Source organism: Panthera pardus, unplaced genomic scaffold, assembly GCF_024362965.1.
Source record: "Panthera pardus isolate Hobbes unplaced genomic scaffold, ASM2436296v1 HiC_scaffold_22, whole genome shotgun sequence".
Taxonomy (NCBI): domain Eukaryota; kingdom Metazoa; phylum Chordata; class Mammalia; order Carnivora; family Felidae; genus Panthera; species Panthera pardus.
In genome coordinates this window covers 51,354,395-51,426,483 of record NW_026526788.1, presented here as the reverse complement: position 1 = coordinate 51,426,483, position 72,089 = coordinate 51,354,395, and the positions used below count along the sequence as shown (strand labels likewise).

Below are 72,089 nucleotides of genomic sequence, written 5' to 3'. Positions count from 1 at the left end.
TTGCATTGCAATTGGGGCAGACAGAGAAGCAGCAAAATGAATGAGAAAATTATATAGAATGTTAAGAGGCAGTATGGAGAAAAATAAAGCACAGAATGGGGGGAAGTAGCCATTTTAAATAGGGTGTTCAGGGAAGGTCCAAAGGAAATGAGGGAGCCAACCATGTGGATATGTGGGATAAGAGTATTCCAGATAGAGGGAACAGCAAGTGTAAAATCTGAATATAGAATCTATGATGGTCAAAAAGAATCAAAGATTACTGAAGTGTTTATAATGAAAAGTAGTGGACTCTTGTTTCACCCTTTCCTCAGCAGCTACACTGCCCATGGGCAACCATTTTATTCCTTTTAATAGTTTGTTTTTAATTCTGTTATGTCTCTAACTTACACACTCAAATAATTCCAATTTCATTTCCCAACTTTATTTTTTTTTCTTGTTTCTTTTTTCTTTTTTTTTTTTTAATATATGAAATTTATTGTCAAATTGGTTTCCCATTTCCCAACTTTAAATGTTATCTATTAGCCTCCTGCATCAGATGAGGATTTAGCTCACTCCATTCCCATATTTCCTCCTTGCTCCTCCTAATATCTGATAGATACACATGGTTTTTTAGTTATGACATGAGTTACCATTGTAACTTTAAAACATATAAACCTCTAGTTGTGGTTTCATTGATTTGGGGAGAGAACAACTGGAATTAGGAAGTGCAGACAGATCCATGGGGTTAGGCGAAGGTCAGAAGTCTGGATGTGGGCCCAAAGTCCAGAGCTCTGAAGAGGCACAGAGTGCAAAGTCGGTCAAAGTCTAGGTCGGTCTCCACGGGCAAAGATGATGAAATGTGAGTAGCACTGGTCGAAGTGCAAACAGATTAAGAGTGAGAAGTATAAGTGGGGGGGACCTATTCATGGGGAGACTGGAGTTTAAGGGCAAGAAATTTGGACTTCTGGGGAAACTGAGGCACTGGGCTTTCTTCCATGAGATAGAAGTACCCTCTGCATGGCAAATTCCAGCTCTTTGCTGGTACACTGGGCCACTCATTTGCTTATCTGACCTGAGAGACCACATCTACTTCCTGCCCTCTCCTCAAATCCCACCAGGGCTGCCCCTGTAGAGTGCCTTTCCCCAAGTTTCTTTGCCAAGTGGCTTCTGTCTACATTTCACTTGTGGGGAACCCATGAGAGAGATTGGAGAAAAAAGAAAGGGAGAATCCAGGGTCTTGCATCCCCCCTTTCTCTGCTTCAGGTGATATCTTGAGTTTCTAGTTTCTGCTGTGTTGCTCTGGCTTCTGGGTTTTGATAACATGGTGTAGCAACTTTCCACGGTTCTGAATCTCTAGGTTATCCCACTGTCCTCTATTCAGCCTCTCAATTGTTCTAACATCCTTATAATGGGTTCCCTGTATTAACTTATCTCCAATGAACCATCTGGCATAAGTTCCACTTTCCTGAGAGAAACCTGATTAATATATACTCTAAACACTGAAAACACTTTCCTATTACTGAATTAAATCCATTGACTCCTGACTAATAAATGAAGATGGTACTGGATTTTAGGGAGATTCCATAGTATCGTTACTATTTTTTTTTTTTTTTTGTACCTTAAATTTGATCTTCCTTCCTTTTACTGGCACATTTCATACGTGGCTATTGTCTAGTGTCTCTGAGATACACCACCAATGGCACCTTAGACAAAATACTGGACAATTATTACTTTTGGTAGCTGCCAAGCCAGATGGTGTATGCCAAATGATAATACACGCACAAAATGTTCTAGAACAGAATGGCAATTTAGATGTAAATAGACCATTTGAGCATATGGCATCCGCCCAGCTGTTTCTGGAGGTAAAACTGTGGAACCATTGGTTAAAACATAAGTCTTAAAATTACTAAAAGTCGTCAGATAACCAGTGGATTAGCAACATAAAACATCTATTAGGAAGTTCCAGGTGTGCCCATGGGAAAATTATGGGCTGTTAGGTTATTTTCACTGTAATTCTCGGCAATGTAGAAAAATCAGAGATAAAGTATAGGTCAGTAAACATGAAATAAATACAATTCATTATGAAAAGGTACTTAGTACAGAGCTTAGGATGTAATAGACACTAGACAAACAAGTATGGAATGTTGGAGAAATGTGTTTTTTGAGGGGTTAAGTCTGAATGGACATAGGCAGATCTATGAGCAAAATTTTGAGATTCAAAAAGACTTTGACATAAAGTAATGAGATGCCATTTTACCCTTATTCAAATTGGATAAGGTTTTTGAAAATTATGATATCCAACACTGGAGAGAAATATAGGCTGAAAGGGGAATCAGTACATTTATGGAAGGTAATCAGACAATATACATCCTAAGTCTTAAGTGTGTTTGACTTAGCATTTTCACTGCTAGAAATTTATTCTATGGAAATATTCATGGACATATGCTTTGATTTATCATTATGGTTCATTCCAGTCTAATCTATGACTGAAAGGAAAAAAATCCCATCTACTTCTCCATCAAAAGGGACTTGGTTAATAAAGTAAGATATATCCATACAAAGATATATAGTAAGCAGTCATAAAAATGATATGTAAGAATAATGGATATATGGGGGAAATGTCTAGGATGTACTGATAAGTGAAAAGCAAGTTATAAAGTAGTTTGATTCCATTAAATATTTATACATTAAAAAAGTTGGTCACCAAAATGTTAGTAGAGTCAGATTAGGCAACTTTTTTTTTTCCCCAAGTGCTTGTCTCTATTTTTCAAGTGTTCTAGAATAAGTTTATTTTGTAAATGGGTGAACATAAAGAAATTTCATAACATGCCCTAAATTCTATTTTTAAAGACTCAGCAACTGATTTTTTTTGGAAACTGATAATTATGGGAGAGAAGACATGTTTTGTCTTGGTAGTGAACTTCATTAGAGACTTAAAGCACCCGGAGTATTTTATTACGCTGTACTAGGAACAAAGGGTATGTAAAAAAGTGACTATATTGTGGAATGAGGTCTAAACATCATCAAATGTATTTTTCATATAACTTCATAGAAAATTTGGAGAGCTAGATATGTCAGTCCCATCATTCTCATAGACAATTGTTATTGGCATCTTCTTGAAATGTCTTTCAGTCTTATTTTAACAGCAGTAAAGTTATAATGCAACTTTGTGTTGTGTTTCCTTACTTCAATGCAAGCCTTTCCTCGTTGTCATTGGGACCATCACAATGTAACAACTGCATAGAATCCCACAATGGACACAGCTGCAGAGTATTAATTTAGTTTGGGATTCTTTTACGGAGCAGTGCTAAATGATGAGGCAACTTAATACGTTCCTCACTGATCTGGAAGGGACCCTCACTTTTGTTTCCACTGACTGTGCGGGATGTACAAACAAGCCAAAGGTGATCCACTGAGGAGGTACGTGGTAAACTATGTGCTGTGTGTTGGAGCAGGAGCATGGTGAGTGAGCATCAGAATGGACATGAGACTCTGCTCGTGATGTAGGTTCTATGACCCAAGGAACTTTGACATCCCAGAAGGGATGCTGCTCATTTATTCCTTCTGCCTGGATTGCCTTTTCTCCCTATTTCTGCTGTGAATTCATCCTTTGATATTCAGGCAACTGTCATAACATTCCTTTCCCTATGCATCTATGAATACACTCTCTTATTACTCATTGTTATGGCTGAACTGTGTCCCTTTCCCCTCACTTCATATATTGAAACTGTAACTCCTAATACCTTATGTTACTGTACTTGGAAATAGGGCCTTTAAAGTGGTATTTAAGTTAAAATAGGTACATTAAGGTGAGCCCTTGTAAGAAGAGATTAGGACACAGACAAGCACAGAGAGACCACATGAGGACACAGTAAGAAGGTGGCCATCCGCAAACCAAGGAGAGGGGCCTCAAAAGAAATCAAACCTGTGGACACTTTGATCGTGGACTTCTAGCCTTCAGCATTGTGAGAAAATAAATCTCTGTTGTTTAAGCCACCCACTCTGTGGTATTTTGTTATGGCAGGAAACAAACACACTCATAGAAGAGGGGACTAATAACTGGTCCAAGTGAGGCACTGATGGTAGCAGAGTGGTGCCCCCTGCCCCCCAACTTCATCTCCAAAACAGAGCATTTGGCCAAGATGACCCGTCTGCAAGATCATTTTCAGTATTGATATTCTACGTTTCTATGCATCTTTTGATAATTCTGTTATTTCTCACCCAGATGAAAGCAGCATTCTTTCAATAGATTTAGCTTCTGCCCGATCCATTCTCCTTAGGTGGCCAGAGTGTTTCTACAAGTATGATCATATTACATTGAAACTCTTCAGTGGCTGCCCATCCTCTTCTGTATGAAGCCTAGTCACCTTGGCATGGCATAGAAGGCCCTCCCTTACCTGGCCCACATCCACTTCCAGACTCCTCTCCCAGCACTGTCTCATCTCAATGTGCCCTCTGGCTATGCAAAACTCCTCATGGTTCCCAAAGTGCCATAAACTCTCATGCTTTATGTGCTTGCACATATCACACCCTCTGCCTGGATCATCCTCCCCTTGCCAACCTTCTTGGCTACTCATTTTTAAACACTGGCCCAAGTACTGTTTTTTCCTTGGAAGCCTTCTCTGACCCATCTCTTTTCTCCTCCACCCTAACTTCCTTTTGGGCTAAGCGCCTGTGGGTCCCCTTATCTCTGTCAAAGCCTTGATCACAGGCTTAGATAGGGAGACTAAGTACTCCTTGGCCACAATTCTGACATTAGTAAGAAATAGATTATATCGAAGTCTCTAAATTGGAAGGGGTGGGATTATTTGCCAGAAATTTGGCCCAAAATTAAGTCTTAAAGAGCATATGAGTCAGAGGGCAAAATGCAACAGTGAGCTGAAAAATAAGCAGGCAGCAGAGTTCCTACAAATTTGCCAAACATTTACCGATATCAGGGCACAGCTTAGCGCGAGGCAGAAAACGGGATTCACAGCATCAGCAGTTAGAAATGGTTCGACATCACCTCCTTCCTTGGGAAGCCAAGGACCAGGGGCAGAAGAGGTATTGGGAAGGTCAGCCCCCCAGGTGAGGGTCACACAGACTGAGGCTGCTGCAGGAAATGGTTCTTATCTGGAGCTTCATATGCTTAAAATCCAAGGTTTGCACCAAAACGGGGAGGAGATCTGAGGCAGATATTAGGAGCTGGGGCATATAGTCTCAGGGTTGAAGAATGGGGGTAGACCAAACAGGTAGAACTCAGGAGACCTAAGTTCAATTTCTGCATCTGTCACTGGTAGTTTTCTGATGTTGAACAATTAATTTAAGCTTCGTGAACCTTTGTTCTCTTTATGTAACATAGGGATGCTAGCATCTATCTTGACTACCTCTCAATGTTGTATCAAATGGGAAAATATCCGTGAAAGAGCTTTGTATACTAAGAAGCCTAGGCCCAAGAAAGACATTGTTAATGAGGGCTTCCAGCCTGCAGGGGCAGGTACTGGCCATGACCTTCTTGGGCCTGCAGGAGCAAGCAGGGAAGGGGCTGCTCTTGGCCAGGGGAGGAGGTGGGCAGATTCTGGCCAAGGGCGCTGGCAACAAAACTGGCTTTTCTACCATTTCTGACCGCCCCCCCCCCCCAAGAATGACCTAATGGGGCTGGCAAAAATCCAGGGGAGGAAACTAAGTGGTGAGGGGAAGAGAGTAATTTCTAGAAGATCCAGTGAGGTGGTGAGGGTTCTCCCAAACAGAAAAATACTGAGAGGCAATGAATGAATTAATAAGAGGTAACGTACTCAGCAATGCTATAACAGAATCAAGCAGTAAACAGGTAAAGTTCAGGAGGGATTTAGATATTCAAAGATGAGAAAACTGCAATGAATTTTTGAGCACCTTGGGAAATGTTTCGGGTAAACCATCATGAACTCACTAGCATAAAAGAGTCCCCTTAAAATAACTTTTTAAAGAATGTTTATTTATTTTTGAGAGGAGAGAGAGTGAGAGAGAGCTGGGGGAGGGGCAGAGAGAGGGAGACAGAGGTTGTGAAGCAGGCCCTGCACTGTCGGCAGAGCTGGATGTGGGCTCAAGCTCACAAACCGTGAGAGCATGACCTGAGCTGAAGTTGGGTGCTTAACCTGGGTGTCCGAAATAACTTTTTTTTTCAACCTCTCAGGAGACTAGGGCTGGAGAGCTCTGAAGTCTGACACCTATTTTCAAATCTTCCTCATTAAGGAATTGAGTGAAGAAGGGTTGAAAAATGCTCTTTTCTTTGCTAACTGGACTTCCTTGCAGTGCTCATTGTACCTGTAACTACCAGCACCATGTCTATGTGTCATGTCTTTCTGCTACATGCAAGCTATGAGGACAGGAATAGGCCAGTCTTACTCACAGCGGTTCCCCAGTCCTGGCACAGCTCCCAGTATACAGTGGTGCTTAATCAGTATTCAAAATTGAAAGTTGTTTTCTCAAGAGTGGCTTACGGGGTCCTTTTGTCCAGAGAAGCTGCCCATTTAGGACCCTGACCTGAGCCAATGGAAACATACCGGAATTTCACACAGAGAGATGTCGGGCCTCTGTAGGGTTTGCCATGAACCACCCACACTGCCCACTTGGGCCAGCCTCCCTCTCTGTTTGCTCCATGTCTAACTCTCACTGTCCTACAGGTTTCTGCTTTCTTTTTCCCTGTTTGTGGTTATGGAGCCTCTGTTTTCTGCTTGTAAGCACAGGTAAATCTCTAAGTCAATGGCCTATCTCCTTGGGTTCCTTTTTGAGTCATCTGATTTCTCGGGCCTGGACATTTGCAAATTTCTCCCTTGGGCAGCCCTAGTGGTTTCAGTCCCAAGCCCAGGTTTTGGGATGCTGCCTTCCCTTTGGCCTTGAGGAACAGGCGGCTGGGGCTGGACATTGTCCTGAGGATCCACAGAGGCACCAGGGGATCGAGGAGAGGAGAATGAGCAGAATCCAGGTCAGTTCTGTCTCTCTGCCTAAAGAAGGAGTTGCTTTGAGGGCAGTTCATGCTTATTTGATGAGGCAGTGGGGGCCCTAGAGGAGAACTGACCCTGGTCCTGGGTTAAGCTCTGCCCTTCCTCCAGCACTGCCACAGCTAAAGCACAGGCTTCCCTTCCCATACAGTCACCAGCCCCATTTGTCTGGATTCCTGCAAGAGTTAGAAATTGTGTGGGTCTTTGGGCTACGACTGTCCAGGCAGGCTGAGAGCAGAGCTTCTTAGTGTCTCCATCCACAGAACCAAGAGGTTGGTAATTGTTGATTCCTACAAGGAGACCCACATGTGAAAGCTATGCTAGGCTCCGGGCCAACACGCCCCCACAAAAGTCTGCCCTGGCAAAGATTCTGGGAGGGGTACAGACTTGGGCAGGGCCTCTCTGTGATCCAACCGCTTCAAGGTAGCAGGGCCTGGCCCATTGCCTACCACTTGGCCTGGAGCAAAGCTGCCTTTTGCTTGGTTCCATGAAGGTCTGGCAGAGGCTCTATGGGATGAGCAGGCACAGATACCGGGGTTTCTGGTGGGAAAGGAGCTTGGCTGAATTTACTCATCCATTCTCACACCAACGCTGCCTCCACTAGCACCCTAAGCAGCCTTGTCTGCAACAAATACCGCAGATTGGGTGGCTTCAACAATCAACATTTATTTCTCACAGTTCCGGAGGCTGGGAGGTCCAAGGTCAAGGTGCTGGCAGACCCAGTGTCTGAAGGCCTGCTTCCTGGTTTGCAGATGGCCATCTTCTTGTTGTGTCTGCAAATGGGGAGCAAAAAACTCTCATGTGTCTTCTTATGAAGGCACTAATCCCATTCATGAGGGCTCTATTCTCATGAACTAATTATCTCCCAAAGGTCCCACCTCCTACTACAATTCACATTAGGGGTTAGGATTTCAACATAGGAATTTTGGGGGACACAAATGTTTACTCCATAACAGGGCCTCAGCCGAAGCTGGGGGCCCAGGTTGCTTACCTGGATTCCTGAAGCCTTATGAAAACTTCATGGCCCTGGGCTTCAAAAAGTCTTAAGGGATGAACATTCAGGAGGCAAGGATTCAAGAAAGCACAAAGCCTGCATGAGGAACAAGGCAAAGTTGGCTCTGATGACAGTGAAGGAAGATGGGAAATAAGCCTGGAAACATAGCAGTTTGACCACATAGGGCAAAGCTCTAAACAAAACCACCCGGATTGGCCTTAACTTTTGCCATAAACATCTGATATTGTGTGGATGTGTTTGTTCTGGCCAGAAGTTATCTGGAGGCCGGTGCAGAGGATCAAATGTATGTTTCTGGAGGAGCTATTTCAAGGAGCCTGGGCTCTCCACCTCTGTGTCAGGAGCAACGACAAATTGCAAGTGCTGTATACATCATCTTATCTACTTGGAAAGCAAATAAGCAAAGAGCAGATAAAAACTCTGGCCAAAGTCACCAAATAACAGAAGAGATAAGAGCATGGGGGGTGGAGGAAAACTGCAGTTGTCTGTGGTCTGTCCATTAGCTTGGGATGGCTCAGTATGATGTCAGCTGAAGGGCTATGGAGTGGCCTAAGGATGGACACCAGGACCACGGACCAACCATCAGCCCCATCTTAATTAGATATTATATTGAAAAACAGGCTAATGGCAGTCAGTTACAGTGGCTTTGCCCAGGTGGTTTCTGCTAACACAGGGAAAACTAAACTACTCCAGTTTGTAGGGATATTCTTGTTTTACACTTTTAGGTTTCATTGGATCTGAAGATCTCTGGAGTTAAGAGACCGGGCAGGAATCATGCAAAAATTCCAAACAAAATGAAAGTGGAAAACTTTAACTTTAGACTTGGTTAGTAAGCTAGACCACATACCTAAAAGTTCATTAAAATGGTTTCATATCAGGTAAGAGTTACTAGAAAGACAAGAAAGTGCCCAAAAGATAAGACTTTCCAATTTCTATGCTCACAATAATTACCCAGGGTATTTCAAAAACACAAATATAGGGGTGCCTGAGTGCCTCAATTGGTTAAGCATCCGACTTTGGCTCAGGCCACAATCTCGTGGTCCGTGAGTTTGAGCCCTGCGTTGGGCTCTGTGCTGACAGCTCAGGGCCTGAGGCCTGCTTCCGATTCTGTGCTCCCTCTCTCTCTGCCTTCCTCCTTCTAGGATTCTGTCTCTCTCTCTCAAAAATAAGTAAACCTTAAAAGCACAAATATAGGGGCATCTGGATGGCTCAGTCAGTTAAGTGTCCGACTTTGGCTTAGTGATCTTGCAGTTCATGAGCTCGAGCCCTGCACTGGGCTCTGTCCTGACAGCTTGGAGCCTGGAGCCTGCTTCCAATTCTGTGTCTCCCTCTCTCTGCCCCTCCACCTCTTGCTCTCTCTCTCTTTCTCAAAAATAAATGAACATTAAAAAATTAAAAAATAAGAACACAAATAAATAAAATAATAAATTATCCTCTGTGAGGTTAGAAAAGACATTATAAGGGGATTTTCCACTTAGTCATCCATCTACCCACCTACCCCGAGAACTACAGAAGGAGCTATTTTTCCTTCTATATAATTGTTAATTGTTTTTATTTTTGCTTTGACTGAATGAAAAGCCATAGAATATTAGAACCAGATCACTGGATATCATTCATTCCTTAAATGACTATTTACTGAGTGCTGATAATGTGTCTGGTGGTAGGTACACAATGGGGGTCAGATGGCCAAAAAGAGTTTATATTCTAGTGGACAGTACAGACTAAGAGCAAGTAAAAAGAAAATACTTAAAAATTGTGAAAGAGTCAAAGAATGGGCTCATATAGAGTAGAATGTGAGAAAGCTTACTTTGAAGAGGAGATCAGAAAGGGGACTGAGGTGCAGCAGGACAAAGGGGCCTGCCTGGGGTCACCATACAGTCAGTGGTAGGGCCACAACCCCTGTTTCCTAACTCTGGCGTTCTTTGGACTGTGCTGTCTGCTCTCATGTAGAGTCTGCCTCTGTTCTTTGGCAATCTGTGTGGATACTGGATGATTTCTTGGCTGGCTTTCGAAAGCAGGTGGGAGGCTGTGTAGTGGGGAGAGGCAAGGTTCACTGACTGGAGGTGTGCTACGTGCTGCTACATGTCTCTGAATAGCTCAGAGAGAAGGGACACAGCAAACTTTTAGAGCTCATTGCCTTGTAGAAGACCAATCATGTAATGTGATTCTTAGCAGTAGACTATATGTGTGGGGGCTTGCTGCCTTTTCTCCCATCTCAAGGGGAACTGTCCTCTTGAGGGCCCCCTTCCACTGTCCTCTTCTGCTGGTTTAGGCAGGGCTGCTTGTCAGCTTTTGGATTAAGTGCTAAGTAAAATCATAGTGAATGAGGCCTCTGGCTCAAGGATATTACCAATAGGAATAGAAAAATTGGACTGATAAAGATAAATGTCACGGCCTGTAGCATTTTATTAAAGAAGTATTGAAATCATATTTTCTAATGCAACAGGCTAGGGTGGTATTTCTCTAACTATGGGGGTTTCCACTGATGAATCTAATGACCCTGAAAATGGTAATTTAAAAAATTCAATGGCTGAGTCCAGCTCTTCTGGGGTTTCCAGTCCTAGGTCTATAGCAAACAAAATTTCAAGGATGAAGCAGTGAGGCAAGAATGAGTTCACTGGCTCCAGTTACCACCCTAGGAAGTCAGTAGGTCTGCCCTGACCATCAGACAGTGGGTCACAGTGACCTCTGCCCAGATTAAATCTCCAGCACTCTGTAAAAAAAGACATAACCGTTATATATAGTACGTTATATACAGTAATAGGAAAGTTTCCCCCTTGTGGCCCTGGGGACAAGAACACATGCTTATCTGAGACCTTTGATTTCTTAATTCTCTCTGCCATCCTAATGGACACTTCCAGCTGGGCCTGACCACACCACAGTCTGTAAATCATCAGACCACCTTGAATAACCCTTAAGTCATAACATGGCACATTATTTTGGATAATCTACTATTTTAGATGACTTTTTAAGTACTTGAACAACTGAAGGCATGGCTGGAGTTCCAGTGAGATTTCAAAATAATTAGCCACATCCTAAACACGATACAGTATAAACACAAATTTAAAAAAACCAGTAACTCAAAATCCCAAACCCAAAACAATTTAGTGTAAGTAGTGCCAATCATTTTCCTAAAGGTAATGGAAATATATGGGATGTGATTTTTCCATTTCTTATCAAAAGGGCAAATACCTGTGGTTTTCTGGGCCATTGCTTGGCTTGGTCCATCTTGTGGATGCAGAAGTTGAGCTCCAGAGATACTCTCTCCAGAAGTCCAGGGTAACAGACCTACCTGGTGTCTGAGATGCTGTACTATCATCTGAACAGAATAAACAGATGGGTAAGACCCCAAAATGGGAAAAGGTACATTTGGTAGGTTGGATTATTATTCCCAGTTCTTCTTTCCCAATTCCCATTTGGCTCCCTGTTATGGAATTATAAGTCCATACATCTTGCCATTGGCTTTGTTGACACTGTGGATGGTAGAGTATATCTCCTATTGTTGATGTTGGTCTTGGCTATGTGACTTGTTTTGGCCAATGTAATGTTAGCAGACATGATACGATCAGAGTCTATTAATGTGCTTGCATGATTTGGCTTGACCTCTATGTCTTGTGATCTACTAGGAGAAGAACACGTCCACATAGGTCCTGGTCCCAGAATGAGGAGACACGTAGAGAAAATCTGAACCCAACCTGCAGCCTGTAGCCCAGCTCAGCCAAATTGCTGTCTGAAGTGGAGCTGCCCTAGCTAAGCAAGAAAAAGAAATACTTTTTCTTTTTTCTTTTTTTTTTTTTTTTTTTTGAGGCAGGGGTAGAGAGAGAGAGGGAGGGAGAGAGAGGGAGGGAGAATGTGTTTGTTATGCAGCATTACTACTTCAATAGCTGATTAATACATTAAACATCTGTGGATCAGGCTACAGATATCAACGGGGGAAACTGGTCTGGAATTCACTTATTCATCATATGTGAATACATACTAAACTAGCCCTTTTGGCAAGCATTGTGCTGGGCCTGGAGCATCAAATAGAAATAATACATTGTCATGGCTAGAGGGGCAATGACAGTTCAGTAACATAATCGCTAACATAACAGGCCTAAAAGACAATGCACAAGGGCAATAGTAGGGCCATGTACAGTGGGCTATGGCCACACAGCAAGCCTGGAGGGACTGACAGACGATGACACAGAGGCTGTTATTTGGATCATGTCTTTAAGGAGGACTTTGTCAGCAAAGAAGAGAAAGGAATTCCAGGCAGTGGGAACAGTGCAGAGGCAGGGCCATTGGAGAGTTCATGAAATACCAAGTAGCTCAGTGTGCAGGAAATGAGGCCAGAAATTTGGATTGGGGATAAGTTGGAAAGGCCCATGACTAAGGAATGTGGACTTTATTTAGTAGCTTTAGTCCATGGACTTTTTAAGGGAACTCTCTGAGATTTTTAAGCAGTGGGTAATATAATCAAATCCATGCTTTAGAACAATGTTTCTTAGGGTGTGGTTCCAGGACCAGCAATATCAGCATCACCTGGAAATTATTAGAAATGCAAATTCTTGGCCCAGACTTTGTAAATAAGAAACTTTGGGGTGGGCCCAGCAATCTGTGTTTTATAAAGTACTCTAGGTGATTCTGATACCCACTGAAGTTTGACATTCACTGCTTAGGACAATCAGTCTCCTCTTAGGCATCAGAGGTTAGATAGAGTGGGGAAATCATGCTGGGAAGAGTTTCTGAAGAGCCCCAGAGGATTCAGGAGGCTCCTTGCTTGAGGGTAAGGAAAGACGAGACATTCTTACCACTTGCTTGGCGCCAAGGCAGCCAGATCAAGGTGGCCAGACCATAGGCAAGAGGAGGCGTTCACTTTTTCACTCCTTCATCCATTTGCTCAACAAACCTTTCTTGGCAATGACTATGATCAAGCATTGAACTGGGTCTACTCCTTCATTCATTTGCTCAACAAACCTTTCTTGGCAACGACTATGATCAAGCATTGAACTGGGTCCTCGAGGCAGAATCTGGAAAAGATGTTGCTGCCCCTGCAAAGGACTCACTCCTGGTGGCATTAACCTCGCTGTAAATGGATCAAGATTCCATATGCTTACTAACCTGTTTCTCTTTTTCTTTAGTGGTGAATGAGCAAAACTCTGATTAATTTCAAGGTCTTTGATGATTAGGATGATGATATTGGCTATCAATGATTGACACTTACCATATGCCAGACCCTGTTCTAAGCTCTTGAAACTATTGAGTCTTCATAACAGCTTCATGAGGTAGATCCTAGGATTAACCACATTTTGCTGAGAAGTAAATCGAGGCACACAGAGGATACACATCCTGCCTAATTTTATACAAAACTTGTAAGTACAGAAACGGCATTTGAGCCCAGGTAGTCACCGTGCTGATGACATCTTTCAAACTGCTGCGCTGGCAAAATACTGAGAATTCCTGGGGAAACTAGGTAAGCATACGTTGCAAGAGCAGAGCTTTGGAGAGAACAAGGGGAAACGAACTTCATTGTTTTCCCTATCACCTGCTTGAACCTGTTCTGTAGAGTTGGTAGCTCCCTCTGTCCCCAGCTGTGCTGAGGGCAGGTATGTCCAGCTATGCTGAGGGCAGGTCTCCAGACTTTTCTAGTCACGTGTAGATAATTAACTGTTTTCCAGTTATTTGTTGTCACAAACATGATGTCATTTCAGAAATAAAAAGTATCCAGTTATGGGTGTTAGTTAAAACTCTACATTTCATTTAAAGTTCTTTTAGCCTTGCTCCAAGCTTGGATGCTTGACTGGAGGGTAGCAGCTAGTTGGCCTCCCCTTTCAAGCATATTTTTTTTTCTGTAGTATTTGAGGACAATAAAGGGATAGAGAACAAAGAGTCAGATTGGTGTCCAACATCCCCAATGATGGTATGACGGCCTCACCGTGCTTTTTAAGTGGAGACATCTTTTTCTCTGATCACAGCCACCTTATGGGGGTCGGGCATGTCCCAAGGCCCTGTTGGAGTGGGATCTGTTGCTAACAATCTTCCAAAAGGATACCAAGCCAACATATGTAATCCAAGAGGTCAGAGTAGGAAGGGAATCAAGTTCAAAGATGGAAATCTCAGGGGCGCCTGGGTGGCTCACGTAGTTAAGTATCCAACTGATTTCTGCTCAGGTCATGATCTCACAGTTTGTGAGATCGAGCCCCACACGGGGCTCCTTGCTGACAGCACAGAGCCTAGTTGGGATTCTCTCTCTCCCTCTCTCTCTGCCCCTCCCCTGTGCTCTCTCTGTCTCTCTCTCAAAATAAATAAATAAACTTTAAAAGAAGTTTGGAAATGTTTTGAGAATTCTTCACAGTCCCCATCCTCAAGGTGGGTGGTTGTGTGTGTGCGCGTGCAATTCCGCATTTGCCCTGTGGCCCCCGCTGAGTTTAGTTTCTGAAGATAAACATGCATTAGAGTTAGTTGAGAAAATGCTAAATCATTATCTTTTTAAAATATTTACGAAGAATTCTAGGTAGTCTCCCCAGTTTTTAACCATTATAGTCAAGCATTATAGTCACATAGTCGGTGCTCAGCAAACATTAATTAAATCAACGACTTAACGGGAAATTCGCTCAGAGGTAGAAAGATGACAATAGGCCAGATGGCATTTGGGGCCTCTCTGTCCTTCACTCAGCTTTCTGCTTGGCTAAGTCAACATCTGCTCGTCCTTAAGGGCTGCCTGCAAATGTCAGCTCCCCTAAGGAGCTTTCCACAAATCCCTCTACAGAACAAAACAGGGTCTCACAGCACTCAGACCTGCCATGATCTGCTCTGCCAACCACACTGTAATAGAGCGATTTGTTTGTGTGTTTGCTGCCCCTGTTCTGGGTTCTCATGTCTCATTCATCTCCGTTCCCACAGTGCCTAGCACAGTGCCTTCCCAGGGAGGGTCAGTAGATGGGCTTTGAGTGAATAAATCCTACCGCCCATACATCAAATACTAATTGTACACACTGTTCTCTAGCACACCGAGGAGTCTGTTAGGTATCCCAACTCAACTGCCAGCTTTGAAGAACTACCTTTTCCTTTTGTAGGTCGTTTAGAGCTCACAGTAATGCCTCCCAGCACCTTGTCTGGGTGCCTGACACCACCATTCTGTTGGAGGGGCTGGGACAAAATGAGAGCCCTTGGGGGTCTTTGCATCACCAGTTATTAGGTATAGGGAAGCTCTTTTGATTCTTAGTTTGAGAGCCTTGAGTTGAGAAGTGGACATGGCCAAACCAAGAATAACTTGGTTGACTCTGTAGCATAGAGGGAGGCCCATGCATGGCGTCTGCAATACCCTCACCCAGAACTTGAATTACCGTTCTCTAGAGTAGGAGCACTCCTCATGAAGAAGACCAGCTGTTGCTAGACTGACCCGAGGCCTTAGAGAGCCTGAGGTTCTTCCATTTTTAGAGATTCCTGGGACATCAAAAAATGGTGAAATGTCAAGTGTTTCCATGCTAAGAGGTGACTACTTTTACCCGTAAAATTTATTTTTTAAAAACAATTACTTCATAGTGTGGTAGGTAAGCACACGGACTCTGGAGTCCAGACAGCCTGAATTTAAACCCTGACCCAACACTTAATTAGCTGTGTGGTCTTATGAGCTGTGTGATTTTGGGCACGTTATTTGGTCTTTCTGAACTCAGTTTCTAATCTATAAAAATGGGCATAGTATTACATCCTCATAGGGTATTTTTGAGGGTTAAATACAAGTCTTAGAAGAGCCTTGGACTCTTGGAACAGTATACATTACATGAGTGTCTGTCATTATTGTTATTTTAATAGACTCCAAGCAGTGGCATCTGGTAAGAAGCAGCTAATTTAAAGTTTTACCCTGAATGTCATTTTCCTTCACCCACCGTCAGGGAGTCTCGGTGACTGCATATACAATTTCTTTTGCAGAGAATTTCAAAATTCGAAACTTGAGACCTGGGCCACATGGTCTCTTGGTACCTCTCGTGAACTGGGAGGCTTGCCCTGCTCCTGCAAGTGGTGGATACTCCACTTAAAACCTGCCATCTGAGGGACGGGTCCCTCCCCTGGAGGGTACACCTCTAGCTTCGGGATTAGTGCTGTGGCTGGACATCCATGATGACAATTTAGTGACTGACTCCCAGCAAAAGACACAGACACACAGGCTGTCGGATTCAATCTTTTGGCCAACCATAGTGACTGACTCCCAGCAAAAGACACAGACACACAGGCTGTCGGATTCAATCTTTTGGCCAACCACAAGGGCGTGGCTCTTTAACCATCAGAGGCTGTTCTCTCCCTGGCTGAAGTTCAAAGTGATTGTGTTGCCAGCTGGCCGGGAGCAAGTTCGGCTTTGCTAATAGGCTCCCTGAGCGATGCAAAGAGCTCCTGTGCCAGTACTCGTGGTCCCAACCGAAGCCTGTGCTAATCTCCATCCCCAAATATAGTTGTGGCTGTCACCTTCCAGCTCGAGGGTGGGGTACAGTCCCCACTTGTACACTCGCAGGACTCTACTGTCACCTAACACCTCTGTGTTGCTGCCCCAGCAAGAGGCTGGTATGTAGGAAGGGTGGCATAAAAGTGGCACGGAAGTTGAGTAAGGGGGAGCTGGGTAACGGGCAGGGTGTCCTGACCTCCGAGGTCCTTGTGAATGTACCGTGACTTTGAAACCTACCCCGCAGTCACAGCTCAAGTGCCGGAGCCAATGCCCTGTGTTTAGACGCCTGCTCTTCATTCTGTCAAATCCTGGCCATGTTCCAGTGCTACCAATTATCCCTCGCCTAGCAGCGGCGAGGTGGCAGTCACAACGCAGAGGTGGGGGTGGCTGCTCTGGGCTTCCGGGCCTGTGTGGCTGGGGAGCAGTGCTGCAAAATCCTCGCCTCTCTCCCACCACTCTCCCCCCAGCAGCAGGCGAAGCAGCACTTTGCAAGTGAGAGGAAGACATTTATTTTCGGCTAAACATTCCCAGTGAGCCCAATGGCTGCGAGCAGACTTTCGGCAAAGCTTCTGAGATGCTGATGTGCACCATTAGCTGGTGGCAAGCCATTACCTTACCCCCAGGAAGTGTGGGCGCTTGGCAGAGTTTGGGTGTGGGATGCCCATCGACTGAGTTCTTTCTAGGGCAATTATTTCCCTGGTTTCTCTTCCTGCCTTTTTTAAAAAAAGTATATTTATTGGGGCGCCTGGGTGGCTCAGTTGGTTGAGCATCCGACTTCGACTCGGGTCATGATCTCACGGTTGGTGAGTTCGAGCCCTGAGTTGGACTCTGTGCTGACAGCTCAGAGCCTGAAGCCTGCTTCGGATTCTGTGTCTCTTCTCTCTCTGCCCCGCCCCCGCTCATGCTCTGTCTCTCTCTCAAAAATAAATAAACATTAAAAAAATTAAAAAAAAGTATATTTATGTATTTCGGGGAGAGTGCAAGCGGGGGAGGGGCAGAAAGAGGGGGACAGAAGATCTGAAGCGGGCTCTCCACTGACTGGCCAACAGCAGCGAGCCCGACGCGGGGCTCGAACTCACGAACCGTGAGATCAAGACCTGAGCTGAAGCTGGATGCTCAAATGACTGAGCCTCCCAGGCGCCCTGCTCTCTTTCTACCATCTTACATGAAGTATAGATAAAGGTCAGTGGCATGTCTGAGCGCTCTACGTTTCTAACACGTTTTGCCTGGAGCAGGCAATGGGTGCTACCTGCCATCTGGTGAGGAGAGAAGGGTAGACAGAGGGGTGAGTGCGCTCAACTCCCTGGGCCTGCAGGAGAGGGGCTTGGCCCTGAAGTTTTCAAATGTCTACCTGGCAAGGACAATATTTCAAACTCTCATTCTGAATACTGAGAAAGAGCTTAGCGAAAACATTTTTTTCCTCCCAGCACTGTTCCTTTGTATACAATGAGGGGAAATGGTCTAAAGGAAGGGCTTCCAAACCATGTCTTTTTTAAGCCAAAGAAACATTTTTTCCCAAGTGAAATCTTATGCTACAGCCTCGGATATAAAACTGGAACAGCAACAGGAAATCCTCCCTGATGGCATCCAGAGGCGGCACCAACTGTTTCCCCAGCAACCTCAGCAGCAGTCACACAGACTTCCAACATCCTCGGTGCTGTGAAACCTCCTCTTGGTCTCCGCTGTCACCTGTTCACCATCATCTACCTCATGCCCAAAGCTCCCAATTTGATTTCTCACACTGGCAAGGGGGCCTTTGCCGGCAACTGAGTGTCATCAATGGGGCTTTGATGCAGGATCTCTGGGGTCCGGGCATTTTATCCTGCATGATTCAGGCACTGAGAGGTGGGTGCACGGAGATTTGAGGTTCTTCTCCCCATTTGACTTAGCAATGGCCACGATTTGGCAAAGACAGGTAATTTGTGGAATCATTTGTCATTGGAAAAATAGGAACTGCACTCTGCCTTTATGCTGCCAACCTCCCTGATCTACCTCATGGGTTTTATATTCCCAAGTTGGGAAGATGAAATAAGTAAGGAAATAGCGAGCAAACAAAAATGACTATTTCTGGCAAGTGCTAAAAAGAAAATAAAGCAGGTTAATGGGATGGGGGTAAGGGTTGGAGGGTAGTTCTTTAGACTGGGTACTTGAGGATGGCCTCAAAAAGGAGTGACACATAAGCTGAGACCTGAACAGTGAGCAATTATCCAGCCAGGAGAAAACCTGGGGGCAGAGTATTTGCAGAAGAGGGAACAGCATATGCACAGTCTTTGAGGGGGCACGTGCTTGGCTTGTCTGAAGAGCAGAAAGCTGGCTAATGTGACTGAGACCTCAGTGACTGGGGGGAACAGGGTTTGCGGGCTTAACCAGATAGCCCAAGGCTGGGTGTTTGGGTTTGAAGATTAATGGGACTGGGGTGGTGGGTTTTCAGGTTCTCCCCACTCAGGCATCACTCCCTTCTTTCAGCTTCTGGATTGCCATTTATACCCAGAAAATGAGCAAATGTATCTTTATCTGTTAATAATGCCTCCTAATTAACAACTAAAACCTACAAGTACCCCAAATTGAAAATATAGTGGGTTCTCAAAGGAACCATAAATGCTAGCATTCACGTAACACGTATTAATTTAACAGAGGAGTGTTAAGTGTAGTCATCATGTACATTACATCCCTAGTACTTATTTATCTTCAAATTGGAAGTTTGTACTTCCAAGAGTTTGTACTTCCAAAAGTTTGTACTTTTGCAGAATTTATACTTATAGCTGTGTGACTGCAGGCAAGTACTTAACCTCTCTGTTCTTAGTTTTTATCATCTGTAAAAAGGGAATAATACTTCCATTATAACATTGTTTTGAGAATAAAATATCTGTAAAATGCTTAGAATACATAGCAAATATGAAATGCATTTGCTATTTTTATTTTATATGCAAAGGCACAATTGACTATTTCGTAAGTATTTTTTGGGTACCTACCATGTGCTCAGTCCTGTGCTAGGGACTGAGGACACAACAATGAACAAAACGAGCTCCATCCCTGCCCGGCACCCGGTTTCCTGCTCTTTACCGTGTAAAGAAGGCGTGGAATTGCCGAGGATGGACTTGCCACCTGTGGCCAATGCATGTGGAGGGTCGTAGAGAAAGGTGCAGGGGCTTCTTTATTATACCGGGAGCCATCAGGGGCCAACCCAGGTCCCGTCCCCTAGAAAGCCTCTGGTCTCTGCAGAGAATGTTCAAATATGAAGAAAATTCCCTTAGAAGGACCATATACGGGGTGAGCACAGGCACCTGTTGGGTCCTCCCTGAAGCCATCTAGCTGATATTATCACTGAGCCCTCATCTTGAATCTTGAGCCTTACCTCCAGTCCCCACTCCTGGCTTCTGCTTGAACTGGTATCTCAAACGAATGGTATACATCTCTCTTCTGGACTTAGGTAGATCCACCAGGCGTGTCCTAAGAGGACAGAATCAAGTGTGAACATTCAGCACTCCAAATTACCTTCCCAAATAAGGCCAAGGGTTGCTTTTCGAATTATAATTTAAAAAAAAATGGGGCGCCTGGGTGGCTCAGTCGGTTAAGTGTCTGACTTCGGCTCAGGTCATGATCTCGCAGTTTGTGAGTTCAAGCCCCGCGTCGGGCTCTGTGCCGACAGCTCAGAGCCTGGAGCCTGCTTCCGATTCTGTGTCTCCCCCTCTCTCTGCCCCTCCCCTGCTCATGCTGTCTCTCAATACTAAATACACGTAAAAAAAAAATTAAGAAAAAAAAAATCATACCAGTTCCTTGATTCACAGTATTAGAGCAGGAAGGTCAGTGCGGTGACCCAGAGCAAAGCATCTTTCTAAACTACAATGGTTCTAAACGGTTAAATGCATTCTGTGTTCGGCATAGCTTTCCAGGTGACCTAGACACGTTGGTGTTGGGCCTTCATGACGTGGCTCCTTTATGTGGCAGCGGCCTCATCTCTTCTCACTCCTCCCCGTGTGTCCTACCACACCACGCTGCTCGGCGTTCGCCCGGTGCCCCTGGGGCTCTCTCCTTGCCTTTCTTGCTAACCCTTACCCAGATTTATCCTCCTGGAACACCTACTCAACGATCAGGACTCACTCGGGCATCACCTCCTCCAGGAAGCCTTCCTTCCTCTGGGCATCACCTCCTCCAGGAAGCCTTCCTTCCTCTGGGCATTACCTCCTCCAGGAAGCCTTCCTTCCTCTCTCAACACTGGATCAGACCCCTCCTCTGTGACTCCCTGGGCACCACACCGGCATAGCGGAGCGCGCCCGGTGGCGCCCGGTGGGAGCCTCTTTCACAGACCTGGCTTTCTGAGGCCCTGTCTCACCATTTCATCTCTGTAGCTTCCCGGGGCTTAGTAAATGGTTTTAAATGAATAAATGAGTGAAATATCATTATTTCCTAGAGTCCTACTGAAAATCTCTGTAGGTACGTTCATATTTATAACTTCCTGTGTATCAATTCTGGGGCCGGGGATGGGGGAGATACAGTCTTTATACCTGTAAAAGGCCTTAGAACACTGAGAAAGTATCTTGTGGGACTTTTTTCTCTGATACACCTTCCCTGTATCAGATCATTGCTGATTTTCCTTTCTCTGCTGCACAATGGAAAGAGTATCTTATGACTACAATTTTTTAGAATGTCCACTAAGGTATATCTCCCTAGTTTTTGCACTGGGGGTTGAACCAAAAGTAGTACCAGAAATCTTCTATAATTAGGTAACTATAACATTTACGATTAATCTCAACTACATATAACAGAAATCATCAACACAACACTGGCTGAGACAGAAGATTTATTCCTCTCTTATATAAAAGAAGTCTGCAAGTTGGCCAGCATCTACTTTATACAGCAGTGAGAACTTGGGTGAGTTAACGACGTCGAAGCCCTCCAGATACCTGAAAATTAAGAGTGATGTCATTAAAGGGCTTTTGTAAAGATGTAATGTGATAAACACTGGCCTGGCACAGAGTAAATATTCAACGGATGTCAGAAAAAAAAAAATCACATCTATTATTTTATTACTAGTGCTAGTTGATTCTGCTATCAGCTCCTTTTTAGGTTTGCTGCTTTTTAGTAGAACTGGTCAGCTCCCAGAGATTTGTTGTAATTTTCCAGACATAGTTGGAAGGCATCGCTGTGCCATTTACCATTTACTGCAAACATTTGTTTTCAGCATTCCGAGATGGACCCTGACACAGCAATATCACATCCTCCTGTCCTCAGCAAGTCCTCTGGAGGCTGTGCTTCTTGCAGCGAAATAAGACTTACAGGAGTCAGAAGGGGGCCCTACTGCCTCAGCGCCACGTTCTCACAGCTCACACAAATAGCTACCGTTGGTATCCAGGGTGGTGGGTTCCGTCGTTCTGGAAGAAGGCATCCCTCATTCCTTTTGACTGGAATTTAGTAATTAAAATAAGATGGTCTAGTGCACAACAATTCATCCGGATAATGTTTTTGGACAAAGTATTCAAGGGCAGATTCACCTACTTTGTCTTAGTCGGGGCTCTCCAGAAAGAAGGGCCTGAGATAGAGGACTTATAGGCTATTTCTCTACTAGGGATTGTGAGCCCAGTGAGCAAGATGGAGACAAAGAAGTGGGGCAGGAAGACAGAGAGAGGGACTGTTATAAGGTATGGAGGGGAGGTTACTGAGTTGGTCCATGCTAATGGTTTGATCCCAAGGGACCATCATGATTGTCCTCTAAAAGTGAAATAAATTTGGTATCCAAATAGTCCACTGGAGAAAAGAACAGGAAGAATTTATTCATTGACTTCTGTCTCCCATTGGTTAAAGGTATGTCCCTGGAGGTAATAACTCTCCCACATTTCCACATTACACATACATGGTGGACTTTCATGGCGCACAGACCTGTGTGTCCAAGGGAAGCCCCAAGGCAAGAAGCAGGAAGTGTGGAGTGCAGGTGAGGCAGGTTTTTTGAGCCTGTGTGAAGATGTTCAGAGGCTACTGTAGTGCTGCTCTATGCAGTGGCTGGAACAAGAGGTAGGGGAGGCTGACCGAATGTTAAATGGCACTAAGAAGTATCTTATACGCTTTCGTTCATTCAACAAGAAGGTATTATAGACCTGGTATATTCCAGGTAGAGAGATAAGAGATGGTAGTTCGGCAGTGACCATGACAACACAACCCTTACTCTCAGGAAACTCATGGTTTGGGGGTTGTTGTGAGCATAAAAGGAGGTAAGTACTTAACGCAAGATCTGTAAAGAGCTGCTCAATTGTCATTAGCTGCTTTTAGTTTTATTTTGTGGCGCTGCTGAAAATGGGTAACACATCTGGGCTAGTTCCAGAAATCTCCATGGGTGACCAGCTCATAAGCCAAGACCCCAAATGATTCCATCATTTAAAAAAAAAAATTTTTTTTTAACGTTTATTTATTTTTGAGACAGAGAGAGACAGAGCATGAACGGGGGAGGGTCAGAGAGAGGGAGACACAGAATCTGAAACAGGCTCCACGCTCTGAGCTGTCAGCACAGAGCCCGACGTGGGGCTTGAACTCACGGACCGCGAGATCATGACCTGAGCCGAAGTCGGCCGCTTAACCGACTGAGCCACCCAGGCACCCCTCCATCATTTTTTTAAAAGGAATAAAGTTTGTGTGTTATTTATGGTGAAAATTCTGACTGCTAATGAGCAATCAGTAGAGAGACACTTGCTCCTCAATAAAACTTGCTTTTTATCTGAAATGTTTATTGAGGATTCTAACCCAGACCAGTAGTATCATGATGGTTACAGACTTCCCACCTCCACCACTCCTTCCAGGGCAGTACTTTTATAACTTCCTCTGATTGGTGGGGGTGAGGAGAGCACAGAAATCCTCTGCTCTTAGTAATAAAACAACGTTGGAAACTGCTGTGAAAGGACAAGTGAAAAACATCCAGCCTTTTCCAACACTCCCAGGACTAAACATTTAGGAAGTACACAAGAAATTAAAAGGGAGTCATGCACAAGCATGAAAATCAAGCTTTTTGGCTTTAATCCTACTTTGAGTTTGGAACATTAACCATACTTTGCATGCGATGAATTCGGTCTCCTAAATACAACAGCTGATGACGTACATACAAATTTTAAATTCAACATATTATGTATTTAGGATTGAGAAGCAGCCTTAAACATTTTTAAGCAGCAGAACTCTACAAAACGGTTGCAAGTGGAAATAACACTGGCAAAGCGCCCTGTGTTTTTAGCCAGTGCTAAACCAGAGACATCTCAGGTTGCTAAGAAAAAACAAAAACAACATTTTCCAAGTTAAGAATTCTGTGTTTTGGGGAGGGCAAGAGAGAGAATAACAGCTTACTCTTTGGCTTAAAATACTCAACAGTTCAGAGCCATTACACTTAAAACCAGAAGGAACAAGTCCTAAGGTAGTCTGTGTTCTGAAGAGGAAAATGCACAGAAACCAATGCTGGCTGTTTCTTTACTCAAATATGCTTGCAATATGCTCAGCTGAAGACCATCTCACTTACAAGCTGTCAGGGACTTCAAAGGTGGATATTTGGTAGTTACAAACAAGGTTTTCATTTAACAAATTATGTTATTAATGTTTTGTTAATAAATGATGTTTATTAACTGGGATGAGTGATAACTTGTGAAATGTCCTTTTTTAAGAGAGGAGAGCGTGAGTCGGGGGGGGGCAGGTAGAGGCAGGGGTAGAGGGAGAAGTAGAGGCAGAGAGAGAGAGAGAGAAAATGTCAAGCAGGCTCCATGTTCAGCAAGGAGCCTGATGTGGGGCTCCATCCCACAACCCTGACCTGAGCTGAAATCAAGAGTTGGATGCTCAACGGACTGGGTCACCCAGGTGCCCCAGTTTTCCCATTTTTGAAACCTAAGGGTCTGCCTGTATCCTAACACACATATCCCACCCAAAGCAGGCACCTTTGGAGGGGTGGGAGGGAGGGTCTACGGGCAACCCACTGGTCTACCAGCCCTGTAAACAGAAAGCATGGACTATGATGAAGGGACTAAAGTACGGCTGTCAGTGGAGCTAACTGTAGTCCCCTTTCCACCCTCACTTACACAAATATGCTCTTTCCCTTGATATTCTAATCTCACAGGAGGCTTTTTATTAGCACATTTTTCCTTTGAACACATGGTGCATACCATATTGGCAAATTGCAGGAAGGCAAGGAAAAGCATGTACTCATTTTCCCTGGTTTTTCTGGAATCCAGGCTCGTCCACTATAAAGCTGCAGGTGAACCCAACTGTCCATGTCTTCAGAGAGACTTCTCCCATGGACCATACACCATGAGACACTACAAGTCTCGTCATGATTCTACTGCCTCCATATTGCTGGCCCTGGCTGCAATTCTGGTCCAGGAGGCCAACCCAGCCTCTGGGCTGGACTGGTTACTACAATGGTATTAACTCCCTCTAGGAGAGTGGTAACTCTAAAAGCTCTGGCACCCCCTCCTCAGAAGAAGGACCTGCTTCTGGAGGATCAGTCCCCTCAAATCATATTTTTGAGCTTTCCCCTTGTTCACCTTTGATTTTCCATGGGACCTTGTCTAGATGTTGGCCTCCTTGGCTGTGACAGGAATATTCTTCTGATTTGGGTAAGTATATTCACAGAGTTACTTATGTGCTTCTAGTGTCTGTCTCTGGTGCTCAGCTTTAACTGATGGTACCAGGCCCACACAGTGTCTCTGTGAAGTAGGTTGACTAGTGGTAGTTTAGAGGGTAATGGAGGAATAGGTATCTTCTTCCAGTTTTAGGCTGTTGTTGCATTGTGCATTCTCCGGTGGATAGGAAACTTGGTTATCTGCCACAGATGTTTCTTGTTTTGTCCCCTTCAATGAGGTTCTTGATAAAGCTGAGATGCTTGACTCACTCAAGCACATTGTTCCTCTCATTTCCACCAACATGAGTTCGAATTTGACAGTCACATATTCTTCCCCTGACTTCTCTGTGGAGTTCCACACTTTGCCTTTTGTGTTCTGCATAGTCTGAAAAGAGTTGATGCAAAGAAAAGTCTTCTGACTTCTGGCTCAAGATTGCTCTTTTAAAAGTTTCCTCCCACTTCTTGGGGCATGTGGGTAGCTCAGTCAGTTGAGCGACTGACTCTTGATTTAGGCTCAGGTCATGATCTCAGGGTCATGGGATCCAGCCCTCTGTCGGGCTCTGCACTGAGGATGGAGCCTTCTTGGGATTCTCTCTCTCCCTTCTCTGACCCTACCCTGCTAACTCCCTCTCAAAATAAACAAACATTAAAAATAAATAAAAGTTTTCTCCCACTTCCTGTCACTCAAAGGCACTCTCAATTCCATAATTCTAAATTCTAATTTTCAAATTCTTAGATTGCTAAAATGAGGACAAAAAGAACATGCAGACAGGTACAAAAGCCCTCAAAAGGGAGTTGAATTTTAGGGAACTGGGTTTAAGTGATATGGCCTCATTTTCTGAGAATGCCTTACAGAGTGAGTGATGTGAACACAGATGACCCTCACATTTTCCCTGAATGATTGAACCTTGCTGGGATAAGGGTATAAGGAGTTAGAGTTCAGAGCTTCTGCTGACTTGGTAAAACCAGAATTGTGCCCCATTCCCCACTCTCTGTGTACAGCCTAGACTTCACGCCAGGGGATCCATCCAGTAAAGGACATGGTTTATACAGCCACCCAGACTGGGGTTCAAATCCTGAGTTCACCATCTCCTAGCACTGTGATCTTGGACAATCACTTCTTTTAAATCTCCTTGTGTATATCTGGGGGTTGTTGTGAGCATTAAGGGAGGTAAATACTTAATATAAGTAAGGCCTATTAAAGTAAGTGCTTCTATGGTATGGTCTCCATTTCCAAGATCACCTCATGGTACAAGATGGTGACTAGAATTCCAGCCACCTGGTTTTTCATTCCAGTCAATAGGAAAAAAGACAATAAAAGGGTGAAGCCAGCTGATTCTTAAAGTCCCTGAAAGGTCCTGCATGAATTGATGTTTACATCTCATTGCCCAAAGAGTAGTTTCATGGCTTCTGATAGCTGCAAGGGAAAATGTAGTATTTATTCTGGATAGCCATGTGTCTAGCTAAAATTACTATTACTATGGAAGAGGGGAAAATGAACATTAGATGCCAATTATCATTCTTTGCCACAGAGAGCCATTTTAGGGGCAGCTAGAGCAGGAAGAGTCTTGGGACTTTGATTAAACTTGATGGCACAGGGGAAAATAATCATTAAAAGTGGTTGATGCTGATAACTTCTTGATAAGATCAAAGGCAAATCCAAGTGATCTGGAAGTGCTCTGTCCAGTGAGGTAGCCATTAGCCATATGTGCCTTATGCTCCCTCATCATATCCCCCCTGAACAATTTTGACCCCTAAATCTTTAAGGTTAAAGAACGTAGAAGGTCTCATCTTCTGTAGCTTCTTCCTGCTGAATAGGAGCGTAGAGATGTCCCTACCTACGGGTCAACATTTGTAATGCCACTCTACCTTCCCAGACTGCCCAAGGCAGAGGCACCTGAATCCAATGTAGAAAACATTGTTGTACGGACCTTCTTGAATAGAAAGGCTCGTCTGTTGGCTTGAAGTTATTGCAGTGAAGGAGTCCAGTGTCTGCCAGTGGTACCAGCAAGAAGATTTTTAGAGGTCAGGCTTGAAGCATCCTCAGATGGAGTGGGAACAGGCAGTAGGAATCAGATGGGTCTTTCTGGCTTGTAATTCAAATGTCTGTGGTGATCCTTTTGAATGTCCCACTGTTAAGAAAGAATTGTTAGTATAAATTGGGAAAAAGAATGAAAAACAAAGGTACTACCATCAATTTTGTTTGAAGGGAAGTTTGAGGTCTTCTATAGGCTTACAGGAATGAGAAGTCACATTAGTTGGCTCCTGTGAAGGAGGTAGAGGTTTCATTCTAGATATAGGAGCCCATGAAGATTGCCCCTGTAATTTTACTGCAGTGGACAGTACATAATATGACCCGGTAGGGGCCCTTCCATTTTGGAGTTAAATCCCCTGCTGTATTAGACCTTCATTAAACCACATCTCCTGGGTTGATATGGGGTGGGTTTCTAGTAACTGGCAGATCAGGTGTAGGGAGGATATGGTTTGCATATTCACTTAGAGATTTATGAGTGAACCTGGCCTCAAGTGAATAATAAAGCACTATAGCCTTTATCTATTGATAGGTCTCTACAGTGAGAAAGGCTTTTTATATACGCAGAGGATGGTCTATACATGAAATATTGTGACAATTTTTCTGAAATCTACCTCAAGTTGTTCAGCTTAGGCAAACAACAACATTTAAAGACAATCAGAACTAGAATTTAGTATCCATAAAGGTGCATTATTGAGGCATAGTTTTCCTCTCTAGAATCATCCCTATTTTTGAGATAGCCAAATCAAGACTAATTTGTTTGTAAAACAAGTACAATTTTAACTTAGCCTAATTATTTACATAAGTTCATCAAGAACAGTGATTGGTTATATAGATCTTTTATAATTTGCTTTGCTGGAACTTTTTATAAGGAATCTCAAGATTGAACGTTTAGTAGCCTCTCCAGGCCAGAAGCCAAGCCAAGCACTTGCCATCAGGCATCCCTGCAATACTTGTTGATTTGGGTGAATTCCTCTTGAGGAGGTCCTCAAGATATCCTGAAGTTCCTGTGCCTTCCAGGAAGTGACATTCCTCACTCACCTGATAAGGCTTCTGGGAACTTGGTAAGCAAGGTATCAGGCCAACATTTCCAAGCGGCTTTATGGCTCCATGTTTCGTAAAGTCAACCTTAGTTCCTCAGAGCTGTATGGTCATATCCGAGTCTATGCATGTTGCTCTCAAATAGGACATTCCAGCCAAAGCCTTGGTGAAATAACCAGGATTTCCAATGGTGTCCTGTTATAAAGGAGAAGACTCTTACTGAACTTATGCAAGTAACTGTAATTTCCATGAAAGAAAGAATACTGAGAGTTTTTGAATTTCAGAGCATTGAGGTAGAAAGAAGTTTGTTAAATGTTTCAGGTTTACAAATGAATACCACATTTTTGTATATCATAGATATCTTAAGAGAATGTTTCCTTAATCTGAAAGAGCAAGCATTAGGAAACAAGCAACACTTTAAAAACAAGGGTCACAAAAAACTAATTTTCCTTGGTTCATTTTGTCCCATGTTCCTAATTCTTGTTCAGTTTGAATGCAGCTTTTTTAGTTCTAAAATTCTTGCCCATTCTAGTTTTAGGATTTTAAAGATGTTAAATACCTGTATTTGTCCTAAATGTCCTTTTTATAAATCTCCTTGAAGATAAAACATGTTTTGTAAAAGCATCAGAATTATAAATGACAAAATCTCAGAAACGGGCATGGTTAACAATCTGATGAGAGTTCATTATGGTGCAACTGATGAGGTAATCCAGCTATTTCTGTGATACAGAATACTTCAATTATCTGAATATCAAGTGATGACCTTACACCAAAACATTAAAACTTTAGGTATTGCATATGTATTTGAGCAGTTCTAGCATTTACCCCTACAATACAACCTAAGGTTTACCATTTTTGACAGTGCTTTTCCAAGTAACTTAGCATACCAAACAAAAAGGCCTAAATGGTCAAAAAGACTGCATTTACAATTTAAGTCTTGGAAGTTTGTTAAAACCTTATAAAGTTATAAAGCACATCCTAAATAGGTTTACAGATCATTACGTAACTTAAAACTAACTTACTTCACCAAGATGGCAATAAGAGATCCCAAAGGCAAATATGTAGGGTTATATGGTTGTTAGCAAAGCAAAGCTCCTTTAATATTGAGAAGTTTTAATGAAGTAATCAAACACCTGAAAAAGACAAAACGTAAGCTTTGGCTTTGTGGGCAGACAAAAGAGAAAAGACCTTTGTTTACACTTATCGAGAGAACAACAATCCAAGAAAACTTTGTATTTTGAACAGAGAGAAAAGGATACTTATCCCAGTATACTTTTAAAATCCATACATTTTAACCTTAGTCCATCCTGACCACACATAAAATTCCTTTCCAAAGATTTCCCTTCATGAACCTTCTACAACTTTCCTTTGCTTTCAAATTTTGGCCCAAGCCATTTCTCTCCAAGTAACCAGGCTCATTTAGGACAAAATTACTTTCTTTTACCTTTAGTAAAAATGTATTTCTATTCCTTGTGTCTTTCTTACACATCTCCTTCCTTGTTTTGTTTTTTAACATACAGAATTGCTTTTCTCATTTCCATCAGTCTTAACTACATTTAGCAGAATTTTTACTCTTGGAAACCTTAGTCTCCAGTGAAAACTAAGTAGTAACCAATTGTGAATTGTTACACTAGAATTTTTTGATGGCAAATTTATGAATTAATCGAGCACAAAGCAGGTTTTTCCAACAGATCCGAATATCCTTCGTTTCTCTACAATAAGAAAAGTGCAAACCTACGTTCAGTAACCAATGCTTTAGCACTCCATTTGATTTGAAGACATGGATGTCCAACGAATTCAATCCCATTTATCACGCAAGCAAAACTTCAAAGTTTTAGATTATCAAAGACTGAAAGTTATCTTCACAGTTACCCATGAAAACATTGAGACATACAAAATGAACCATTAATTTTAAGTCACCTTTTTGCCTACAAATTGGAGCAGAGAGAACATGAGCTTATTTGACATTCAGCAAACCTAGATAGAATAAAAAGTTTATTTAATGCTGATGAACAGGTCTACCTCCAACCAACAAATTTAAACTAGCTTAAACATCGAATATGATCCACCTGCATCCACTTAAAAGTCAATCGATTTGTTCCCATTAGTTTTTACCTGGAACACCAGTGGGGAGTCGGAAGTGGGCGGTCCAAGGGGGTGCTCTTCGCTCCTTGACAGTGAGGGTGGGAGGAGGTGTCAGAGACACCAACAATGGTGTAGAAGCCAGTTCTGTAGACCGCACCCAAGGTGGTACAGAAACAGGAGGCGGGGAGGGGAAGGCAAAAGAGGTCAAGTGCTAGAAGGCAGAGAACCAGTTTGTGGGACCCAAGGAATTTAACAAAAATCCCCTACCCCTGGACAAGCAGAGCAAGACGAACTCCATTTTGTGCTACACCCACCATCTCATGTATAACCCCCAAACGATCTACTTATTGCTTAAGACACTCCCCCACCCTAGTCAAGCCGCTGAGCACACCCGTACTGGAAACCGGCTCATATAGGAATGTGGAACCCCTAACCACCAAAGAATGTAAACCCCGCCTTTTGCCCGCCAAACTTGCGCGCCAATTCTGACCAGAGTGATAGGCTAGTTCAAACAGTTACTATAGGGTAAATTGTAATTCAATTGGCCACCTGCGTGTGGACTGACAGGACTATGCAACTTTCTGTGTGTGTTACAATCTCATTGGCCACTGGCCCCTATAAAACTGCTATGCCTCTTAACCTAGGGGTCCAAGTCCCTGCTCCGCTGTGTCGGGTATACTTGGGCCCAAGCTTGAGCTTGCAAATAAGCCCTCGTGCGTTTGCACCGGTATCGGCTCCTTGGTGGTCTCTCGGATTCGAAATCGGGGGCATTACACAGTTCCCGGTTCTAAACCTTGTCAGCTGAGGTGGGGGAAGGGAGCGCCTTGGTGGCTCAGTCAGTTAAGGGTCAACTCTTGGTTTCAGCTTGGGTCATTATCTCATGGTTTGTGAGTTCAAGTCCCACATCGGACTCTGTGCTGGCAGTGAGCCTGCTTGGGATTCTCTCTCCCTCCCTTTCCCTTCTCCCACTCACTATCTCTCAAAAATAAATAGATTAATAACAACAATAGTAAAAATAACCCTTGTCAACTCAAACAGAGGAGCAGATGCCCCTGAAACGAGAGTAAAGGAAGAAAAGAGAAAGTACTCACCAAGTTTGCACTGGCTCAGAGTCCAGTTGAAAAGACTTGAAGTTCCACGGTTTAGGTGCCAAATGATGGGGTTTTGGAGTCAGGGTGGGGTTCAGAGCTGACGGCCAAGAATTCTTGAAAATGTCTTTGGTATAAAAAGGCGGTTAAAGTATGGGGACGAGACCCATGGGCAGAAAGAGCTGCACTGGGGTTGTGAAGAGTGGCTGCTTATATACTGTGGAGTTAGGGGAGGTAAAGTCGAGAGGAAGTTTCTTAAAGGGATTTCCACATGCTAAAGGAGACTCACGGGTTACTGGAGACCTTGGTATTGTTAAGCTAAGGTTTTTCCTTCTAGTAACGCATTACCCTTAAGACAGTAGGCGTTCCTGGAGATCAGGCCATTGATAAATTTGCCCTTTTCTTGTAATATTACTAAAGATACTTGTAAACTGATGGAGGTTCTATCAGTTTAACCATTTGTTTTCTGTCCTTTCCTTTGTTCTTGGGCAGCCAGGAGTGCCTGAGGAATGTCACACATATTCCACCTGGGGGTGGTGGTGGTGATGTGCTACTTTGTGCTTTGCCCTCAGTTTACCTTATGCTCCCTCATCACCTGTGCCCTATCTTGTGTCTCCCCACCCGGATTCCCATCTCTGAGTGACGGTTTTTATTTCCCAGTCAGCTGTTCTCACTTTTCCACTTTAAACCATGTGAACAGTTTTATCCTGTAAAGCCTTTCTCCATTCCTAATCCCTGAATCAGTCTGTGCTTGACTCTGCAGATATCTGAACCCAGTTCTTCTAAGGCACATAATCTACAATTCCACTCTTGAAATACGATGTATAATGACAGTTGCCACCAGCAGCAGTGGGGAGAACGTGTGGCATGCTACCCATCACTAAACTTGGGAAACTGCCAATATGCCAGGCACGCAGATGGTGGGCCAACCTCTTTGCTTGCTGAGCGGCACCCCCTAACTCCACGCCAGGGAACTGGCAATTACCCCAGAAACTGAGTACTCTTGCCTTTCTTGAGTTGCTGATGGAGTCATGCCTCAGACTCAGGCTCTCCTGTCAGCAGATTATACCTTTTGGGGGTAGGGTTCAGGTGAGGTAGGAGTGGGATATTACTGGATCTGAAAACTGATGCCTTGCCCTTTCTAGCTCTTGCACAGGCAGGCATCAACAATGTGTGTGGAGTTTTATAGTTTCCAAGACACTTTCAGATTTCATCATTTAGGAAGCAACCCCACCTCTCTGAGAGGGGAGCAAGGAGTTACCGTCCTAAGTTTTACAGATGAGATAGCAGATCTGGAAGGTTGGATTCTTTTCCCAGGTGGCTCAAACAAGAAAAGCAAAGGTGTGCTTATAGCAAGGTTTTCTGTCAACTTGAAATTTGGTTTACCAACTCCTCCTTGCTAAACGGGTAAAATCTCACACTAACAAGCCCAAGGGACATCTTAATGGCTTTGTTTAGTGAAGATTTGACACAAGGAATGCATTTACTGAAAACGCATTTGTATTCAGATTACAAGTGGCCATTACATCCATTACTTTATCTAGTCTCTATAGCGACCTAACACTTTACATAGATGCTATTGTGATTCTTGGTTTACAGATGACAAAAGTCAGGCTCAAATAGGGTGAGTAAATTGCTCTACTCACAACTGAACCTCTGCCCACCACGTTCAGCTAAGTCCTCTCTGCTGGGAAGTCTAAGGAGATGAATGCAGTAAGGCAAGGTTTCTCAAACTTTTTTATTTTTTATTTTTTTTTAATTTATTTTTATTTATTTGGAGAGAGACAGAGAGCAAGTGGGGGAGGGGCAGAGAGAGAGGGAGACAGAATTCCAAGCAGGCTCTGTGCTGTCAGCGCAGTCTGATGTGGGGCTCGAACTCACGAACTGGGAGATCATGACCTGAGCTGAAATCAAGAGCTGGACGCTTAACTGACTGAGCCACCCAGGCGCCCCTCAAACCACCACGTATTTCTGTTCTAGAAATAACAGATGCTTGGGCATCTCCCACTTTCCATGAACTCTCTGAAACCCCAGGGGTGGGAGCGAATGGTCCAGGTGTCGCTTCTGATTGGCTGAGGCTGGGGACACTGCATCTGGGGGAAAGACACATGTAGATTACTGCAATTTGTTTCCTCTAAATGCCTTGATTTTTTCATAGGAGGTGTTTCTATTGATGGATATTTTGGGTGGGCCTTTGGGAAGGAGATCAGTGAGAGGACTCGACCACTGGATCTTTTACTTTCTTCTTTATGCACAATTTTGTATCCATCTGAGGTTTGGCTTCCCTGGATAGCAACCACAACCCACTGTTAATTAAATTTCATCTGGTGCAACACTGACCTGGTTCAGTTAATTTTAGATTCAAGTTTCATCCTCTAAGGGATAGCTATTTCTTCCATCTTGCAAATTCTGTGTAGTTCTGAGTCACAATTCTTCTGAAAATAGATATCAGTTGTTAAATTGATTCTTAAATATTCCCTGTCAAAGATTCCCACTGTTGGAAGACTCTAGGACTTTCAACCAGCATCAGCATCATCTGGAGCTTGTCAGCAATGCAGAAGCACAGACTCTGGTGTACTGAATCTGAGTCTGCATTCAGCAAGACACCCCAGTGATTCATCTGTACATTAACATTTGAAAAGCACTGGTTTAGGGGCGCCTGGGTGGCGCAGTCGGTTAAGCGTCCGACTTCAGCCAGGTCACGATCTCGCGGTCTGTGAGTTCGAGCCCCGCGTCAGGCTCTGGGCTGATGGCTCGGAGCTTGGAGCCTGTTTCCGATTCTGTGTCTCCCTCTCTCTCTGCCCCTCCCCCGTTCATGCTCTGTCTCTCTCTGTCCCAAAAATAAATAAAAAAATGTTGAAAAAAAAAAAAAAAAAGAAAAGCACTGGTTTAGGACACCTTTCCTTTCAGGAACAGTTAAAATGTATTAAGTACCCACAGTCTCTTAGGGGAGGCACTTGACACTTTTTAAATCTGGTCCTCCCAACGAACCTGCAGGAAAAGAACCTTCAATTTATGAAAGCAGAAACTGCTTCTGAGAGATTTAATCATTTGCCCAATTAGTAGTTAATGACTGAGATGGAATTAAACTTGGTCTACTCTCTCTTGGAACACTTGGCTTAAACCTTTCTCTTCCTTCCCTTCCTCAAGCCTCTCCACAAATCTCAGTTTTTTTCCCCCTCACAATCTCACATTTGTTGCAATTGATGAAGCAATATTGATACATTATTAGTAACTTAAATCCACAGTTTACATTAGAATCCACTCTTTGTGTTGTACGTTCTATATAGGTTTTGCCAAATGATGATGTAATTCACTGTCCTAAAAATCCCGTGTTCCAACTATCCACCCCCACCCCAATCCCTGGCAACTGCTATCTCTTTATTGTCTTTATAGTTTGGTTTTCCTTTTATAATAAAAAAGTGATTCTTGTACATGGGAGAGGAGTAAATAACCAAAAATCAAGGGTGGTATTTTGTCCATCTAATTCTTCATTGTGTCTCCTGTATCCAGAATAGTGATAATGGTAGCAATAACTAGGGGAAACTTCTTTACAGTTTGACATAAATACTTCCATACATGTGATTATGTATGTATGTGTGGTTACGCATATACTCATACGTACAGTCTCCTGTGTTTGAAAGGATAATCCATTTATGTGATGATTTATAAAATGTTTAACACGCTCCAGACATCCCTTGAGACACTTCATATCTATCTCTCTTAATCTTCATCTCAAAAAATTGATAAATTGTAGAAAAGCTCAAGGTGATTCTTAATTTGCTGTAGGGATTTATAATTTAATTACAATAATATTTGATAATGGATATTTATTGTTTGCAACAATTTTTCTTTCTCATACGAATGATCTTACCCTTCAAATAATCTTTTGAATTATTATTAACTTTGTTTTGCTGTGAGTTTCAGTGACTTGCCTTAGAACCACATCTAGTTTTAAGTTTTCTCAGGCCACATCCTGCCCATTGCATCGTCGATTCACAGGGAGCTTGTGGCAAACAGGAACTTTTCCCCTACTTGTCTCAACGTTTAACCATTGTCGCCTTCATTCTAAACTTGTGCACTTGTTGCAGTGCAGTCATATATTTTTCTTTCAATAGATATTAAAAAAATATGTACTAAGCAGTTACAGTTCTGCTGGGAGCTTTGTGTACATGGATGAATAAAAATATATTTGGTCTTTGTTCTTGTGGGGCCTAAAATCTGTTCAGTTTACACCTGTGTGATCAATTCGAATGCAGCGGAGAAGATTTCTTTAATTCCGTTTTGCCATTAAGCTAGCAGATGCACTTTCGCATCATTTGCAAATTTAGGAACCATATTTTATGTTCTCCTCCACGTCTCTGGATCTCTACGTCAAGCCATTTATTTTCTCTCTTGCTGGATTTGTAAAGGAGAGGTAAAGATGGAGCATTCTCTTCGAGTAAGGCTGTTTGGCAAAAATTTGTAGCTAACATTTCTTCATCTTGCCCCTAAGGGTATCATGAAAGACTTTATCAGATGATTCGCAGAATTTAAAGGTCACTCTGTATCAGTATTCCCTGGGTTTCCAGTGGTTAAGTGCAGGTGCTTGGATGCCTTGGGTTCAAATCCTGCCTCTACTGCTTATTAGCTGTGTGACCTTGGGCATGTTACTTGATCTCTCTGTACCTCAGTTTCCTATGTTTATAAGAACATTCATAAATTCAAATTGTGTTAATAAATTATAAATTGATAAATTTCAGTAAATCTGAAAGTCTAAACAATATGAATGATTTTCTGGCAAAATATAAGTGAGCAAAATTGGTACAAGAAAAGACAGAAAGCCAAAAACTATAGAAGAAATGAAAAAAATTATTAAATTCTTCCTTTAAGGAAAAATACTTATTGAAATAGTTTAGTTTTGCAACTGAATTCCATCTAACTTTCAAGCAAGAGTTAATTTAATCTCTTTAATAGGTTAACCAAATTATTTCATTCTCTAGAAAGGTATGGAAAGTTCCTCAATAATATTATGAAACAAGCATAACTTTAATACTAAAATCTGATAAATATAGCACAAAATATTTCTGTAGTTCAACTTATGCATATACATGAAAAGTTTCTAAATAAAAATTTAGCAAGCCCACCTGAAAAGTAAGAACAAAGTTGAGGACTCACAGTACCTAATTTTAGATTTACCACTTATCAAGAAAGTGTGATAATGGCAAAAGAATAGTCTTACAGAACAATGGAATAGAATAGAGACTCCAGAAATAGACCCAAACATATTTATGATCAATTGAATTTTGACACAGGTGCAAAGGAAATTCAATGGAGAAAGGAGAGACTTTTAAATAAATGGGGCTGAAGCAGTTGGAAGTCTATGTGAAAGCAGAAACAAAAGACTAACAACAGTAACAACAACAATAAAACCTTGGCCCTTACCTACATCTATAAACATACTAAATTGAAACACATTATCGACATAAATATAAGAGCTAAAGCTATAAAAACCTCTAGAAAAAAGCATAGATATACAGAGAAAAATCTTTGTAATGGTGGGTTAAGCAAAGATTGCATAAACAGGACATTTAAAAAACATGAACCATAAAAGAAAAAATTGAAATGAACTGAAAAATTAAAATGTGTTTTGTCAACATAGAAAACTTCTGCCCTCTGAGAGACAACATTAAATCAATGAAAAGCGAGGCACGTGCAGGGAGAAAAAATATTTGCAACATATATACCTAATAATGGACCTGTATTCAGAATATATGAATAACTCTTATAGCTCAATAACAAAAAGTCAAACAGACCACTGACAGTACCAAATGCTGCCAAAGATGTAGAGCCACTGGAACTCTCATACCTTTCTGCTGGGAATGCAAAATAGTGCAGGGATTTTGGGAAAGGGTTTGGCAGTTTTAGATTGTTAAAATACACTTGTCATATGACCCAGAAAACTCACACTTACGTATTTACTCAAGGAATGAAAGCATTTGTTCACACAAAGGCATACGCAAATTTTTATAGCAGATATATTCCTAGTAGTCAAAAACTGAAAACAAAAACCTGAAAGTCCATCCACTAGTGAGTGGATAAACAAATTGTGGTACACCTAGAGATGAATAGTAGCAAAGAAACAAACTACTGATACATGCAGCATCATGGATGAATTTCAAAAACATTATGTCAAGTGATAAAACCATTCACAAAAGCCTACATGCTGTATGAACTTTATTTATAACACGACATTCTGGAAAAGGTGAAACTAGAAGGATGGAAATCAGACCAGTGGTTGCCAGGGATTTGGGTGGGACAGAAGACTGACTGCAAAAGGGCATAAGGAAATACTTTGGTGTGATGGAAATGTTTCTATGTTGATTGTGGTGGTGGTTACGTGACTGAAGATATTTGTCAAAACTCATCAAATTGTGTACTTCGGCAGGATGAATTTTACTATATCCAAATTATACCTCAATAAACTGGACTCACAGAACGTAATAAATCTAGTAATGGTGTTGAAAGAATAATAGACACTAAGTTATGTTTTAGGAATCCCAGAAAGTTTTGCCATTAGGAAATCCAACGATATAATTCCCTACAGCAACAAATTAAGGAAAAACTATGAAGTCATCAGTAAATGCCAAGAAAAGGTTTTGATACAATCAGTAGCTATTTCTAATTAAAACTTTAATTAAAATATTGAATGTACAAAAGAAACTCTTTCAAAGATATATCAGGAAACATGTATAAGAATATTCATAACAGAAAGCTGGAAAAAACCCAAATGACCATTAACTTGAGAATGAATACATAGTTTATGGTTTATTCACATAATGTACTATTATATGGCATTCAAAATGACTCACCGTTACACATAAGAATATGGATGAATCTTAGCAATAATATATGGAGTGAAAAATGTAGGTCCCCAAAGGTTACCAAAGAGTAACATGATAGGAAGGGAGGTAAGGTGGCAGTGTAGTAGGAAGACCCTAGGCTTGTTTAGTCCCTTGAACACAACTAGATAACTATAAAATCATTCTGAATACCCAAGAAATCGACCTGAGGACTGGCAGAACAAACTGCACAACTAGAGGGAGAAAAGAGGTCACACTGAGGAAGGTAGGAAGTGTGGAGACTTAGTTTAGGGGAGAAATAAATCACAGGTCCTGCAGTGGGGAGGGAGCCTTGGTGGTGGAGAAAAGCAGAAAGAAAGAGAGGAATGCACAGGGGAATCCATAAGGAAAACACTTCCCTGAAGCCACTGGCTGGGAAAACAAGAGAGGTTGATTTGCGTGGGTTTTGCAACCAGTGGGACTTAAAGACTGGAGGTTTTTAAAGAATGTTTTATTTATTTAATTATTTTGGGGGGGGGGGAAGTGGGAGAAAGTTCACAGGAACAGGTGACAGGCAGAGACAGAGAGTGAAAACCCCAAGCCAGCTCCTTGCTCAGCACGGGGCTCCACATGGGGCTCGATCTTGCGACTGTGAGATCATGACCTGAACTGAAATCAAGAGTTGGATGCTTAATTGACTGAGCCACCCAGACATCCCAAGACTGGAATTTTAAAGGTTGGTGAGCTTGGCTGGGATAGAGCCAGGGTGCTGCCCTATTTCCGGAGAGAAAGTAGGCAAGCAACTGGGGCAGGTGGCATGGAGGCAGAAATCTGAGCATCGCCTAGGGCACACAGTGGGAAGACTGTTCATTCTTCTTGGAGTGCATCTATGAAAGGTGGTATTCACAGAGACACCTCTCTGGGGACAAAAGAGCCTGTGGGCACCATTGCCCTCCTCCTGTCCCTTGGCATAGATGCAGAACCACCTGCTGAGAGTGGCTTGCCTGGACGCTGGCTGCCTAAGCTGCTTGATGCAACTCCCATGCTCTTGCGCTCTGGTGTGACTGCCCTTCTTGGCCAAACTTGCCTCAATCCCAGCGCAGGGGGACCCTTCTCTAGAAACCCAGCAGAAACCCCTGCATGAACCATGTCTTCCAACCAGAGAGTTCTGCAAGCCTTCAGTTCTAGTTGAAGTAGCATCAGGTCTCATTTAACAAGCAAACCAGAGCCCATCCAGTTAAAACTTGCCACCCTTGGGCCAAGGTCCAAACAGTGCCCACTGTAAGCAAGGAGAGTCTCTGGAGATGATTGGCTTAAAGGATAGAGCAGCTAAAACATAGCAGCAGAGTATATGCAGCACACACCAGAGACACTCTCTGAAGCTCCAGGCCCTGACTGTTATATGGCATCTTCTTCATAAAGCCATTACTCTCAGGAGAAGGAAATAGAACAAGCTTTTCTAATACACAGAAGAAGACAGGGATGTAGACAAAATGACAAGATGGAGGAATTTATCCCAAATGAAACAATTAAGAAAAGGGCATGGCCAGAGATGTAATAGAAACAGATATAAGTAATATGCCTGATGGAGAATTTAAGGCAACAACCATAAAGATGCTTGCTGGGCTTGAAGAAAGCATGGAAGACTTCAGGGACACCCTTACCACAAAAGTGAATGAGTTAAAAAATAAGCAGTCAAAAATGAAAAATATAATAACTGATTATGAAACAGACTGGATGTAATGAACAGCAGACTGGAAGAAGTAGAGGAATGAATAAGTGATATAGAAGACAAAATAATGGAAAATAAGGAAGCTGAACAAAAGAGAAAAAGAAGAATGATAGAACATGAGAATAGACTTAGGGAACTCAATGACTCCATCAAATGTAGTAATGTTTATATCATAGGAGTCCCAGAAGAAGAGAGAGAAAAAGAAACAGAAAATTTGAGGAAATAATAGCTGAAAACTTCCCTGATCTGGGGAAGAAAACAGACATCCAGCTCCATGAGGCACAGAGAACTCCCATCAAAATCAACAAAAGCAGGCCAATACCCAGACATACTGTAATTAAATTTGCAAAATACAGCAGTAAAGAAAAAAATCCTAAAAGCAGCAAGACAAAAGAGTTCCATAACTTACACGGGAAGACCCATGAGGCTAACTGCAGATCTCTCAACAGAAACTTGTCAAGCCAGAGTTTATTCAACATGCTGAATGGGAATAATCTACAGCCAAGAATTCTCTATCCAGCAAGACTGTCATTCAGGATAGTGCTGGAAGGCGAGCTATCCAACCAGCTTGATGGCAGGGCCCGGGCGGTGGATGGATCGGGACTGCAGGGCAGCCCACCGACAGTGAAGCTTCTTGTACTCCTGCTTTTATGTAATTTGGCCTTAATAAAAGTACCTGGGGAATTGTCTGTTGGGGAATTGCCCTGGACAGCCCCCTGGGAAAAGAACTATTGGGGAAAGAAATAAGGTTCCACAAGGAAATTGTGCAGCCCTACATTTAGCCTTTGCCACCCCCTATAAAGACTCCTCTACCTAAAGGAAGGATAGCCTCATATATTTCTCAGCCAAGGAAGGAACAAATAGATTTGAAAGCCCACTCTGGCAACAAAGGAGTGTATCTATGGGCACAAGTTACTCCAACCCCTAGGCCCAATTGGCCCCCAGGAGGCATTCCAGATGATGACTGAACCTAGTCGGTTAAGGTACAGAATGGTTCATTAGTTCCTAGGTGCATTGCCTCTCTGAGAATGTATAAGGCGTGGGTTTCTAAGGCCCTCTTGGCCCCCTCCTGGCTCCTTGGACCGAGGCGAACACTTTTGTTCCTCAGGCCACAAATGGTTCAGAGAAACAACTAAGAGGTCATGTCCCTGTAACTGTTCCACTTGAGGTGTTGAGAGATAGATGACCTTTCATGAAAACAGCAAAGCAAATGTTTTATAGATTATAGATAAACGTAGATACATAATGAAAATAATGTAAGAAATTAATCAATAAGCAAAGGGCAGGAGGAAACGTTATGAGAAAATAACCATGTTATTCCTTAAAGGGTGATTATACATAGGAACATTTTTAGAATTAGGTAATGCTAGAAAACATAGATGATGTACGCTACAAGGAAATTGCTAACAAATATAATGCCACGTTTGCCACAATAAAGTGGCCAGTTCAACACACTGCTGTTGTCTGTGTCCATTTTAATTTTTATTTTATTTATTTATTTTTTTCACTTTTTCACCGACGTCGTTCATCCTTTGGGAACCCCTAGATCTGCTGGAGCTGGACTCCGGCAGGATAGGAGGAGAGATAAAGAGTTTTCCAGACAAACAAAAACTAAAGGAGTTTGTGACTACTAAACCAGCCCTGCAAGAAATATTAAAGGGGACTCTGAGTGGAAAGGAAAGACCAAAAATGACAAAAGACAAGAAATGAACAGAAAAAATCTCCAGAAACAACCATAAAACAAGTAATAAAATGGCAATAAATACATATCTATCAATAATCATTCTCACTGTAAATGGACTAAACACTCCAATCAAGACATAAGGTGTCAGAATGAATAAAAAAACAAAAAACAAAAAACAAAAAAACCCAACAAGTCCCATCTATATGCTAGCTACAAGAGACTCATTTTAGACCTAAAGACACCTGCAGATTGAGAGTGAAGGGATGCAGAAACATTTATATGCAAATGGACATCAAAAGAAAGCTGGAGTAGCAATCCTTATAGCAGATAAACTAGATTTTAAAATAAAGACTGTATTAAGAGATGAAGTAGGACATTCTATCATAATTAAGGGGTCTAGCCATCAAGAAGATCTGACAATCGTAAATATGCCCCCAGCTTGAAAGCACCCAAATATATAAATCAATTAATAATAAACATAAAGAAACTCAGATGGCTTCATAGGCAAACTCTACCAAATATTTAAAGATTTAATACCTATTCTTCTCAAACTATTACAAAATACAGAAAAGGAAGGAAAACTTCCAAATTCATTCTATGAGGCCAGTATTACCTTGATGGCAAAACCAAAGACTCCACTAAAAAAGAGAACTATAGGCTAATGTCCCTGAGAAACATGGATACAAAAATTCTCAATAAAATACTAACAAATTGAATCCAAAAGTACATTAAAAGAAGCATTCACCATGATTAAGTGGAATTTATTCCTGGGCTGCAAGGGTGGTTCAATATTCACAAATCAATCAATGTGATATACCACATTAACAAAAGAAAGGATAAGAACCCTATGATCCTTTCAATAGATGCAGAAGAAGCATTTGACAAAGTACAACATCCATTCATGATAAAAACCCTCAACAAAGTAGGGTTAGAGGGAACACATCTCAATATAAAAAAGGCTGTATATGAACAACCCACAGCTAATATCATCCTCGATGGGGAAAAACTGAGAGCTTTTCCTCTATGGTCAGGAACTAGATAGGGATGCCCACTCTCACCACTGTTATTTAACATAGTACTGGAACTCTTAGCCTCAGCAATCAGACAACACAAAGAAATAAAAGGCATCCAAATCAGCAAGGAAGAAGTCAAACTTTCATTATTTGCAGATGGCATGATACTCTAAATAGAAAACCCAAAAGACTCCACCAAAAAATTGCTAAGATTTTCAGCAAAGTTGCTCAACACTCCACCCAAAAAATTGGATTCCACCCAAAACCCAAAAGACTCCACCAAAAAATTGCTAAGAATTCAGCAAAGTTGCAGGATACAAAATCAACATACAGAAATCAGTTGCATTTCTATGCATCAATGATGAAGCAGCAGGAAGAGAAATGAAAGAATCAATCCCATTTACAATTGCACCAAAACCATAAGATACCAAGGAATAAACCTAACCAAAGAGGTAAAAGATCTATACTCTGAAAACTATAAAGCACTGATGAAAGAGATTGAAAATGACACAAAGAAATGGAAAGACATTCCACGCTCATGGACTGGAAGAACAAATATTGTTACAACATCTACACTACCTAAAGCAATCTACACATTTAATGCAATCCCTATTAAAATATCAACAATATTTTCCCACAGAGCTAGAATAAACAATCCTAAAATTTGTATGGAATCACAAAAGACACAAATAGCCAAACCAATCTTGAGAAAGAAAAGCAGGTCTGGAGGCATCACAATTCTGGACTTCAAGTTATATTACAAAGCTGTAGTGATCAAGACACTATGGTACTGGCACAAAAACAGACACATAGATCAATGGAACAGTACAGAAAACCCAGAAATGAACCCACAACTATATGGTCAATTAATCTTCGACAAAGCAGGAAAGAATATCCAGTGGAAAAAAGACAGTCTCTTCAACAATGATGTTGGGAAAATTGGACAGAAACATGCAAAAGAATGAAACTGGACCACTTTCTTATACACAAAAATAAATTCAAAATGGATGAAAGATCTAAATGTGAGACAGGAAAACATTAAAATCGAAGAAGAAAACACAGGAAGTAACCTTTTTGACATCAGCCATAGCAACTTCTTACTAGATATGTTTCCTGAGGCAAGGGAAACAAAAGTAAAAACAAATTATTGGGACTACACCAAAATAAAAAGAAATAAGACTTGGGGTGCCTGGGTGGCTCAGTCAGTTAAGTGTCTGACTCTATTTATTTATTTATGTACTTATTTATTTATTCTCAAGTTAGTTAACATAGAACCCAGTGATCCATTGCTTACATATGACATCCAGTGCTCATCCCAAAAAGTGCCCTCCTTAATGCCCATTACCCACTTAACACCCCCCCCCCAACCCTCCCCTCCATCAACCCTCAGTTTGTTCTCTGTATTTAAGAGTCTCTTATGGTTTGCCATAAGATTTTACCTTCCCAGGCCGGCTCCATGACTTCCTAGGGTTGTTGCCTCTACTGCTTGCTCTGGGTACTCTGCCAGCTATCCCAGCTGGTCACAACAGAACCTTGCCACCATTGCTCTCTAGCTCAGGGCATGCACTCACCATTTCACTCAAAGAGGGATGGAGTTGGGGGGGGGGGTGCCTGGGTGGCTCAGTCTGTTAAGCACCTGACTCTTGATTTTGGCTATGGTCATGATCTCACTGTTGGTGCGACTGAACCTGGCGTCAGGCTCTGTGCTGGTGGGGCGGAACCTGCTTGGGATTCTCTCTCCCTCTCTCTCTGCACCCCCCCCCCAAATAAATAAATAAAAATAAAAAAAAAGATGGATGGATGGGAAATGACTTCTCCTTGGAGTTAGGTTCTATTACAGGGGTCTCATAGCAAGGTAGGTTGGTGCCACGGCTCTTTGATTGCTATGTATTTCCTCCAGGGTAGGATACTGAGTAGAGGTAGGTTCAAGTAACAGCTTCCCTGCTGTACCTGAAAACCCTTTTTTCTTTCTCAGCTCAAGTTCTGTTGCCAAGTTCAACATACCAAGCCAGTCTTTTTTCTTATAGTGGATTTTCTCCTGGGGGCCCCACAATTCCCTTCCCTATTGTGATTTGGCCTTGTGGGTCCTCACACTCATCATCCCACTTACCACGATGCCCACTATCCATGCCTGCATGTGCCTAAGTTCTATTCATTGACACCGATGGACTTCATTTCCTGGGAGCCCCATTTAATTCAACTGATGCAAGCCACTCACACACTCAATTTTCATTTAGGTTCCACCAGAATCTTGGGTGATAGAAATGTGAATTAACTGAGCACATTCCCATGGGTTGTGGCGTGAGACTATCTAGACGTGAATTCTGAATGGCCCAGGAGATTGGTCTTTATATTTGAAGTTCCCTGAGGTAGGGGCACCTGGGTGGCTCAGTTAGTTGAGCATCCAACTTTGGCTCAGGTCATTATCTCACGGTTTGAGTCTGAGCCCTGCATCAGGCTTGCTGCTATCAGCGCAGAGCCTACCTCAGAACCTCTGCCCCTTCTCCACTTGCTCTCTCTCTCTCTAACAAATAAATAAACATTAAAAAAAAAGTTCCCTGAAGTAACTCACAAAATGTTAAATGTAAACATTTTGGTTAACTTGCTTCTTATTGATTATATGCCTAACATAGATGGTCTGAAGGTAAAATTAGCTTGAATCTCTTACAAAATATGGTTGTGAAAACCATTAATGACCAATTTTATTCTTGGAACTGATACCTAACAAGACTTTGGCTGGTCTGTTCACCTGATCTTTTCGGAAAAGAGGAAGAGACCTTTGATCATTTGATCTGGACCACCTTAGAACAGAGACATGGGGCACTAGTTGGTGTTGAAGTAAGATGTCTGTCCTAAGGAGACCTACTCAAGGACTATGGTCTCCTTTTCACATACACCAACCCCATTGTTAGTTGAAATGTGTGCACCATGATCCTTTACCTAATCTAGATTTCAAACATATGGCCGAGACATTGTTCTCTATAAAATAATTCCGCTCTTTAATTTGGGATTTGGCTTAATGGATTTGTTATGTTTTCAAGTCATTATGATAAATCCTTGGCATGAGGATGAGTGTGAGCTTTATCTGTAAAATGGGGTTATGGTAATTCCTGCTCATAGGGTTGCTATAAGGATCAAATGAGTAATATAGACAGTAGCAAATGTATATGTGCTCCCTGCTCAAGGTGTTCAAAGGCATGCTATTGTCCACAATAGAATCCAGATCCTTGGTGATTTGATTTCATTCCCATTTTCCTCTCCTATCTTAACTGAACTACTTAATACAAACACATACATTTCTCCACCTCCATGCTTTATTCCCTTTGGTTCCTCTGTCGAAATATCCTTCCCATCTTTGCCAACTCCTGCGCTTCCTTCATGACCTGATCCACACACTTCAGGAAAGGTTCTTCCTATCACCTAAGCTGAAGGGAGCCATTTTCCCTCCATACACTCCAGATCATTCTATTTGGATCACTCTTACCGCAACCCTTACTTCCCACTTTTTAATGTACTAATTTATGTACATATCTCATCTCCATGAAATTCTAAAGGGCAGGATCTGAAAATATTTCATTTTGAATATCCAGTCATACTTGGCCTTGGTCCTGCCCGGAACAGGGATTAAATAAATGTTTTATGAATGAATGGGTTAAAGAGAGTTTATACTTGGTGTGGTGGTGCCTGAAGTTTGAGTTTTCATGGGAATCAGCTTATGTGTTTATTTCCAAAGTTTAGGATTGTTTTTCTTTGTGCACTGAAAATTGATTAAGGAATGGGAGATTATTCTCTTGATCAAAGGTATCTGATCTGAAACTGGATCAGAATACCTCACAGGTCCCATCTAACTTTAGGAAACTATGAGTCTATTGTCTGGAGAGATGCCAAGATGACAGCCCTGACTCATCTTTGTAGGTATTCAGGGATAGGAGCCCACAAGGCTGTGGGTAGAACTAAATCATTGCAGCTAATAGATTAATTTGTGTCACTCCAGAATTAACAATCTAGTGGACAGAATCCTTAAATCGTTCCTTACCCAAATTTCCAATGCATATTTGAGTTTCTGCATAATAGAATAACAGAATTTTTGCATTGGAATGAAACTCCCTTGCCGCTGAGGCCATCTTCCCAGGTAGAAGCATGCTGCCTTTAGCATCTCTGACATACCTTCCAGGCTTTGCCTGAGCACGTCCAATGAGCAAACTCCCACTAGTTTTCCAGTCCATTGTTGGATAACCCAGTTGTTAGAAAGGTTTCTCTTATATTAAGTCAGTATTTGTCACTTTATCATAATGGTGAGACTTTATCATGTTGGTCCTATTTCAGCTTTGGAGCAACAGAAAAGCCTGTTCTCTCTCCCATACGTAAACTTCAGATTTTCAAAAATGTATCTTGTGCATTCTCTAAGTCTTCACAGGCCAAACTCCTTTAGCCCCTTAGGCAGCATGGGGGACACATTTCTTGTCCTCTCTTAAATTTCCTGTTTGGCAATGACCCTCCTAAAATGTAGTGAGTGGAACATGCTACTCTCACACTTGATTATAACTACCATTTACCACTCAGTCACCTTACTAGAGTGGCTTTGCTTATGTATTTCATCTCATTTAACTTTCCTCACAACGGTCCCATGCAGACAGTTCTTACAACTGTTATTTTATAGATAAGGGGTCTGTAGCTCAGATAAGTTAAGTCATTACTGGACTTAGGGTTAGGAGCAGTAGAAAGCAGAACTGAATGTGATGGCTTTCAAAACTCATAGTCCTCCACCAGTATGATTAGTTTTACTACCCAACAAGCTACTTACAATAAACAAAAATCTAATTTCTTTTGCGCTGTTCTGCAATCTACATAGTCCCTGTTTTTAAGGCAAATGTGATTCAGAAAGTCTGGTGGCTGGTAGATAACTGGCAGTACCCTGGCCAGAGGGTCTGGCAGTGTGGCCTAAACAAATGCCCGTGAAGACTGTCATCCCCCAGCACTGCCTGAGTTCCCTGTTGGTATGCTGTAGGCATCCCAGTGTTCATTTGTTAAATATTTTTACAAGTGCTTCCTTGGAGCAAGGAGCTGTTAGGAAATGGGGTAACTATGGGCAGGTGCTTTGGGGGAATTGACAGTGAATCAGACCCGGGTTGCCCTAGTAGTTTATTATAAAAAAAAGATGACACATGCTAAACAGCAGTAAATGGAGTGGAGGGGTGATGTTATTGTGGTGCCTCAAATTTCAGAGGAGGGAGGAATGATTTTCAAGAGTGGTGGGGGGGGTATCTGGCAAGTTTTTGTGGAGAAGGTTGCATTTAAGCAAGTTTCTTACTTTCTCTGCTTTAGTTTCATACTCTAAAGATGACGTTAAAACTGGTTCTTAACTGGTAGGGTTGTTATAAGCATCAAGTAAAACAATTCAAGGGAGTGCACGGCACACTGCCTGTCATTTAGTGAGTCATAAATAAAGTTAATTATTTTAATTTGAGAAACATTTTTAGATTGGAATCAAACACAGGATTTTGAAATCATCCAGGCCTGGGTTCAAGTCCAACATGGTATGACTGTGCGCACTTAATTTCTCTGAGCCTCAGACTCCTCATCTGTAAAAGGGGTGAATGAAAGCCCTGCTTCATAGATAGGTGGATTACGTGAACTAATGCTTTTAACACAGTGACCAAAAAGGAGTAAGCTCTCAGAGACTGTTACCTGTAATTAATTAATACCTTTTGAGCTGGGCCTTGGAGGATGGGTAGGATTTGGGTGAGAGCAAGAACATGACAGAAAGAGTACACCAGGTGCAAGGTACATTGTGACTGGTTGGGAGGTGACTTCATCTGGGCCATAGAATGTGTATGAAGGGAAGAAGGGGGTTCAGGGACCAGAGGTGGCCGGTCTTGGAGGCCAGAATGAGGAGTCTGGGGTTTACTCTGTAGTCAATGAGGCCATGCAGTCACATACACTATGTTAAAAATCTTGCTGGATTTTTGTTGTCCCTTAGTTCCTCCTATTTCTGTGTCCTGATCTCTGTGGTCACTCTCAACTTATTCCATCATGGCCCATCATTTCCATCTTCATGACTGCAACTGCCTCCTGACTAGCCTCCTTGCTTCTACTCTTGCGCCTCTTCCCATCCGCTCTCTATGCAGCAGTTGTTCGAGTGATTTTTTTTCAATGCAAACCTGGTCGTCTACCTGCTTAAAACCTCTCAATGACTTCCCAGGTACTTAGGGTAAAATCTAAACCCCTTATCATAATTAAAAACCTTCTGTGTGATCTAGCCTCTTATTTGCCCTCTCTATCAGTCAGCATTCTGGCAGGAAAGTAGCATAAATCAAAATGGGTAATTTGACGAGTGTCTAATAAAGCTGCTATTTACATGGGTGCGGGAGGATTTGAAGAAACTAATAAGGAATAGTGAAGTCTTGGGGGGGAGCAATAACTCCAGGAATTGTTCCCCACCTCTAGGTTGAAAGGACAAGCAGATAGAGCCACTGCAGAGCCAACGGAATAGATCCATGGGGTTCACTGCCTGACAGAAATCATGGCTGTTGGCAGAGGATCGAAGCCAACCAACCACAGCCACCTGCCAGGGTGGAAGCTGGGGAATAAATACTTTGGTTCATTCTCCTCAAACCCTCTGCTTTCCTTTTAGTGCCTCTTGTTGACCAAACCCAACCAAAAGTCAGAGGGCATGGAAGCCCACTGGTGCAGTCCATACAGGTGAGCTTTCCCAGGCAAAAAGTTGGTTACAAGAGTGTGGCAAGTGCATCTGGAGGGCTCTTATATTTTTTCTAAGGTACCTTGTACCTTATATGCTGTTTCCTTCTGTCTCTTCAGGCCCGCCCCTTCACCTAGCCAATGCCTGCTCTTCCCTCTGCTCTCAGCCTGAGCATCAGCTACCCACAGAAGAATCTTCCCTTGACTTACCCCAGGTTAGGTCATCACCCTCTGTCACATGCTCTCATAGCACCCTCTAGTTATCTTTTGATATGCATATTAAAATTGCATAATGATTAATTATACAATTATTTGCTTAGTAATAGTTGTTCTGTTAGACTGAGAACATAGGACCCAGTTGGTCTTTTTTTTTTTATTTTTTATTATAGTATCTTCAGTCCTGAGTACAGTGAACTCCATAGAAGCCCAGTAAATACTTGTTGAATAACTGAATAGTAAATACCAACATTGTTCTGTCTTCAAATTTCTCTTTGCATGTCACCCAACTTCGATCAGAACAGGTCTTGCTGATTTTAGGTGTGAACCTGACACCTTAATGGGCCCATAAGACTACAGGATATTTCAACAAATATCTTTGGAGTGTCTACAATGTTCTAGGCATTGGTAAGTGCAAGGGATACAAAGATGGGTAACATTTGGTACCTGCCCTCAGCAGTTCATAGTCTATTAGGGAAAAAAGTAATGTAAACAAATAAATAACAGTGTTACAAAAGCTATTCTAGCTGTCTAAACAATTTGTCTCTGGAACACAGAGAAGAGAATAAGGAATTCTGTTCTGTCTCTAGGGCTGGGAGAGGTTTAACACTGGACATCTGAGCTGGACCTTGAAGGATGGATAAGGTTTGATCAGGTGAAGGGCTTCTGGGCAGGGGAAATGGCAAAAACAGAGAATGTGGCACATGACGGCAGAGACTTGCGTGACCTACGTACTTTCCACAATTAGGGGAGTCCGATAGTCAGCAGAATTTTCCAGGAGGTTTTAAAGTCAATGGTAATTTTATATAAGTAACACAGTGAAGGACAAAAGCAGGAGACACTGGAAGGCAAAGGAGGAAGGAGACATTTGAAGTCCTGCAAAGAAAAGGGCAAGCTGGACAACAGCCAGAAGTAGCACGAGAATCAAAGGATGACAAATGGTTTTACAGGTATTAAAAGAATCCCTGAGGAGTTAATGCCTTAAAAAACTCAAGTCTACATCTGTCCTGGTCCTGATGCCTGACTTGTGATCTGAAAACAAATCTGCCATGTCCCAGGACAATGTGTACTTTTGTGGAGGCTCCTAAGACCGGGACATTAGGTGGTTTTGTTGGCACTGCTCTGTGGTACTTTTGAAATACCTTTTCCCTCTGAGTGCCAACTTAATGGTACACTATCTTCTTTTAGTATTTTTGTCAGTGCTCCTCGCTAGACTCTTTTTTTGACAATTCATATTCTTGCCACCTGCCTATTTGCCAAATTCACATCATTTCAACGTTATCTTCTTATGTTCTCTGTTTTGTGGAGGATTCTGAAGGCAACAACCATTTTTCTTAATTAACACATCCAATTTGCCCAATGGGCATGTGTTGTTAGTGCTAGGTGCCGAGTCCTGGAGATACACAGATGAATACGATGTTGTCCTTGCCCTCCAGGAGCTTACAATCTAGCAGAGGAGACAGATGCAAAACAGATTTTTATGTTACCAAGACTAGATTTTAATAGTTTCCACCACAAAAACAAATGACAATTAAGTGATGTGATGGGATGTGTTACCTAATGCTACCTGGTAATCATATTGCAATATGTGAACTGTGTACCTTACACTTACACAATTGACATTTTATGTCAATTATATCTCAATATAAATAAATTAAAAAAGAAGAAAATTAATTACAAACAAAAGAAAAAATAAAAGAAAAACTATCAGCTTTTTCAGATATTTTGCTATGGTGTTCAACATTTCTTATCTTTTAAAATCTCCCCTGATGTTCTTTCCCTAAGCAAATATTCCTCTTTTGAAAAAAAAATAACTGAGATCTGGAACTGTCTTCCTTCTCAAAATAACCACCAGGGTTCCCATCAGATAATTCTTCCTCAGTCTTCTATAGACTTATTTGTCATAGGCAACATTTATCATCTTAGAGGAATGAAACAGAAATTGAAAAATGTCATCATTCCACTATACTTTTTAAAAGAATGAAACCTATTTTCTCTTTTTGATTTTTACACAACAGAACTGTTAATATTCTAAGGGTAATAATTATTACTTAAAAAATAAAACACCGTCAAAATAATGCAGATAATTCAGAGATCTCTTTCCCTAGGATATTGCAGAATAAAAACAAAACCAACCAGCCAGCCAGATTTTTATAAAATAAGATAGTAAGTGAAATGATGAAGATAATCCCAGGGTCTTAAAAAAACAGAGAAGTAGTTCCATGAAGCAGTCTGGAGAGGAGGGCTTGGGAGGTACTGCTGGGAAATGACATCTGACTGAACCTCAAAAGAGGAAGAGACATTAGTCTAGCACAGGTGAGTGCAGGGAGCACCCAGGCAGAGGGACAGTGTAAGAGCACATAGACGGTTAGGGAATGACAAATGGTGTCTGGGAACATCAGGAGTTGGTTTATTTTGGTAGATTTAGATTATAGGCAGCTATTGTAGGATTTTGTGATCAAAGCTTCATTTTAGATACACTGTTGGAGGTGAGAAGAATGTGTCTGAGTGACAGTATAGGGTGGGAAAGGCAGGTCAGAAGGCTCTTATGACAATCCAAGTGAAAGAGGGTGAATGGCCAAAGGATGGAGAAGAGGACTTGGATTTTGAGACATACTGAGAAGGCAAAAGCAGGCAGGATTTGGTGAGGGACGCAATACGGGAGTGAGGAAGACAGAAGTGTCCCAACAGAGTACTCAAGTTCAGATCCTAGTTTAATGTCTGTGAACAAACCAGCTAATTACTCAGATGAGGTGTTGGCACATGAGGTTAGGTCTTGGCATTGAAGCTTAAATCCCATTACTTAGTAGTTTCAAACCCTGCTATCATCATTCAGCCTTAGTGAGTCTCAGTTTCCCCATCTTTAAGATGGAATAATGAGAGTGGCTTCACAAGGTTTTAATGAGAATTAAATGAAATAAAATATACGAGGCCTTTATAAAGTTAAAGGACTAATCACATGTAAACGTTTTTGCTCAAGAAGTGCCATTGTAATCTTTGCAATCAAATCTTGCACTTCTGTTTGTAGTCTGCAAAATAAGAACCTCTTTCAATATTAGCCACAGAGAAGACTAATTCCATAAATAGCATCAAAATTTTGGATTTGAGGGTAAGACAGGATGGACGTAAGACAAGAGAAAATGATGCTTAGTCACTGTCCTGTTTTAAGCAGTAGGCCTCTGCTCTAATAGTAATCGACTTAAAAGAAGAATTATACTATAACAATATTATAGCCAGTGATTGTCATAAAATATAGAAAAGGACCTAATAATGCTGGATACATGATTTGTTCTTATAATGTTAATTTTATTTCTTCAATCCTTTCTTCAGAAAGAAAAAAAAACCTCTTTTAATCACTAATTGAGCTCCAAAACTCGGTAACAATGAAAGCTCAGTGTGTACAAGAAAGCAAGACCTAATGCTTTTTTCTCAACATTCTCACTTTCCACGACAGGAGAGGGTTTTTTGATAGGAAAAATGAAGGAATTTTGGAATATTTTGTCTTCCTCTTGGTGGTCTCAAATAACTTCTAATTTTACCAAGTGACTTAACAGTTTAACAGTTGTTCATTAAAAAAAAATTAATATCTTACTAATAGATTAACTAAGGCTTGGAGGAAGTGGGCTTTGAAACATGTTTTCAAGGTCGCGGCTGCCATTCTAGAGGACTTACTACACTTCAGATGACCTATGAAAGCTCTGGTAAGAACAGTTGACTCAGTAGGATCTGGGAAATTGTTCACTCTCTCCCAATTGCCGCCCACCCCACAGTTGGAACTTTTCACCACTTCCTAGGCATATAGCAGCTAAACAGAAATAATTCTCTGATAGATGCAAAGCCATAGCTTGGGCCAAATCTGCTTTGACTATACATGGGTAGGGGAGATGCTACAGCATTCTAGTTAAAAAAAGGAATAGGGGCACCTGGGAGCCTCAGTTGGTTAAGTGTCCAACTTTAGCTCAGGTCATGATCTCATGGTTCTTGGGTTCGAGCCCCATGTTAGGCTCTGTGCTGACAGCTCAGAGCCTGGAGCCTGCTTTGGATTCTGTGTCTCCCTCTCTCTCTGCCCCCCCCCCCACCAAGTAAATAAAAACATTTAACAATTTTTAAAAAGGGTATAGAGTTTCGAATATCCCTTGGAGCTAGTAGTCATTAAGAATTATATCCAGAGTGGGGTGGGGGTGGGGTGATGTGATGTGTTTGTGTGTATGTCGGGGAGTAGATGGCAAGAGATGTTTAATTTAACATATAAGAAAGGAAGTATTGTGGTATGTTATAAATCAGGGATCTGTTTTCAGTTTGGATTACTTCTGCCAAAAGTACTTTAAAACTCCAATAACCATAGTTCATAGCTGAATCCAGACACTAGATGACAGAGCAGAAAAATATCTGTCTCTAGACAAAATGAGCCTGGTGAATAAATTGTGGTTAGACAGAGAGCTGCTGCATCCCATGGGCTTTTTGAGTTTGCAAGCAAAGAATCAAGATGCAGAGTCACAATGATTCAGAATGCTAAGATTTAGCAAAATATGGGACCGAAACGGAAGGTTGCACACCCCAGCCCAAACAGAGCAATGAAAACAGAGCATCAGACCCACCCAGCATAGATGAACCCAGTCAGCCATGTCCACAGAGGGATTTATCCAGCTTATTTCTTTTTTAATTTTAAAAAGTGTTTATTTGAGAGAGTGAGAGAGCATTCATGCACATGGGGGATGGGCAGAAAGAGAGGGACAGAGAGAGTCCCAAGCCAGTTCAGAGTTGTCAGCACAGAGCTCGATGTGGGGCTCAATCTCATGAACTGTGAGATAATGACTTAAGTCGAAATCAAGAGTCAGATGCTTAACCGAATGAGCCACCCAGGCACCCCTCTAGCTTTTTAGAAAGGAGGAAGTGGATACAGGGAAGAATAGAACTTAGGAGTATACAGTCTATCAGTGTTCTCTTACTGAGTAGATTCAGTCCTTGCCCCAGTGTTTTCCTATAAGCCCCGAGTTAAAAAGAAAATTCTCCAAGTCACAAAAATGACAGTGCCCAGAGCAAGTTGAATCAGGCTGGTAGTCCCCTTACAGAATTTCCTTTGGAGCTGCCTTATTTGTGCATGTTACTGTGAAGTCCCCTGCCACAGGGGCATGAACTAAAAACAATTTCTTGTACACGTCCTTCCATTCCCACCCCCTCCAAAATGGACAGCTAGCTGCCCAGTTATTGAACAATCAATTCTTCCCCTCCTTTTATTAGACGTGCCCACCTGTAACATATGTTAGGTCCATTTATGGACTCTTTAATCTCACTGACCTGATTCTTTTTTGCCATGTGCCAAATGATTATTTACTTTTGATTTTTTAATTGAGGCATAATTGACATATAACATTATATTAGTTTCAGGTGTACAATATAATGATTTGATATTTGTATATATTGTAAAATGCCCACAGTAAGTCTAGTTAATATCCATCACCACACATAGTTACAAGTTTTTTCTTCTGACGAGAACTTTTAAGATTTACTTTCAGCAACTTTCAAATACACAATGTAGTATTATTAACTATAGTTACCATGTTGTACATTACATCTCCGTGACTTATTTCTATAACTGGAAGCTTGTGCCTTTTGACACCTTTCATCGATTTCTCCCATCCCCCACTCCTCACCTTTGGTAACCACCAATTTGTTCTTTGAATCTATGAGCTCCGCTTTTTTTTTTTTTTTTTTTTTTTGATTCCACATAAAAGCAAGATCATCCAGTATTTGTCTTTCTCTGTCCGACTTATGGACTTTTTTCACTTAACATAACACCCTCAAGGTCCCTCCACATTGCCACAAATGACTGGATTTCATTCTTTTTATGGCTGAATAATATTCCACTGTGTGTGTGTGTGTGTGCGTGTGAAATAATTTATTTATCCATCTTTATTCATCTGCACTTTGGTTGTTCCCTTATCTTGGCTATTGTGAATACTGCCGCAATGAACATGAGGGTGCAGATATCTTTTTGAGTTAGTCTTTTCATTTTCTTCAGATAAATACTTGGAAGTAGGATCGCCAAATTATATGGTAGTTCTATTTTTAACTTCTTGAGGAACTTCCACACTGTTTTCCATAGTGGCTGCACCAATTCACATTCCCACCAACAACGCACAGAGTTCTCTTTTCTCCACATCCTCACCAGCAGGTATGAGCTGCTGCTTGTGGTTTTGATTTGCATTTCCCTGATGATGTTGAGCACCATTTTGTGTACCTTTTGGCCATTCAGACATCTTCTTTGAAAAAATGTCTATTCAGATTCTCAGCCCATTTTTTAGAGTATTTTGCTGTTGTTGTTTTGTTTTTTTACTTTTATTGAGTTGTCAGAGTTCTGTATATATTTTGAATATTAACCCATTATCAGATGCACATCATATCTGCAAATATTTTCTCTCATTAGGTAGGCTGCCTTCTCATTTCACGTCATTCATTTCCTTTGCTGTGCAGAACCTTTTTAGGTTGGTGTAGTCTCACTGGTTTATTTTTGCTTTTGTTGCCTTTGCTTTTGTGTCAAATCCAAAACCAAAAATTATTTCCAAGACTGAGGTCAAGAGGCTTACTATCTTTTCTTCTAGAAGTTTTATGGTTTCAGGTCTTATACTCAAGTCTTCAATCCATTTTGAGTTAACTTTTGTACATGGTATAAGAAGGTGGTCCAGTTCATCCTTTTATATGCAGCCATCCAGTTTTCCCAACACTATTTACTGTAGACACTGTCCTTTCCCCATTGTGTATTTTTGGCTTCTTTGTCATAAATTAATTGACCATATATATGTAGGTTTATGTCTCGTCTCTCTATTCTGTTCCATTGATCCATGTGCCTGTTTTTATGCCAGTACCATACTGTTTTAATTACTATATTGTAATGTAGTTTGAAATCAGGGAGTGTGATGCCTCCACCTTTGTTCTTTCTCAAGATTACTTTGCCTATTTGCTGTTTTTTTGTGGTTCAACACTAATTTTAGGATTGTCCTATTTCTGTGAAAAATGCCATTGGAATTTTGATAGGGGTTGTATTGAATCTGTAGGTTGCTTTGGGTAGTATGAACATTTTAATGAAAGGAGTTCTTCCAATCCATGAGCATGGAATATCTTTCCATTTTTTGGTGTCTTCTTCAGTGTCTTTCATTAGTGTCTTACCGTTTTCACGGTACAGCTCTTTCATCTCTCTGGATAAAGTTATTCTTAGGTATCTTATTCTTTTTGATACAATTATAAATGGGAACACTTTCTTAATTTCTCTTTCTGGTAGTTTGTTATTATTGTTAGCTTACTGTTATTGTGTAGAAATGCAACATATTTTTGCATATTGATTTTGTCCCCTGCAACTTTACTGAATTCATTTATTAGTTCTAACGGGGTTTTTTTGGTGAAGTCTTTGGGGCTTTCTACATATACCATCATGTCATCTGCAAATAGGTACAATTTTATTTCTTCCTTTCTGATTTGTATGCCCTTTATTTTGATCGGATTCTTTTTTTTTTTAAGCTTATTTATTTATGTATTTGAGAGCGAGAAAGAGAGAGAGAAGGAGAGAGAAAGAGAGAGAAAGAGAACACATGAAGGCAGAGAGACAGAGGAAAGAGAAGGAGAAAAAGAGAATCCCAAGCACGATCCGCACTGCCAGCACAGAGCCCTATGCCGGGCTCAAACCCACAAACCATGAGTTCAGCTGAAACCAAGAGTCAGACGCTCAGCTGACTGAGCCACTCAGCACCCCTATTTTGATTGGATTCTTCATTCATGCACCAATACCAAATTTGAAAAACACTAAATTTATAATACATTTTTTAGCTACTAGGGCTAGTATGTCATTATTATCTTTTTCCCCCCAGAATATTCCTTCTCATTTTGAGGTTTCTTATGCTGACATTTCCTACTTAGTACATTTTGGCTAGTTTCTATCCTTCCTCGGTACCACTCATCCCCTCGCCCATCTTCCATAATATTCATATTCAAAATGCTCTTCAGTGGTGACTTTAAGTCCCCCCCACCCCCCATAGGTCCTTTCTGACATGTTTTCTTCGCTCTAATCCTTCAATGAATATGGAGAACCTGAAGCAATCTGGAGATGTCACCATCAACACAAGGAATGATTTCTCCTTTACACTTAGATTGTTATTTCATTATTTACTCATTTAATTGCTTTGCACTCACATCTCTAATTTTCTTCAAGACAGTCTAGGAGATTTTCTTTTTATTTTAACAGTTAAGGTTCTCTTTCCTTTGACCCGTCCCCCAGTGTACCCTCCAGCTAGAATGCACACTTCTAGCCAAATTATTCTCCCTGCAGTCACCATACACGTCCTGGCCTCTAAAGGCCACTCCTTTCTCTCAAGTCCTAATGTACATACAACAAATGTATATAATGTTCATATGACCCATTTTCCACTTAGCCAACCTGGTTACTGGTCTTTTTACTTTATATCCTTCTTCCCAACAGATTAGAGAGGCCAAGTGCATCCTGTCTTATTTGTTCCCTTCTTCTTCACCTCACCTGTGATACCACACATGTCTGAGGTGGTGTCTTGCACTTTCTTTAACCATTTTAACCACTGTTTCTTTAATTACTGTTACTGTCGGCAACAACAATTGCACCTTCACACCTGCACCCGGATTGTTCTCTTACAGGGATGTTTGCAAAGTGGGGTGTGAGCTGAATCCAGTTTAGAGGCTTACTGAGTTTTGACTCCTCTTTGGAGAAAGCCTGTTTTCCTGATTTCTATTTTAAGGACTTCAGAGAGGCGGATTTCATGGCATGAGTCAGCACCAGGGGGCAGGAGAGAAGGCAGCATGAATGGAAACAAGCATAAACTCAAAAGGACCGTGTGAGTAAATGGCATAAGCATGTGAAAGCCTCCAACACGGTTCTTGGGACCTAGTAGGTAGGCTATATAGATTAGTTGAATGTGGAAGTTTTAAAGTCCTTTAAGAATGATTTCTTGGTTATAGAAAAAGTCCTTGTTCATGGTAGAAAAATTTAAAGATACGAAGAAGCAAAATTACAAAGAACATTTTATTGATTTTATTTTTTTAATGTTTATTTATTTTTGAGAGAGACAGAGTGCAAGTGGGGGAGGGGCAGAGAGCGAGAGAGACAGGGAGACAGAGAGACAGAGAGACAGAATCCAAAGCAGGCTCCAGGCTCTGAGCTGACAGCACAGAGCCCGATGTGGGGCTTGAACCCATGAACCGTGAGATCATGACTTGAGCCGAAGTTGGACACTTAACCGACTGAGCCACCCAGATGCCCCAAGAAAATTTTAATTACTCATAATCTGACCATCCAAAAATAAGCACTGTTAACATTTGGGTAGAACATATTCTATTTTCTATGCAGGCACATTTTCCCTCTAAAATGGGATCACAATACAGTCATTATTTTATATTTCTCCATAACTTTAATTGGCAATACCCACTTTTTTAGTTCAATGTATTCATCGTGAGTAGAGGCACAAATTCTGCCCATGTTCCTGTTTGGGCTCTGACCTAACCAGTCCCTGGCAAACAGCTCAGCTTCTCTGAGTTTTAGATTCTTCCTCTGTGGGATGGGGGTGGGAAGGGGGAGAGGAAGACTTTGGAAAAAGAAAAGAAAAACAGACTGAAGCCAGTGATACCTAAGGCACCTTCCACTCCCATCATTCTAACTGTTGATGGGGAATTAAAGGAAGTCACTCTGGTGCAATGGTTGTTGCCCTGGCATCAGTCAGGTTCTAATCCCAGCCTTATTTATGAGATTCTGGGTAGATTTCTTGACCTCTCAGTGCCTCAGTTTCCTTATCTCTCGAATGGGATTAATAACACACCATTTAGGGCTGTTCTGGGAGATGAATAGCTAAGACACATGGAACACTTAAAACGAGTGTTTGGCACCTAGTACAGGCCCAACAAGCAGGAGCTATTGATTAATATATAAGAACTCAGGCACTGGCCACCTGTGGCAATGGAATAAAAACTAAAACTGAGGGAGAGGCTACTGATCTGAGAACTACCAGGGGTTGAACACACGCACTGGACACTGCTGAGTTTTCTCATCAGCACAGTCTTATGTAACCCTTGGAACAATTTCATTATCTCTCCTTGAACCGTGAGGAAGGTGAGGCTGGAACTTGCCAAGATTCACGTAGCTTGTAAGTGTCAAACCCAAAGACTATGCCACCTTCAGCTAGTTTTGGTTCAGTTGAGGGGCTAGACCTGCTACTAGTTGGGTGTTTCCTTCTTAAATTCAAACCCAAGCTTTAAGTACCTTCCTGGTGATACTCAGCATGGGTGTCTTTCTCTTTAGTAACTATTTTAACAATTCCAGTGTTTGACAGTAATTTGAAAGACACAGGGATTTTTTTTTTACATCGTACATTGTACATTTTGTACATTTTAATTGACTAGTGTATATCAAAGTTAATAGAGGAGAGCTAGGAGGTGGGTTTTATAAAAATAATTTCTACTCGACTTAGAAATTTAATTTTATGGTTGTAACTGATGGTCTAAAAACTCCCCAAACTAAACAAAGTAACTGGTTCGGGAGAGTCATTAAATTTACAGGGTGATATTTTAACATTTTGGTTTCCACCTCACTGCCAAAGGACGTCAGAACTGAGTTGAGGGATTTGGATCGAACACTGGCTGTGTGGCGGACTCGCCACATGAGTAAAAAAGACTATTTCATTTCTGGCTTTAGTTTTCTCGTCCAAGGAGAAAAACTGAAGAATAGATCTAAATACAAAGTGCCTTTTAATTAAATGCCACGCCACCGTTCTAAGGGTCTAGCGTGCTTTATTAACGTTTGTTTAGAGAAGTTGGTAATTCCTAGCAGCCTTATCCGCTCCCGTGGTGCATTTTTAGATTTTCCCTAATTAAAAAAACATGCAGCCAACCTCTGATTGCTTTGGCTAAAGGTGAGGGATAAAATGAGTGGATGCGCCAAGCAGTGAACAATATAAACATTTCTAGTATTATATACATTTGGAAGGAGCCACAACTCTGCGTGCTTGGGTTTAACTGTGCACAGACGCCTCAGGACGAAAAAGGCATCCCCTTGCCTGCAGTCCCGCCGAGCTGGCGCCCAGCCCGGGAGAGGTTTGCTGCCCTCCTCCCTGGCTTGCACCCGCTACGTGCTTCCCGGTGCGGCCTCTACGCCCCCCTCGCCCAGGGTTCGCATTACGGGGCTCGGTCCAGCTGCTGGCCGAGTCCCCGAGCACTCCCCCACGCGCCACTGCGGTCACGTTCCCTGGGCGAGGGCTCGCGCCCTAGCCGGGTGCTGGTTGGTCGCGGCGCGGGGCCAGCCGCCCGGTGATTGGTGCGAGGGACTGGTTCACGTGGTCCGGGGCAGATAAGCGGCCACTCCCGCGCCGCAGCCGCAATCGGCCGGAGCTACCGGCGGAACTGGGACGGCCTGGGAGCGGGGTCCGAACTTGCGCGGGCAGCGGAGAGCCGGCTTTCACGGTCCGCCGCCGCCTCTCTGCCTAATGAGCTGCACCAGGTAGGTTCAGTGCAGACTCCCCGCCTCAGAGCAGAGGGGAGCGCACGGGTGCAGGGAGGCTGGGCTGCGTCGTCCTTCGGGCATCACTGCAAGTGGAGACCCCGGAGGATGGCTAGCTGGCTGATGGCTGAGTTGACTGTGGTCCCAGGGAAGCCTCGCAGGTGTGGAGATGCGCTCGGTGCTTCTTAGGCAAAGCTCATTTTGGTAGTAAGCATCCCCAAACAGAATCTCTTAACGTGAGTCTGCTGTGGTTCTGATTCCCTTTTGGATTCCGACTGTTATCCCTTAATCCCGAACAAACGTCCCAAAGCACTGGGGCAGCTTGTGGGAACAGCACCTTGACGACGTTTGTTGGATAGCTGAGCCTGGGGGAAGAACTGCAGTAGAATGTTTTGCCTTCATTCGCCCTTCTCCACCCTTCTTATCACGGTTTGCCATAGTAAACTCAGCCTTGTGGAGTTTGAGCAAATGAGTTTTTAACTCTTGGCCAGGATTTAAAATTCCAGGGAAACTGCCAAATCCTAAAACCGTCTTTCTATAAGTGCAAAAAGTGAAAATACAAAACAAAACTACAAGACAAAAAACCTTCCACAAAACTACTTTAAATAGCTCCTCCAGACATAACTCACTTAGCAGAAGACTTCTCCCAAAATCCTGCTGTTAACTATTATCGCAAGTATAGCTTTAGCTTAGATTTGTTTGTTCTAAGTTTGTAGGCCTTCCAGAAAAATCCCAGGACTAATAAATTCTGTGAATGTTCTTTTATTATCCATTTTGTGTTAAAGACCATTTGCCTATGTGCTTAGAGCTACTGTGAAGAGTTATTGAAGCCAGATTGAGAAATGTCATGTACAGTACACACAAGCCTCCTACCTGTAAGGATGGGGGGTGGGGAATCCATAAGCTTGGCAATATGTACGGAGGGCGAAAGGCCAGGAAAAAACTTGATGGGCACTTCTTAATTTAATATTGCTGAGCATAGTTATGTTTAAATTTTTAAATAGCTTCACTATCTTGCTAGTTATAAATATCCACTGCAAAACACTAGAAAACACCAAAAAAGTACAAAGGCGAAAATAGATCACCAATGATCCTACTGCCCAGAGATAAGTAACTTTTTGGTGTATTTCCTATTAAGTTTTTTATAAGTTCATATATATAATATATATTAAAAAGTCCAATTTTCAGTTTTTTCCACCTAAATGTGGATTTGTCATGAATATCTCTATATGAAATATAGATTATGGGATATGCACTTCTTTAAGTGCATGAATTGCTGACTTGCATTTCAGTTTGTTACTTGTGAATAATGAGGGAGAACGTGACAAAGTGCACAGATAATCCTCTGACTTCATTCTTTCCAGCCTTGTCACTTTCAAAACTGTTCCATGAGAATTTTATGGCAATTTTTTTTCTTTTCAAGGGGATTACCTTTCCAGAGAAGTGTAATCAATTTAACAGCAAAATCAGCAGAGCAGCCAGAGGGAGCAGAGTCTGGAACCATGGTTCTGGAACCTGTATGGTCATTAGAATCACCTGGGAAGCTTTAAGAATATCTACCCTCCCCGTGGATGGGTTCTGCCTCAAGTGGCTGTAAGTCCCAGGAATTGACATTAAAGAAAAAGAAAGAAAACCAACTCTCTAGGCCCTTGTGACTAGACAGGTTTGAGAACCACTGGCTCAGAACAGAGAAAATGGTTCTGAGAGCTGTATTAGAGATTATCATATCCAGCCCTTTATTTCTCAGATGGGGATACTGAGACGCTCAAGTGTTTTAGGCAGTTAACCCATGGCCTTGTAGTCAGTCAAGGGCACAGCCAAACATGGGATGCAAATCTGATCGTCTAATACTGTTTTCTTTTACTACATATGATAGCACATCCCTGATATTTACTGTGCTGGTATAGTTTAGTCAATATAGAAACAGTATGTGTGTGTGTGTGTGTGTGTATATATATATATATGTGTGTGTGTGTGTGTGTGTGTGTGTGTGTGTGTGTGTGTGTATACTTGAGACCAGGGAAGAGCTTTCCAGATCCAGGTGATAACCCCTCTTCTTTTTGTATTCCAGAATGATCCAGGTTTTAGATCCACGGCCTTTGACAAGTTCAGTCATGCCAGTGGATGTGGCCATGAGGCTCTGCTTGGCTCATTCGCCACCCCTGAAGAGTTTCCTGGGCCCTTATGATGACCTCCAGAGAAGAAATTTTGTGAACAAATTAAAGCCTCTGAAACCGTGTCTCAATATAAAACAGGAAGCCAAATCACAGAATGAGTGGAAGCGTTCACATGAGCAAGCCAAGAAGCGGGTTGTGTTTGCTGACTCCAAGGGGCTCTCTCTCACCGCCATCCACGTCTTCTCGGACCTCCCAGAGGAACCAGAGTGGGATCTTCAGTTTGATCTCTTGGACCTTAATGATATCTCCTCTGGCTTAAAACTCCATGAGGAGAAGAACTTGATTTTAGATTTCCCCCAGCCTTCAACGGATTACTTAAGTTTTCGGAACCACTTTCAGAAGAATTTTGTCTGTCTGGAGAACTGCTCTTTGCAAGAGCGAACAGTGGCTGGGACTGTGAAAGTGAAAAACATGAGCTTTGAGAAGAAGGTTCAGATTCGTATCACTTTTGATACCTGGAAGAGCTACACTGATGTGGACTGTGTCTACATGAAAAATGTGTATGGTGGCTCAGATAGTGACACCTTCTCGTTTGCCATTGACTTACCCTCCATCATTCCAACTGAGGAGAAAATTGAGTTCTGCATTTCTTACCATGCTAATGGGCAGGTCTTCTGGGACAACAACGAGGGTCAGAATTATAGAATTGTCCATGTGCAATGGAAACCTGACGGAGTGCAGACACAGATGGCACCTCAGGACTGTGCATTCCACCAGGTGCCCCCCAAGACTGAGTCGGAGTCATCCATTTTTGGCAGTCCGAGGCTGGCCAGTGGGCTCTTCCCAGAATGGCAGAGCTGGGGGAGAATGGAGAACTTGGCCTCTTACCGATGATTAAGTAACCTTGGTGACTGGCTCTGACCTGGCATATTTCCCATGTAATTCTAGGTCTATATTGCTCAATATTAGGAAGTCTTGGCTACTTTCCTTCAGTAGGTTTAGTTTTGAGCTTCCGAGACCTGGCTACAAAAAGATAGCCACTTGAGAATTTAGTGTTGGGGTCTCTACGATGATACTGCCCAATTTTGCTTTGGAGGATCAAGTAACAGCCCGGAACCCTATTTTTGTAAAAGCAATACTGTTCCAATGCCCTTTCTCCTTCCCTCTCAATTCACTAGCTTTCATGTTGGGCAAGGAAAGGTTGAGAAAGGACAGCTGATGGTGATGGGAAGCTGTGTTAATGGTATGAGGAATGTCTAAAAAGTGCACACAAAGGGCTCTGCAGCTCATCAGAGGAGGAGCGGGAGGTCTGGTATTTTGCTGTGGTGAGAAAAATGTAAGGTTACTTTGTATTTTTAAGTTGGTTTTACAGTTCTCTCCTAAGGAAATAATGTGTAGAGGTGGAGGAGAGATTCCATCTTATGTATTCTTGCGGAGAAAAACCAAACAAACTTTAGGGGTGTTGGGTGGTATTGGAGAAAGGTGAATGAATTATAACTCGGGAGAATCAAGATTTTAAATGAAGTCTTTCTTTTCAAACATGATTTGTAAGAAAGCATGATTTGGGGAAAGTTTAAGCGAATCTGGCTTTGCAGTCCTCATGTTATGAGTGATCTTGTTTGTGACCAAGGCATCACGCTCAGATTCTCAGTACAAAATGCTGCCTGACCAAAACCCCACACCATCATCAATGGTTAACACCTTGTGGGGATTCTGTCGTGTCAAGGACAGCTCTTTGCAAGTGCCTTGATGAAGCCAGAATATTGTGCTGTTCCCAAACATCTGAAGGGTCATCTGATAACTCTTGAGTGTTTGACTTTGTGAGAAAGTCCACTCTGTATACTGGCCTCCCTTTCGCAATACTGTCATATCTTTGGGAGTGTCATCAGTATACACAACTTGCATCCTTCATATTGAAGGTGACTCATTTTTCTGCCACACTTTTTCGATGTGATGTTGGAAATGAGGACTGACATTGATTCTCAATTCAAGAATCCAGTACCTTACACATGCAAGTAGCAATGTATTTCTTGCCTATATTTGTCTTGTTGTTTTAAGTCTTTCTACCAATTTCTTTGAAGTAAAAAAAAATTTTTTTTTAATGGATGTGGATTGTTTGGATGTGTTGTAATATACTTGTTTGGGGTGTGCATAAATCCACTCTGTAAGATCCTAACAACAGTAGTCCTTGAATGTTTGCTTCTGTCATCGGGCACGTCCATTGAGAGGTATTCAGAGAATGCAGTTAATTTTAACACATGATCTGCCATGCTGGAAAAGTACTATTGGAATAATTCTGCCGTGACAGTATTTGAGGTTTGGCTAGCACCCACAATTTTTCTACTCTAAATATTTCACTCTCCTAGAGCTATCCTTTGTGAACTTCTCACTTGAAGAATAAAAGTGTTTGATACAAGATCTGAGTATGTTTTCTCTCTCAAAGTCACAGCTAGTCAAATAAGAAATCTTCAACTGAGATTCCCCTGTTTTGTGTTAGAACAACTGAGCAAAGATAGTTTGGACCGGGAATTGGATTCACCTGAAGGTATTCACATGGTTCCAGACTCAGTAGTAAGGTCACTTCCTACCACTTGACCACTAGGGCTAGGGTCCAGGGGCAGTGACTTCAGCTGCTGTGACTGTCCCCCTGACTGTCCCCATTTGTGCTTACTGCTCTTCACACACACTCTGCTGGGGCAGGGTTCTCTTGGTGGCCGCTTCTCAGCTTTAAAATGGGGAAGGAGATCACGTGGGAAGAGCTGGAGTGGCTTCTACCTCATCAGCTCCAGCACCTTCCTGAAGGGGCAAAGCTTGGAGCTGCACAAAGGGCACAGTGGGCATCAGCCCTGGACTAAAAGGAGAGGCTAGGCTCCTTGCAGTGAGAGGCAGGAGGTCTATGAAACTTAGTTGTAGTTCTAGTTCTCGTGTAAATTCCAGAAAGGATTCTGCATGGGCTACCTTAAACTTAAGGTGAAACAAATGACCAACCTATGGAAAAGGCCCAATTATGAAGAACGAATTTTATAACCTCTTTTTCATCAGAAGTTGTAAACTACAGGCCTGCAGGCTGTTATCTGGCCGCAGGTGTAATTTGTTTGACACACAGTGTCTATAACCAGGATCTTAGCCTAGATAGGAAGATATTTCACCTCTTCCCTTTGGAAGAATTTTAGGGGTTTTTCTAGTACCTAAAAAAGTGCTTCATAGCACGCTCAAAATTATACCCTGTACAACATGATCAAGATGACTATGGCCTTGAAAATGTAAAAATTAAAGTCAAGATTACTCCCCTCAAAACTCCTCTGGTACAAAACACCTAAAAATGATACAGAAACTTTTTAAATTATACTTTAATATAATAATAATAATATTTTAAAAGCATTGCTGAGCTAAGAAGAAAGGAAGGGTGGCCTTAAAGGCCTACTCTGTCCCCTAAATAAAAAGCAAAAGCAGGACCCCAGACAGTAAATGCGTACCAAAGCTGGACCTGTCCTGAAGTCACTTTTTAATCCCCTGGTGACCAACATTAGTCTTTAACATCAATAACTGCTAAGGGGACAGAAATGAAGGTAAGTGCCCATTAAGCTGGGAGGTGGTCCCAGTGAATATCTAGCATAACTGGGATAAGAAAGGATACAACTTCACCAAGAAAATAATACAACCCTTCTTAACAAAGAAATTCAACTAGGAGAGATGCCTATATCTCTGGGTTGAGGGAAAAAACTCTTCTTAAAATTCATAACCACAATTTGGCCCTCACATGGATTTGCAATCTGAATTCACATTCCTTGCCTTCTGAAAACCTCAAACCAAAAATTTATTAAAAATGGTCCCTGGTTGCAGTAACCACAGGTGCTCACTAGAAGCAAACACAAGTACTCTTTGTAAAAGTATGCCCTTAACCTAAGTCCCAAAGAATTTTCATCAAACATGAGTTCATAAACAAAGCAATAAAAAGACAGGTCTCTGACAAGATGCATGAAGAAAAAGTAAGAAAGCTAAAAAAAGGGAATTAAAAAATATAATTATAGGTATATCATAAATAAATAACAGTGCATTATGAACAACTTTATGCTAACAACTCTGAAAACTTAAAGTGGAGAATTTCTAGAAAAATGTGTTGTATCAAAATTATTTCAAGAAGAAATAGAAAACCTGACTAGTCCTATAAACATTTAAGATTAGTAATTTAAAACTGGTGGCTTAAGGGGTGCCCGGGTGGCTTAGTCAGTTAAGCATCCGACTTTAGCTCAGGTCATGATCTCGCAGTTTGTGAGTTCGAGCCCTACATCAGGCTCTGTGCTAAAAGCTCAGACCCTGGGGCCTCCTTTGGATTCTGTATCTCCTCTCTCTCTGCCCCTCCCCTGCTCATGCTCTGTTTCTTTCTCCCTTTCTCTCAAAAATAAACAAACATTAAAAAAATAAATTAAATAAATAAAATTGGTGGCTTACAATCTACTCACAAAAAAAATACCTGGTCCAGATATTCTTGCAGGTAAGTTGTATCAAACATTTAAGGATCAAATATTTCTAATTTTATATAAAATATTCTAGAGCATATCAAAAACAGATAACATTCCTCAGCTTATTCCTGAGTTAGCATAACCTTGATACTGAAACTTGATGGGGACACTATAGGAAAGGACAAGTGTAAACCAATCTTAGTTATTGACAGATACAAAAACTGACAAATTATTAAAATAAATAAAATGTATAAAATAATATATTATGATCAAGGTGGGTTTATTCTTTGAATGAAAGATTGGTTTAATATTAGAACATCTAGGGGCACCTGGGTGGCTCAGTTGGTTGAGTGTCCAACTCTTTGATTTTGGCTCAGATCATGACGATCTCATGGTTCCTGGGATCAAGCCCTGCATTGGGCTCCGTGCTGACAGCATGGAGCCTGCTTGGGATTCTCTCTCCCTCTCTCTCTCTCTGCCCCTCCCCCTCTTGTGCATGTGCATGCACTCTATCAAAATAAATAAATAAAAAGAACATCAATTACTGTAATTTGACACATAAATAGGTTAAGGGAATAAAAATACATAGTCAGCTCAATAGATGTAAAAAAGGTTTATAAAATTTTATACCCTTCATGAAAAAAAAAAACCCCTGAAACTAGGAATAAAGGGAAATTTTGAAAAAGATATATACTAAAAATAAAAACAAAACCTGCAACATCATACTATGGTAAATGTTGAAACTCCTTTTAAGATAAGGTCCTCTGTCGGATGTGGAGAAACGGGAACCCTCTTGAACTGTTGGTGGGAATGCAAATTGGTGCAGCCACTCTGGAAAACAGTGTGGAGGTTCCTCAAAAAATTAAAAATAGACCTACCCTATGACCCAGCAGTAGCACTGCTAGTAATTTATCCAAGGGATACAGGAGTACTGATGCATAGGGACACTTGTACCCCAGTGTTTATAGCAGCACTCTCAACAATAGCCAAATTATGGAAAGAGCCTAAATGTCCATCAACTGATGAATGGATAAAGAAATTGTGGTTTATATACACAATGGAGTACTACGTGACAATGAGAAAGAATGAAATATGGCCCTTTGTAGCAACATGGATGGAACTGGAGAGTGTGATGCTAAGTGAAATAAGCCATACAGAGAAAGACAGATACCATATGGTTTCACTCTTATGTGGATCCTGAGAAACTTAACGGAAACCCATGGGAGAGGGGAAGGAAAAAAAAAAAAAAGAGGTTAGAGTGGGAGAGAGCCAAAGCATAAGAGACTCTTAAAAACTGAGAACAAACAGGGTTGATGGGGGGTGGGAGGGAGGGGAGGGTGGGTGATGGGTATTGAGGAGGCCACCTTTTGGGATGAGCACTGGGTGTTGTATGGAAACCAATTTGACAATAAATTTCAAAAAAAAAAAAAAAAGAGGGAAAAAAGATTAAAAAAAAAAAAAAGATAAGGTCCTCTGTCATCACCTTTCTGTGCTGAAAATCTGAGCCAGTGAAGTAAAGCAAAAAAGAAATAAAAACAGGATTGGTAGGAAAGAAAGAAAATTATCATCATTTACAGATAGTATATTTGCCTGCACAGAAAATCCAAAAGAATCTACTATTACATTATTAGAATAAATATGAGAATTAGCAAGGTTGTTGGATATAAATTGTAACAGCTTACAAAATGGCCCCAATGATGTCAACCTTTTGAGATTCATACCCTTGAGTAATCTTCTCCAATGCTGTGTACCAGAGTTGCTGTGTAACCAACAGAATACAGTAGAAATTATAGCGTGTCACTTCCAAAACTAGGTTACAAAATACACTGTGGCTTTCATCTTGCTTGCTGTCTTTTGCACTCTCTCTCTCTTTCTCAGATTCACTTGCACTAGGGGAAGCCAGTTGCCTTGTCATGAGCAGCCCTACTGGGGTTGCCCATGTGGTGAGGAACTGAAGACTCTTAACAAGAGCCATGTCAGTGAGCTTCAAAATGGGTCCTCCAGTCTCAGTCAAGATGACTGCACTCCTGGCTGACATCTTGATTACAACCTAATGAAAGAAGTTAAGCCAAAACTGTGCAGCTAAGTTGCTTCTGAATTTTTGACTTAAAGAGATAATGAGATAATAAATGTTTGTGGGTTAAAAAAAACTATTTATTTATTTTGCGGGGGGGGGGGGGGGCAGAAAGAGGGAGAGAGAGAATCCCAAGCAGGCTCTACGCTGTCAGGGCAGAGTCCCATGAAGTCTCACGAACTAGGAGATCATGACTTGAGCTGAAATCAAGAGTTTGATGCTCTGCCCACTGAGCCACCCAGGAGGCCCTAAATGTTTGTGATTTCAAGTCACTAAGTTTGGAGTAATTTGTTACTCAGCAAGAGATGACTAATACAAGGATCAACACCCAAAAGTGAACTGAATATCTATCTATATACATGCAATAAGCAGAAAAGGTAGTTTTTGAAAAAAAGGGGATATTTTACAATAGCAGTAATGATATAAAAACTCTTTGGAATAAATATACCAAAAGTTCAGCAAGACGTTTATGGAGAAAATTATAAATATATATTGACAGGCAATAAAGAAATTTACAAATAAAAAACTATTCTATATTCATGGTTAGGAACACTTAATATCATGAAGATGTTTACCATTCTATGCGATGCCAATCAAAACAAGATATCAATAGTTTTTTTTTTTTTTAAGGAATTTGACAAATTGCTTCTAAAATGTGTGTGGAAGTAGAAAGAATCCCAGGAAGAGTCCAGAAATTCCTGAAGATGGTGGGGGGAGACTTGGTCTAGCAAATATCAAGATGTCTTATAAAATTATAGTGACAGATACAATGGGGTGTAAGCTCAGGGATGGACAAATTTCCAATGGAACAAGACAATGCCCAGAAATCAGCCCACATATAGATGTAGGCTCAGCTTGTGACAGAGCTGGGAATGGTACTAAGTGGGAAGAGAATGGACTTCATGATAACTTATGCTGGAATGAATGGTTTCAACACGTAGAAGCATGAAACCAGGACCCTCCTACGTGCCTTGCTCTAAAAGCACTCCCAGGGGCTTAAATCATTAGGGTGAAGGGGCAAACTTTTAAAACTTTTTGAAGAAGATATAGAAGGCTTTTGGGACTTTGGAATGGGAAAGGATTTCTAAGATAAAGGAACACAAACCACAAGGAAAAAAACTGATAAATCTAACCACATGAAAATTTAGAATTTTTTTTTAAATCAAAAGACAAGATAAAAAAAGTGAAAAGATTAGCTACAAACTGGGAGAAGCTATAATTGACAAAGGACTAGTATCCAGAATATATAAAGAACTTTGACACTTAATAAGAAAAAAATCCTATAGAAAACAGGCAGAAAGACTTGAATAGATATTTCACAGAAGAAGAAACATGAAAGGAAATAAATGTACAAAAAGATTCTCCACTTCATTAATAAACAGGGAAATGAAAATGAAAACTACAAAGAGGATACTATTTCATATCCCTCTGAATGGCAAAAGTTAAAACATCTGTAAACAAGCATTGGTGAGCTTGTAGACAGTGGGTCTCATACCCTCCTGGTGAATGTATAAACCTGGTATGACCACTTGGGAGACAATCTAGCATTGCAAAGTTGAAGGTGCACAGCAATTCCACTTCTGTGTGAATATCCTACAGAGAAACTCCTGAGTGTGTATATCAGGACATAATATAAGTATGTTTGTAACAGTATTATTTGTAAAAGCAAAAACTGAAACCAACACAAATGCCCACTGACAATAGATTGGATAAATAAATCCTGTTATTTCAATGGAATACGAAGTGCAAAAGTAAAAATGAATGGCAGCTAATCCTACCAACACAAACGAATCTCAGACATAAAGCTGAGCAAAAAGTAGGTTACAGGAAATAGGTAGAGTAGGATTCATTTACATAAGGTTCAAAACCCCACGCATTTCTGAATATGCATAGTGGTTACTTCTAGGTTGGGGGGGGGTGGAGATGGAGAGAATTGGGGATGAGTTAGAAATATTGCTAACACTTTCTTCCTTAAGCAAAATTCTTGTATATACATTATATATATCTCACAAGTAAATAATACATTAGAATAAAAAATTTAAGGTTTTATTGGTACCTATAAGCACAGAGAAATTTTCCCATTCCCATTCTATATAGAACTTTTATTTTCAATATTTTTGAGGGGGAGGGGTAGGGATGATCTCTTTTCTATGTAACCCTTAAGAATAATAAATTGTTTTGGAACATCTGGGTTTTGAAACCATTGTACTACCAAATCTTAGGATGTGGTTTGAATATGTGACAATGGCCCATTTTTACGTGTTTTTCCTAACCTTCTTTCTAGGTGCCAGACTGAATCAAGCTGAGTAGATGTTTCCTTTGTGTTCTCATTGCTGCTGCATAAGTAAAAATAGAAGCTATATCCTTAGGTATTTCTATTCAGGACCAGCTATTCACTAGCTTCTTGGTGCTTACACCTGAGGTTCTAGATGACAGAAAGGGCAACCCTATTTAACATGGCAACTACCCTCCACTAACATTCTAAATGGAGTGAAAGCCCCTTGCTGGTCCTACCACCTACAATTTTACATCACCCTGCCTTTCTGAATCCCAGCACAGCCT

The 72,089-nt window shown here is 41.6% G+C and overlaps 1 protein-coding gene and 1 pseudogene across 1 annotated transcript; one reads left to right on the top strand and one right to left on the bottom strand.

The window, feature by feature from the left end:
* Window positions 1-17,992: 17,992 nt before the first annotated feature.
* On the bottom strand, window positions 17,993-55,599 carry LOC128779059 (developmental pluripotency-associated protein 4-like; annotated as a pseudogene).
* A 5,149-nt stretch (window positions 55,600-60,748) lies between these two features.
* On the top strand, window positions 60,749-65,406 carry PPP1R3C (protein phosphatase 1 regulatory subunit 3C). Its single transcript, XM_053909729.1, has 2 exons — window positions 60,749-60,873; window positions 62,945-65,406. Exons 1-2 carry the CDS (start codon window positions 60,860-60,862, stop codon window positions 63,882-63,884), a joined length of 954 nt encoding a protein of 317 aa, XP_053765704.1. The 5' UTR covers window positions 60,749-60,859; the 3' UTR covers window positions 63,885-65,406.
* Window positions 65,407-72,089: the final 6,683 nt, after the last annotated feature.